This window comes from Zea mays, chromosome 5, assembly GCF_902167145.1.
Source record: "Zea mays cultivar B73 chromosome 5, Zm-B73-REFERENCE-NAM-5.0, whole genome shotgun sequence".
Lineage (NCBI taxonomy): Eukaryota > Viridiplantae > Streptophyta > Magnoliopsida > Poales > Poaceae > Zea > Zea mays.
The window spans coordinates 24,660,243-24,732,331 of record NC_050100.1 but is presented as its reverse complement, the minus strand read 5'-3'; the positions used below and the strand labels follow the sequence as shown (position 1 = coordinate 24,732,331).

Below are 72,089 nucleotides of genomic sequence, written 5' to 3'. Positions count from 1 at the left end.
GCTATAGCTCTTGTAAGGTGTGGGAAGTCAGAAATCTTGGATGCAATGAATGGTGGGTGGTTGGGGGTATTTATAGCCCCAACCACCAAACTAGCTGTTTGGTGAAGGCTGCTGTCGTATGGCGCACCGGACAGTCCGGTGCGCCACCGGACACTGTCTGGTGCGCCTGCTACGTCACCCGGCCGTTGGATTCTGACCGTTGGAGCTTCTGTCTTCTGGGCCACCAGACAGTCCGGTGGTGCACCGGACAGGTCCTGTAGACTGTCCGGTGCGCCTCCTGCGCGTGCTCTGACTTCTGCGTGCACTGTAGCGCATTAATTGCTGTTGCAGGAGAACGTTGGCACTGTAGTAGCCGTTGCTCCGCTGGCACACTGGACAGTCCGGTGCTACACCGGACAGTCCGGTGAATTATAGCGGAGCGGCTCCCAGAATTCCCGAAGGTGAGCAGTTCGGAGTTGGAATCCCTGGTGCACCGGACACTGTCCGGTGGTGCACCGGACAGTCCGGTGCGCCAGACCAGGGCACACTTCGGCTGACTTTAGCTCTCTATATTTGAATCCTTTCTCGGTCCTTTTATTGGTTTGTTGTGAACCTTTGGCACCTATAGAACTCATAATCTAGAGCAAACTAGTTAGTCCAATTATTTGTATTGGGCAATTCAACCACCAAAATCAATTAGGAAAAGGTGTAAGCCTATTTCCCTTTCAATCTCCCCCTTTTTGGTGATTGATGCCAACACAAACCAAAGCAAATATAAAAGTGCAGAATTGAACTAGTTTGCATAATGTAAGTGCAAAGGTTGCTTGGAATGAAACCAATAATTATTTCTACTAGATATGCATGGATAGCTTTCTTTTAATTTGAAATTTTGGACCACGCTTGCACACTTGTTTTGTTTTTGCAAACTCTTTTGTAAATTCTTTCCAAAGCCCTTTTGTAAATAGTCAAAGGTAGATGAATAAGATTGAAAGAAGCATTTTTCAAGATTTGAATTTTTCTCCCCCTGTTTCAAATGCTTTTCCTTTGACTAAACAAAACTCCCCCTTAATGAAATCCTCCTCTTAGTGTTCAAGAGGTATAGATTTTGAAGAGGGTATACCAATTTGAAATTATATCAATAAGTAAGATACCAATTTGAAAACATTACTTTAAAAACAATTTGAAAGACTAAAATTTTGAAATTGGTGGTGGTGCGGTCCTTTTGCTTTGGGCTAATACTCTCTCCCCCCCTTTGGCATGAATCGCCAAAAACGGAGTTATTAGATCCCTTTCAAACTTTCTCCTTCTTTGGCAAGCACAAAAATATGAGTGAAGATTATACCAAAGTTGGAGAGCGGCGCGGAGCGACGGCGAAGGATGAGTAATTCAATGGAGTGGAGTGGAAGCCTTTGTCTTCGCCGAAGACTCCAATTCCCTTTCAATCTATGACTTAGCATGAAATGCACTTGACACACATTAGTCATAGAACACGAAAGAGATATGATCAAAGGTATATCAATGAGCTATGTATGCAAGGCATCAATAAAAATTCCTAGAATCAAGAATATTTAGCTCATGCCTAAGTTTGGTAAATGTTTGTTCATATAATGGCTTGGTAAAGATATCGGCTAATTGTTCTTTGGTGTTAATATATGCAATCTCGATATCCCCCTTTTGTTGGTGATCCCTTAAGAAATGATACCGAATGGCTATGTGTTTAGTGCGGCTATGCTCAACGGGGTTATCCGCCATGCGGATTGCACTCTCATTATTACATAAAAGAGGAACTTTGGTTAATTTGTAACCATAGTTCCTAAGGGTTTGCCTCATCCAAAGCAATTGCGCACAACAATGGCCTGCGGCAATATACTCGGCTTCGGCGGTAGAAATAGCCACAGAATTTTGCTTCTTTGAAGCCCAAGACACCAGAGATCTTCCCAAGAACTGGCAAGTCCCTGATGTGCTCTTTCTATTAATTTTACACCCTGCCCAATCGGCATCGGAATAACCAATTAAATCAAATGGGGATCCCCTGGGGTACCAAAGGCCAAACTTAGGAGTATAAACTAAATATCTCAAGATTCGTTTTACGGCCCTAAGGTGAGCTTCCTTAGGATCGGCTTGGAATCTTGCACACATGCATACGGAAAGCATAATATCCGGCCGTGAAGCACATAAATAGAGTAAAGAACCTATCATCGACCGGTATACCTTTTGATCTACGGATTTACCTCCCGTGTCGAGGTCGAGATGCCCATTTGTTCCCATGGGTGTCTTGATGGGCTTGGCATCCTTCATCCCAAACTTGTTGAGTATATCTTGAATGTACTTGGTTTGGCTAATGAAAGTGCCCTCTTGGAGTTGCTTCACTTGAAATCCCCTCAAAGCCGGGAGGTTGCTCAACATAGACCTATTCCTTGATTGGTCCATTGAGGAAGGCACTCTTCACGTCCATTTGGTAGAGCTTAAAGCCATGGTAAGTAGCATAGGCTAATAATATACGAATGGACTCAAGCCTAGCTACGGGTGCATAAGTTTCACCGAAATCCAAACTTTGACTTGTGAATACCCTTTGGCTACAAGTCGGGCTTTGTTCCTTATGACCACACCATGCTCATCTTGCTTGTTGCGGAATACCCACTTGGTACCTACAACATTTTGGTTAGGACGTGGAACTAATTGCCATACTTCATTCCTCGTGAAGTTGTTGAGCTCCTCTTGCATTGCCATCACCCAATCCGAATCTTGTAGTGCTTCCTCTTCCTTGTGTGGCTCAATAGAGGAAACAAAAGAGTAATGTTCACAAAAATGAGCAACACGAGATCGAGTAGTTACCCCCTTATGAATGTCACCGAGGATGGTGTTCACGGGGTGATCTTGTTGGATTGCTTGGTGGACTATTGGGTGTGGCGGCCTTGGAACTTGCTTATCCTCCTTATCTTGATCATTTGCATCTCCCCCTTGATCATTGTCGTCTTCTTGAGGTGGCACATCTTCTTGATCTTCTCCTTCATCATCTTGAGCCTCATCCTCATCTTGAGTTGGTGGGGATGCTTGCATGGAGGAGGATGGTTGATCTTGTGCTTGAATGGGCTCTTCGGATTCCTTAGGACACACATCCTCAATGGACATGTTCCTTAGTGTGACGCATGGAGCCTCTTCATCATCTAATTCATCAAGATCAACTTGCTCTACTTGAGAGCCATTAGTCTCATCAAACACAATGTCACAAGAAACTTCAACTAGTCCAGAGGACTTGTTAAAGACTCTATATGCCCTTGTGTTTGAATCATATCCTAGTAAAAAGCCTTCTACAGCCTTAGGAGCAAATTTAGATTTTCTACCTCTTTTAACAAGAATAAAGCATTTGCTACCAAAGACTCTAAAATATGAAACATTTGACTTTTTACCGGTGAGGAGTTCGTATGATGTCTTCTTAAGGATTCAGTGTAGATATAACCGGTTGATGGCGTAGCAAGCGGTGTTGACTGCCTCGGCCCAAAACTGATCCGAAGTCTTGTACTCATCAAGCATGGTCCTTGCCATGTCCAGTAGAGTTCTATTCTTCCTCTCCACCACACCATTTTGTTGTGGCGTGTAGGGAGAAGAGAACTCATGCTTGATGCCCTCCTCCTCAAGAAAACCTTCTATTTGAGAGTTCTTGAACTCCGTCCCATTGTCACTTCTAATTTTCTTGATCCTCAAGCCGAACTCATTTTGAGCCCGTCTCAAGAATCCTTTCAAAGTTTCTTGGGTTTGAGATTTTTCCTGTAGAAAGAATACCCAAGTGAAGCGAGAATAATCATCCACAATAACTAAACAATACTTACTCCCGCCGATGCTTATGTAAGCGATCGGGCCGAATAGGTCCATGTAGAGGAGCTCAAGTGGCCTGTTAGTCGTCATAATGTTCTTATGTGGATGATGAATGCCAACTTGCTTCCCTGCTTGGCATGCGCTACAAATCCTGTCTTTCTCAAAATGAATATTTGTTAGTCCCAAAATGTGCTCTCCCTTTAGAAGCTTGTGAAGATTCTTCATCCCAACATGGGCTAGTCAGCGATGCCAGAGCCAACCCATGTTAGTCTTAGCAACTAAGCAAGTGTCGAGTTCAGCTCTTTTGAAATCAACTAAGTATAGCTGACCCTCTAATACTCCCTTAAAAGCTACTGAATCATCACTTCTTCTAAAGACAGTAACACCTGTATTCGTGAAAAGACAGTTGTAACCCATTCTACATAATTGGGAAACAGAAAGCAAGTTGTAATCTAAAGAATCTACTAGAAAAACATTAGAAATGGAGTGGTCAGGTGATATAGCAATTTTACCCAATCCTTTGACCAAACCTTGATTTCCATCCCCGAATGTGATCGCTCTTTGGGGATCATGGTTTTTCTCATAGGAGGAGAACATCTTCTTCTCCCCTGTCATGTGGTTTGTGCACCCGCTATCGATGATCCAACTTGAGCCCCCGGATGCATAAACCTACAAAACAAATTTAGTTCTTGATTTTAGGTAACCAAACAGTTTTGGGTCCTTTGACATTAGATACAAGAACTTTGGGTACCCAAACACAAGTTTTTGATCCCTTGTGTTTGCCCCCAACATATTTGGCAACTACCTTGCCGGATTTGTTAGTTAACACATAGGATGCATCAAAAGTTTTAAATGAAACATTATGATCATTTGATGCAATAGGAACTTTCTTCTTAGGCAATTTAGCATGGGTTGATTGCCTAGAACTAGATGCCTCACTCTTATATATGAAAGCATGATTAGGGCCAGAGTGAGACTTTCTAGAATGAATTCTCCTAATTTTGTGCTCGGGATAACCGGCAGGGTACAAAATGTAGCCCTCGTTATCCTGAGGCATGGGAGCCTTTCCCTTAACAAAGTTAGACAATCTTTTAGGAGGGGCATTGAGTTTGACATTGTTTCCTTGTTGGAAGCCAATGCCATCCTTAATGTCAGCGCGTCTCCCACTATAGAGCATGCTTCTAGCAAATTTAAATTTTTCATTTTCTAAGTCATGCTCATTAATCTTAGCACTAAGTTGAGCTATGTGATCATTTTGTTTCTTAATTAATTCTAGGTGATCATGAATAGCATCAACATTAATGTCTCTACATCTAGTGCAAATAGTAACATGCTCAACGAAAGATGTAGAGGGTTTGCAAATATTTAATTCAACAATCTTAGCATGCAAAATATCATTCTCATCTCTAAGATTGGAAATAGAAGCATTGCAAACATCTAAATCCTTAGCCTTAGCAACTAATTTTTCAATTTCAATTCTAAGGCTAGAAAGAGAGAAGCATTCAAATTGTCAATCTTAGCAATTAAATTGACATTATTATTTCTAAGACTAACAATTGAATCATCACAAACATCAAGCTTCCCAACCTTAGCAATTAAATTGGCATTCTCATTTCTAAGGTTGGAAATAATGTCATGGCAAGTGCTTAGCTCATTAGTTAATTTTTCACATTTTTCTACCTCTAGAGCATAAGCATTTTTTACCTTAACATGCCTTTTGTTTTCTTTAATTAGGAAGTCCTCTTGGCTATCCAAGAGTTCATCCTTATCATGAATAGTGCTAATTAATTCATTTAATTTTTCTTTTTGTTGCATGTTTAAGTTGGCAAAAAGAGTAAACAAGTCACCCTCATTATCACTAGAATTGGCCTCATCGCTAGATGTTGCATATTTAGTTGAGGATTTTGATTTTACCTTCTTCCTTTTGTCGTCCTTTGCCATGAGGCATTTGTGGTCGACGTTGGGGAAGATGAGTCCTTTGTTGACGGCGATGTTGGTGGCGTCCTCGTCGGAGGAGGAGTCGGTGGAGCTCTCGTCGGAGTCCCACTCCCGGCAAACATGGGCATCGCCGCCCTTCTTCTTGTAGTACCTCTTCTTTTCTCTCCTCTTTCCCTTCTTGTCGTCGCCCCTGTCACTATTACTAGATAATGGACATTTTGCAATAAAATGACCGGGCTTACCACACTTGTAGCAAACCTTCTTTGATCGGGGCTTGTAGTCTTTCCCCTTTCTTTGTTTGAGGATTTGACAGAAGCTCTTGATGATGAGCGCCATCTCCTCATTGTCGAGCTTGGAGGCGTCGATGGGGATTCTACTTGGAGTAGAATCTTTTTTCTTCTCCTCCGTTGCTTTGAATGCAACGGGTTGTGCTTCGGGTACGGAGGAGGATGCGCCTTGCTCGATGATCTTTTTGGAGCCTTTGATCATTAGTTCAAAGCTCACAAATTTTCCTATCACTTCCTCGGGTGACATTAGTTTGTATCTAGGATCACCACAAATTAATTGTAGTTGAGTAGGATTAAGAAAAACTAGTGATCTTAGAATAACCTTGACCATCTCATGGTCATCCCATTTGGTACTCCCGAGGTTGCGCACTTGGTTCACCAAGGTCTTGAGCCGGTTGTACATCACTTGTGGCTCCTCCCCTTGGTGAAGCATGAATCGACCGAGCTCCCCCTCGATCGTCTCCCTCTTGGTGATCTTTGTCACCTCATCTCCTTCGTGCGCCGTTTTGAGGACATCCCAAATCTCCTTGGCACTCTTCAATCCTTGCACCTTGTTATACTCCTCTCGACTTAGAGAGGCGAGGAGTATTATGGTGGCTTGAGAGTTGAAGTGCCGGATTTGTGCAACTTCATCCGAATCATAGTCCTCATCCCCTATGGATGGTACCTATACACCAAACTCAACAACGTTCCAAATATTAGTGTGGAGTGAGGTTAGGTGATGTCTCATTTTATCACTCCACATGTTATAATCTTCACCGTCAAAAACCGATGGTTTGCCTAATGGAACGGAAAGTAATGGAGTACGTTTAGAAATGCGAGGGTAGTGTAGGGGAATCTTACTAAACTTCTTGCTCTCATGGCGCTTAGAAGTTACGGATGGCGCGTCGGAGCCGGAGGTGGATGGCGATGAAGAATCGGTCTCGTAGTAGACCACCTTCCTCATCTTCTTTTTCTTTTCACCACTCTGATGCGACTTGTGTGAAGGGGATTCCTTCTCCTTCCCCTTGTTGCGGGACTCTCCCGATGGAGCCTTCCCGTGGCTTGTAGCGGGCTTGTCGCCGGTCACCATCTCCTTCTTGGCGTGATCTCCCGACATCACTTCAAGCGGTTAGGCTCTAATGAAGCACCGGGTTTTGATACCAATTGAAAGTCGCCTAGAGGGGGGGTGAATAGGCGGAATCTAAAAATTATAAACTTAAGCACAACTACAAGCCGGGGTTAGCGTTAGAAACTTTAAGTGAGTCCAAAAGAGAGGGCAAAAAACAAATCACAAGTAAATAAGAGTGGATGACACAGTGATTTGTTTTACCGAGGTTTGGTTCTTGCAAACCTACTCCCCGTTGAGGTGGTCACAAAGACCGGGTCTCTTTCAACCCTTTCCCTCTCTCAAACGGTCACTTAGACCGAGTGAGCTTCTCTTCCCAATCAAACGGGACACTAAGTCCCCGCAAGGACCACCACACAATTGGTGTCTCTTGCCTCGGTTACAATTGAGTTGATCACAAGAAAGAATGAGAAAAAGAAGCAATCCAAGCGCAAGAGCTCAAATGAACACAAGTCACTCTCTCACTAGTCACTATTTGATTGGAAATGATCTATGGACTTGGGAGAGGATTTGATCTCTTTGGTGTGTCTTGTATTGAATGTTATAGCTCTTGTAAGGTGTGGGAAGTCAAAAAACTTGGATGCAATGAATGGTGGGTGGTTGGGGGTATTTATAGCCCCAACCACCAAACTAGCTGTTTGGTGAAGGCTGCTATCGTATGGCGCACCGGACAGTCCGGTGCGCCACCGGACACTGTCCGGTGCGCCTGCCACGTCACCCGGCCGTTGGATTCTGACCGTTGGAGCTTCTGTCTTCTGGGCCACCGGACAGTCCGGTGGTGCACCGGATAGGTCCTGTAGACTGTCCGGTGTGCCTCCTGCGCGTGCTCTAACTTCTGCGCGCACTGTAGCGCATTAATTGCTGTTGCAGGAGACCGTTGGCGCTGTAGTTGCCGTTGCTCTGCTGGCACACCGGACAGTCCGGTGCTACACCGGACAGTCCGGTGAATTATAGCGGAGCGGCTCCCAGAATTCCCGAAGGTGAGCAGTTCAGAGTTGGAATCCCTGGTGCACTGGACACTGTCCGATGGTGCACCGGACAGTCCGGTGTGCCAGACCAGGGCACACTTCGGCTGACTTTAGCTCTCTATATTTGAATCCTTTCTCGGTCCTTTTATTAGTTTGTTGTGAACCTTTGGCACCTGTAGAACTCATAATCTAGAGCAAACTAGTTAGTCCAATTATTTGTGTTGGGCAATTCAACCACCAAAATCAATTAGAAAAAGGTGTAAGCCTATTTCCCTTTCAGGATACTAAACAAATTCTAAGGAATACCCACAGTTCTAGGAATATGTTTCTATTTACCTTCAATCTGTAAGATAAAGCCTAAAAACATGCTGCGGCAATGGGTCCTAAATAGCTATCAAAAAATTGAAGGCAGTCCATGAGTTGTCCTTATATTCAGTTATTTATGCTTTGCCTCCAGCAACTCTAGCACACCATGATTTTAGGTTATGAAAACAACAAGTTGTAAATTTCAGGGTATAAATACTTTGTTTGTTTCATCAGGTAGCAAAAGGGACAAGCCTGCATGTGCATGCTTGGGAAAACAAAGGCAACAATATTGCAAGCAAAACATCCCCAATTGATTTTACAACTGAGTTAAACCTTGTATGAATGTCACTGGTATAAGGAATACAACCATGAAAACAATAGAACACATAAGTGTGACTATGTGCCGAATCCAGAGTTGCTTGTAGGGTAACCAAAGATTAGACCAATATATGTCATCAGGCTCAGGAGCCAAAGTAGTACTCAGCTGGAGGTATTTGCATGAAAAAAATAATTGATTGAGCAGTAAAATTCTAACCTTTCGTCACTACACATACCTGCAAGCAAAAAAATGGATCAACTGCAACATTAAGACATCTCATAAACTAAAATGATTCATAGTCAAGAAAAGTAATTGATTGAGAAATAAAATTCTTCAAACGTGTAGCTCCAGTGGTCAGTAAGTGTATTTACATGTTAAGAAATCAGAAATCAGATCCGAACACATAAAGCAAGGGCAGAGAACGGGTGCAGGGGCGTACATGGTTGGTGCTCCTCGTCCGCGAAGGACCTCGGCCTGGGCACCTCCTGTCGTAGGGAGCATGGCGGAATCAAGTGGTCTGGATGAGGAGCGAGGGCGGCCACACACACGCCCACCGAGTGTTCCTCGAACCAGAACCCCCAAATGTACGGGGTGCCTGCCTGTCACACCCGGTTTTAGAAGGCAAACCGAATGCGAACCATGTACGTGCCAGGATCAGTTATTCACGTACACAGCAGTTACATAATATGGACATCATCACACAGTGCTCAAAATAGTATTAATAAGGGAAATAGTCGATTACATCATACGTCTGAGACGTCCATATAGTTCTTACAGTAAATCAAAGTGCGGAAAAGAAACGTAGATAACGCGGCCTTCACAGGCAGCCGACTGGGGGTTGCCGCTAACCCACACCTAGAACTCGTCGTAATCTTGGAACTCCTGGAAGTCTCCTTCCACAGCTTCATCTTCGCCTGAGCAGTGGTTGCAATGCTGACAACCTGGGGGGGGTTTGGTGTGTAGAGCAAGGGTGAGTACACATCAACATACTCAGCAAGTATCCTGTTTGGCTGTAGTGGACTAGCTTTATGTGGGGATAAGTCAAGCAGTTGCTTTTAGTTGGTCAGATTATTATTTACTAGTAGAAAGCCAAGTTTTAGCATTTACCCAAGTTATTAACCCGATGTACCCTTTCCAAACGGAAAGAATACCACTTACCAGCACCATAGTCATAACCAAAACCATCAATCTCATAACCACCTGTACCACAATGTCTCTGATCAAGTACCACTAATCACTGGAGCTCCCTTGGCCGCTCATAACCGTGAGCACGGCTGATATATCAGTTTCATAACACTCTGCAGAGGTTGTGCACTTTACCCATAAGCCGTGATTCCCTCTTGCCTCGGGCCGATCAAACCCTTAAACACTACCAAGGTGAATAGGCAGGGTTTCACTACGTAGCCTTTACAAAGATTCCCCGGGGCTGTAGCCACCCGTTAGGTTTCCTAAATGCACCGCACTCCTCCCCAAGGGGCGAACCCAAACTTGGCAGAGCGAGCCGCATACACCGAGCCCCATTGACGGCACGACGGCTAAGTGAACTACATCCCGGATCCTCTAATTATTCAGCTAAGGGCACCCCATTCCACCCTCATGGTTGCACTGTTTTCCCGGGCGGTCATCCATAGAACAGGTCCTTACGGAGAGGCACTCGAGAAACCGCTCGAGTCCCCTTAAAGGTCACAAGTACAACATCATAATAAGAGAAGGGAAAACAGCGTATCATAGATAACCACATCATGTTCATTGATTAGAGTTGAGCAATAGCATAAAGCTAAACAGTAATAATCCAACCCAGATAGGTAAACAAGGACATGGATAACAAAAGCTAGTCAATCCTTAGGTATAAATATGTAATGCGGGGGGGTGAATTAAAGAATGAATAGGACAGGGATAGGTCAAAGGACACTTGCCTCCACCAAACGACTGCTGCTCAGGGGCTTCTCCTGCGAATTCCTCGGGCTCTTCGACCGGATCGTTCTCTATGCGATTGCAAACATACATACATCCGTCCACATATTTAATACAAAAGAACAGTACACCATACAAGATGACAAATAAAGTGAATATGCATCAAGTATGACATTCGATATCGCATTTGTTATGGTTAGAAAGAAACGGGAAAGGGTCTCGCAGGGGGTTAAATCTTATGCACTAACGATCAATTACAATTGGTTCTTAACAAAAGAATTCTGTTACATCTACACTAATGGTAACCTAATCATTTTAAGTTGATCAACATTGCACGAGATAAACAATTAACTACATGAATCAACTAGCATAACGGAATTTTAAATTAAACTTCCTATTTCAATAACATGAACAATAATTAGCCTACCTAAAATAAAATAGCTATGATCACAGAAAGTAAATAAAAAAAAATAAAAAAAAATAAAAAAAACAGAGGGAGGGGGCGGTTGAACCGGCCCTAGGGGCGGTTGAACCGGCCGGCTGGGCGGCGAGCTGGGCGGCGGGGCGGCTGAGCCGGCCCGGTTGAACCGGCGGCCAGGCGAGCACGCGGGGGGGGGGGGGGGGGTCGGGCTGGCCAGGCGGCTAGGGGGCGCGCCGGCCAGGGCGGCCAGGCGGCCAAGGGGCCGGGCGGGCGGACGGCTGGGCGGCCAGGGGGCGCGCCGGCGGGGGGCACGGCCGGGGGCTGGCCGAGCCGGCCAGGGCGCGGCCGGGCGGGGCGGGCCGAGCCGGCCATGGCGGCGGCCAAGGCGCCGAGCGGCAAGGGGAAAGGGGAGGGGGGGGGAATGGGGAAGGGAGGAGAGGGGGAGGGGGCTCACCGGCGACGGGGACGGGGCGGGGCGGGGCGGCCGAGCGGGGCGGCCGAGCGGCGACGGGGAGGGGCGGCGCTAGGGCAGGGGGTAGGGGCGGCGGTGGCTTAGGGTGAGGGAGAGAAAATGAGAGAAAATGAGAGGGAGGGAGAAAGAATTGGGGGAAAAAGGGGAGGTGGGGGGCGGCATGGGCCAATTGGGCCCAAGGGGGGGCGCCAGGGGCGGCTGGGCCGGCCGGGGTCGGCCCACGGCGCGGGAGAAAGAGAAAAAGAGGAGAGAGAAAGAGAGAGAAAAAAAAGAAAGAAAAGATCTTCTCCTCATTTTCGAAATCTGATCTTTTTACATGAATGCATTTGCACTTTCAAAGCAATCAAAAGAAATGCAAGGTTCGGCATGGTGCATCAAACAACATAAAGTATTTAGGGTTTTTCTTACACGGGAAATCCAAACCGAATCCCGCTAGAACTTTGGAAAAGGTCAAGGTGTAGCGAGGGCAAAAAGAAAAAGAAAAGGTAACGCCCGAATTTTGGCGAGTAAAGAAAAGAAAAAATTCAACTGCAAAATTCGGGGCGTTACAAACCTATCCCCCTTAAAAGAATCTCGCCCTCGAGATTCAGGGCTGGCTAGCAAAGAGCTCTGGGTACTTAGCCATCAGATCATCTTCACGCTCCCAGGTTGCTTCTTCCTCAGAGTGGTGATTCCATCTGACTTTGCACATTCTGATGGTCTTCCTTCGGGTGACTCTATCTGCAATCTCAAGGATCTGAGCTGGCTTCTCAACATAGGTCAAGTCCTCCTAGACCTCAAGACCTTCCACTGGCAACTGCTCTTCTGGCACACGCAAGCACTTCTTCAACTGAGACACATGAAAGACATTATGCACAGCAGACAAATTCTCGGGCAAACTGAGCTGATAGGCCACTTCTCCACGTCTTGCAAGAATCTGATACGGACCAATGTAGCGGGGTGCTAGCTTGCCTTTCACTCCGAATCTTCTGACTCCTCTGATCGGTGACACTTTCAGATAGACAAAGTCTCCGACTTCGAAACTCAGCTCTCTTCTTCTTGTGTCTGCATAGCTTCGCTGCCTCGATTGCGCTATCTTCAGATTCTCTCGAACCATCTTGATGTTCTCTTCGGCTTCAAGCAAAATGTCTGGCCCAAACACTTGCTTTTCTCCAGACTGATCCCATTGCAACGGAGTTCTGCAACTCCTTCCATAGAGCGCCTGAAATGGTGACATCTTCAAACTGGCCTGGTAACTGTTGTTATAGGAAAACTCTGCATAAGGCAATCGCTTGTCCCATCCGGACTGATCTTGCAACGCACAGGCTCTCAACATGTCTTCAAGAATTTGATTGGTTCTTTCGGTCTGGCCATCTGTCTGCGGGTGATAAGCTGAACTGAAACTCAGATGTGTGCCCAAGGCTTCATGCAACTGCTGCCAGAAATGAGAGGTGAACTGCGTTCCTCTGTATGACACTATCTTCTTTGGCACACCATGAAGACAAACTATCCGAGACATATACAACTCTGCCAATACTGCACTATTGTAATTGGTCTTGACAGGTATGAAGTGGGCTGACTTGGTCAAACGGTCCACTACTACCCAAATGGAATCGTAGCCGGCTCGAGTGCGAGGCAATCCGACTATGAAATCCATACCAATTTCATCCCATTTCCACTGAGGGATCTGCAACGGTTGCAACAATCCAGCAGGTCTCTGGTGTTCTGCCTTAATTCTTCGACAACTATCGCACATAGCCACATGCTCTGCGATTTCCCTCTTCATTCCGTACCACCAGAATTTCTTCTTCAGATCCTGATACATCTTCTCACTACCAGGGTGAATCGAATAGGCTGTCTCATGAGCTTCCTTGAGAATCAACTCCCGAATGGACTGGACATTGGGAACACACAAGCGGTCTTCGAACCATATCACGCCTTCTGCATCTTCTCGAAACTCTTTGCCTCTGCCATCTAGAATCAGTCGCCGGATCTCACTGATTTTCTCATCATTCTTCTGCGCTTCTTTGATTTCGCGCTCCAAGGTAGGTTCCAACTCAACTGTGACTCCTCGCGAATTGTTCAGAAATCCGAGACTCAACCTGTCAAACTCCTTGGCCAACTCGTAAGGCATCGGACGAGCGACCATCAGATTGACTTGACTCTTTCTGCTCAAAGCATCTGCCACTACGTTTGCTTTGCCCGGATGGTAATGAATCTCCAACTCATAGTCTTTGATCAGCTCTAACCATCTTCGTTGCCTCATGTTCAGCTCTGTCTGAGTGAATATGTACTTAAGACTCTTGTGATCTGTGTAAACATCGCATTTCTGCCCATACAAATAGTGCCTCCATGACTTCAGTGCGTGAACCACTGCTGCCAACTCTAGGTCATGGATTGGGTAATTTTTCTCATGAACCTTCAGCTGTCGGGACGAGTAAGCCACAACTCTTCCCTCTTGCATCAACACACATCCCAAACCCGTGTAACAAGCATCGCAATACACCGAGAAGGGCTTGTGCACATCGGGCAAGACTAGAACAGGCGTTGTAGTCAACTTCTCTTTCAGCGCTTCAAAGGCCTCTTGACATTTCTGGGTCCACTTGAACTCAACTTTGTTGCCTAGCAACGCTGTCATTGGTTTCGCAATCTTCGAAAACCCTTCAATGAATCGCCGATAATATCCGGCCATTCCAATGAAGCTCTTGATTCCTCTAGCATCTGTTGGCGCTTTCCAGTTCAAAATGTCTGCCACTTTCTTCGGATCCACAGCCAATCCTTCTTTGTTGATTATATGACCCAAGAACAGGACTTCACTGATCCAGAATTCACACTTGCTCAACTTTGCATACAACTGGTGCTCTCGCAATCTCTGCAATACCATCCTCAAATGATCTGCATGCTCTTCTTCGCTTTGAGAATAAACCAGAATGTCATCAATGAATACCACCACAAACTTATCAAGGTAATCCATGAACACACTATTCATCAAGTTCATAAAGAACGCTGGCGCATTGGTCAAACCAAAAGACATCACTGTGAACTCGTACAACCCATACTTGGAAATGAATGCCGTCTTCGGAATGTCCGAAGGTCGGATCCTGAGCTGATGATAACCTGACCTCAGATCAATCTTGGAGAACACACTGGCTCCTCTCAACTGGTCGAACAGATCTTCTATTCTGGGCAAAGGATACTTGTTCTTGATCGTGACCTCATTCAAAGCTCGATAATCGATGCACATCCTCTTGGTGCCATCTTTCTTCTCCACAAATAGGACAGGGGCGGCCCAAGGCGAGGTGCTTGGCCGAATGTAACCTTTCTCTGACAGCTCATCAATCTGCTTCTTAAGCTCAACCAACTCTGGTCCGAATATTCTGTAAGCTCTCTTAAATATGGGGGCGGTTCCAGGAAGAAGCTCTATGGCAAACTCAACTTTCCGCTCTGGTGGCATACCTGGTAAATCTTTTGGAAACACATCTGGGAATTCAGACACAACCTTGATACTCTCAATTGGGTCTGCTTCACTGCTATCGACAGCCATCTGATAACAACTTCCTTTCTTTGGCTCAGGCGAGACTAACTCGGTCACCACTTCCTTTCCTAGTGGGGACACCAACTTGATGGTCCTTTTATCACAACTGATAACTGCCTGATACTTATCTAGCCAATTCATCCCTAGGATGACATCTATTCCCTGAGTACCCATTACTATAAGGTTGGCGGGAAACGCTATCCCCCTTATTTCCACACTTATATTCAAACAAATGCTATCGGCTCGAATTCTACCACCGGCTGAGTCAATTTGAATGGGGGTTGACATGGTAGTAATCGGAAGATTATGTGCTTCTACCCATGATGCAGTAATGAAAGAATGCGTTGCTCCAGTATCAAATAACACTTCTGCAATATGGGAGTCGACTGGGAACATACCTACTATCATGCCGGGGGTCTCCTGAACTGCTTCAGCTTCCAAGTGGTTCAGCCTTCCATGATTATAGCGCTGTTGAGGGCGGTTGCCTGCTCCAGGCTGAGGCACATTCGGCTTTGCTGGGGCACTGGGGCCTGACTGCTGCTGGGCTGCCTTCTTCGGACATTGCATCACCCAGTGGCCCTGCTCTCCACAGTGGAAACATGCTCTGTTTCCAACCTGAGCTGGTGCTGCCTGACTGCTCTGCTGGTTTGCTGGGGCAGGAAGACGAGGTGCCTGCTGATTCTGCCTTTGAAACTAACCTCCTGACTGATTGCTCTGACGGTTCTGGTACTGATGCTGAGGATACTGCCTTTGGAACTGCTGATGCTGCTGAGGTGGACGCTGGTTCTGCCTGAACTGCTGAGGTTGATTGCCTGAAAAACGAGGGCGGCTGCTGCTTCCAGGCTGCGGTCCACTGATCTTGCGCTTACGGTCTTCCATCTCCATGCGCTTTCTCTCCGTCATGATTGCTCTGTCAATCAGGTGCTGGAATGTCGGGAAGGTGTGATTCATCAGTTGGTACTGCAGAGGGTCAACCAAGCCTCTCAGGAAACGGTATTGTCGCTTGGCGTCGGTGTTGACATCTTCAGGAGCATAGCAAGACAATTGCAGAAACCTGTCCCGGTACTCACTGACAGATGATGACCCTTGCTTAAGGGCCAGGAACTCCTCCTTCTTCACTGTCATCAGACCTGCAGGCACATGGTACTGACGAAAGCTACCTCTGAATTCTTCCCAGGTGATGGTGTCGGGGTTGGCATGGGTGGCGAGGTAAGACTCCCACCATGATTGGGCTGCTCCTCTCAACAGACGGGGACCATACAAGACTTTCTCCCTGTCATCGCACTGAGCGGTATGCAACTCCCGCTCCACAGTGCGCAGCCAATCTTCAGCATCCATGGGGTCAGAAGAGTGAGCAAACGTTGGTGGATGACCTCTCATGAATTCAGCACGCTTGTCTCTGGGCATCTGAGGCATCTGAGGTTGAGGTGGGGCCTGCTGCTGTTGCTGCTGCTGCTGCTGAATGGCGGCCAAGGTCTGACCGATGGCCTGAACTGCCTGAGTCTGCATCAGAAACATCTGCTCAATCGACATCGGGGGCGGGGGCGGCAGCTGCTGCTGCTGGGGCGCCTCATCTTGCTGACCGGCTCGCTCCTGTTGAGCACGCCTTCCTCCTCTGCGCCTGTTCTCTGACATCTGCAGAATGCAACCACACATCAGAACTGATCTGGCAGATCTTGCAGCATAAGAAAAGAGAATAGAATTCTTCAACAGCACTGAACAGATGAGCATCTTCACTGATCTCCAACACAGACCACACAACTTCTCAGATAAAGAGGAAAGTGGAATAAAAGGTTTCCCAACTATATAACTAACTTTATTAACATAATATGTAAACCAAAATGCAGGGGATACCCACACTCTGGTGACAATCATTACAAAGATCCAAATCAAACATAGTTCATCATGACAAACATAGATGCACAGGATATAGCAAACTACCCTGTCTAACTAAGACTAACTAAGACCGAGACCAACGCTAAGACTGAAGCTTCTATGTATATATTTCGTATTAATTACAAGGTCCAACTCTAACGATCTATGGTTCTAGAGTTATCTTGGTCTTGCAGGCGGGATTGCCATAAGACTGGTGTCCACGCTGAGGTGAGCGGTACGGGTGCTGAGTCCCGACGGGAGCGGGGGAACCACCATCCAAATAACGACGTTCCGCGCGCTCAGCCCGCAGCAGGGCGATCTCAGCACGAGCCCTACTCAGCTCGTCTAATGCATGGTCCAGCTCCGTGTTTAGCACGGCGGCTAGGTTGACTGTGCTGCTCAACCTAGGATTGCCCTCACCGACAGGTGAGACAATCACGCCTCCTGTGCTGCCAGATGGACGGCGGGGGTAATACTTCAGGTCAAGACCGTCAGCTACCCCACCGAAAACCGAGCAGTAGTGCGAAAGCGCACGCCGTGCAGCATCTTGCATGGCTGCCTCAGCTGAGTCCCGTTCAGAGATAGAATAGTGCTCTGAGCAGGCCTCTGCACCCTGGAGACTGTCCTCCGGGCAGCGCACCAAGCAAGTCGCCTCCCAGCGGTCCGGGTAGACCCCGCGACTATGCTGGTAGACCACACAGCGATACTCGACGGACCAAGTATGCCGGTCAAATGCCCGACGTAGCAGGGTGTCGAGCGCATCGTGGAAGTGACACCCGCGAGCAGCGTCGCGAGTGATGGGTCGAGCAACCCATCCTTCCGGCTCAGGGTTAGCAGAGAAGTCGGTGTCGTGGCTCGAGCTGTCGTCGCCATCTCCGTCGTCTGGGTCTCCTCCAGCAGCTACTCCAGAAGCTGGGGCGCCCAGTGGTGGTGCAGGGGGCGGCTCCAGAGGAAGCACAGGGGAGCAGCTCCTCACAGACTCTATCTCCTGGTGGAGCGAGAAGGAAGAGCTCTGCTGCTCCTGTCGTCGACGCTCCTGCTCCTCACGCAGGCGGTGGTGTAGTCTCTCCAAGTGGCTGGACTGTCCGGCCACGGGACGGCGAAGCGGACGCTCAGCAAGGCGGGAGGGTAAGAAGGGGATGACTGACTTTCGTGCAGTGTGTCTAAGTCGAGCCATCTACAAAAGACATCGCAAGCAAAAGGGTGAGAACAGAATTAATATGACCAGCAAGTAATAAGTAAATGAAGGATCAGAATGAAACACAATTTTTAGCAAGGTATAATATATAGTAAAACATAGGTTTGGTCGGTATGACCAACTTTTGAAGGGATATCAAAGTCAAGGTAGGGACAGAGGTCTATAGTCCTTAGAACGGCCATTCTACTCTAGGTTAGCGGTCCTACAGTCAGCACGGCTTTGATACCACTTATGTCACACCCGGTTTTAGAAGGCAAACCGAATGCGAACCATGTACGTGCCAGGATCAGTTATTCACGTACACAGCAGTTACATAATATGGACATCATCACACAGTGCTCAAAATAGTATTAATAAGGGAAATAGTCGATTACATCATACGTCTGAGACGTCCATATAGTTCTTACAGTAAATCAAAGTGCGGAAAAGAAACGTAGATAACGCGGCCTTCACAGGCAGCCGACTGGGGGTTGCCGCTAACCCACACCTAGAACTCGTCGTAATCTTGGAACTCCTGGAAGTCTCCTTCCACAGCTTCATCTTCGCCTGAGCAGTGGTTGCAATGCTGACAACCTGGGGGGGGTTTGGTGTGTAGAGCAAGGGTGAGTACACATCAACATACTCAGCAAGTATCCTGTTTGGCTGTAGTGGACTAGCTTTATGTGGGGATAAGTCAAGCAGTTGCTTTTAGTTGGTCAGATTATTATTTACTAGTAGAAAGCCAAGTTTTAGCATTTACCCAAGTTATTAACCCGATGTACCCTTTCCAAACGGAAAGAATACCACTTACCAGCACCATAGTCATAACCAAAACCATCAATCTCATAACCACCTGTACCACAATGTCTCTGATCAAGTACCACTAATCACTGGAGCTCCCTTGGCCGCTCATAACCGTGAGCACGGCTGATATATCAGTTTCATAACACTCTGCAGAGGTTGTGCACTTTACCCATAAGCCGTGATTCCCTCTTGCCTCGGGCCGATCAAACCCTTAAACACTACCAAGGTGAATAGGCAGGGTTTCACTACGTAGCCTTTACAAAGATTCCCCGGGGCTGTAGCCACCCGTTAGGTTTCCTAAATGCACCGCACTCCTCCCCAAGGGGCGAACCCAAACTTGGCAGAGCGAGCCGCATACACCGAGCCCCATTGACGGCACGACGGCTAAGTGAACTACATCCCGGATCCTCTAATTATTCAGCTAAGGGCACCCCATTCCACCCTCATGGTTGCACTGTTTTCCCGGGCGGTCATCCATAGAACAGGTCCTTACGGAGAGGCACTCGAGAAACCGCTCGAGTCCCCTTAAAGGTCACAAGTACAACATCATAATAAGAGAAGGGAAAACAGCGTATCATAGATAACCACATCATGTTCATTGATTAGAGTTGAGCAATAGCATAAAGCTAAACAGTAATAATCCAACCCAGATAGGTAAACAAGGACATGGATAACAAAAGCTAGTCAATCCTTAGGTATAAATATGTAATGCGGGGGGGTGAATTAAAGAATGAATAGGACAGGGATAGGTCAAAGGACACTTGCCTCCACCAAACGACTGCTGCTCAGGGGCTTCTCCTGCGAATTCCTCGGGCTCTTCGACCGGATCGTTCTCTATGCGATTGCAAACATACATACATCCGTCCACATATTTAATACAAAAGAACAGTACACCATACAAGATGACAAATAAAGTGAATATGCATCAAGTATGACATTCGATATCGCATTTGTTATGGTTAGAAAGAAACGGGAAAGGGTCTCGCAGGGGGTTAAATCTTATGCACTAACGATCAATTACAATTGGTTCTTAACAAAAGAATTCTGTTACATCTACACTAATGGTAACCTAATCATTTTAAGTTGATCAACATTGCACGAGATAAACAATTAACTACATGAATCAACTAGCATAACGGAATTTTAAATTAAACTTCCTATTTCAATAACATGAACAATGATTAGCCTACCTAAAATAAAATAGCTATGATCACAGAAAGTAAATAAAATAAAATAAAAAAAAATAAAAAAAACAGAGGGAGGGGGCGGTTGAACCGGCCCTAGGGGCGGTTGAACCGGCCGGCTGGGCGGCGAGCTGGGCGGCGGGGCGGCTGAGCCGGCCCGGTTGAACCGGCGGCCAGGCGAGCGCGCGGGGGGGGGGGGGGTCGGGCTGGCCAGGCGAGCGCGCAGCCAAGGCGGCTAGGGGGCGCGCCGGCCAGGGCGGCCAGGCGGCCAAGGGGCCGGGCGGGCGGACGGCTGGGCGGCCAGGGGGCGCGCCGGTGGGGGGCACGGCCGGGGGCTGGCCGAGCCGGCCATGGCGGCGGCCAAGGCGCCGAGCGGCAAGGGGAAAGGGGAGGGGGGAATGGGGAAGGGAGGAGAGGGGGAGGGGGCTCACCGGCGACGGGGACGGGGCGGGGCGGCCGAGCGGGGCGGCCGAGCGGCGACGGGGAGGGGCGGCGCTAGGGCAGGGGGTAGGGGCGGCGGTGGCTTAGGGTGAGGGAGAGAAAATGAGAGAAAATGAGAGGGAGGGAGAAAGAATTGGGGGAAAAAGGGGAGGTGGGGGGGCGGCATGGGCCAATTGGGCCCAAGGGGGGGGTGCCAGGGGCGGCTGGGCCGGCCGGGGTCGGCCCACGGCGCGGGAGAAAGAGAAAAAGAGGAGAGAGAAAGAGAGAGAAAAAAAAGAAAGAAAAGATCTTCTCCTCATTTTCGAAATCCGATCTTTTTACATGAATGCATTTGCACTTTCAAAGCAATCAAAAGAAATGCAAGGTTCGGCATGGTGCATCAAACAACATAAAGTATTTAGGGTTTTTCTTACACGGGAAATCCAAACCGAATCCCGCTAGAACTTTGGAAAAGGTCAAGGTGTAGCGAGGGCAAAAAGAAAAAGAAAAGGTAACGCCCGAATTTTGGCGAGTAAAGAAAAGAAAAAATTCAACTGCAAAATTCGGGGCGTTACACTGCCAAGCAAAGCAAGAACAACCATTAGGTGCATTCTCACTGCAGGCTCAGCAAGCCACACTGCAAGATGACGCAGTGAGAGGTAATTACTGGACACACCTGAATCAGATTTCAGATCCAGCTCGGTGTACTCATGCAGCGCGATCTCGCATCAATCGCCCAAACACGAACCACATACCAACCCCTAATCGTCCAATCATGAAAGGTAGTATCGGTATCCGTCGAAGCACCCATCATATCCTATACACCGTATACGTAGGAAATACATTCAAAGGCATGGCACGTTGCCAGCATTTCATTTTGAAAACAGAAACATCAGTGAGGCCATGTTCTGGAGTAAAAGTTATCTGGGTCCGGTAATAGCCACCCTGCATACTTCGTCCGCAGCAATGCGATGCAGAAGTCATGAGCAAAGTGGAAGCGTCCACAAAACATTAATTGGCCTGGGAAACTGAGAGCCACCATCACATTTTCGTAGCAGAATTCAACACGTACCGGCTAGATATTTGCTACTCCAATGACATAGGCGTTCCAAGCATCTCCTTGGTTGATATGCTATGATTCTTCATACTTCACATCCCGGTTGGCGTTATATTCCTTGGCGTTTCCACCTGACTGGGTATTTGGCATCTCCCTCATCCAAACGTGGACCCACTTGAATCCAGCCTCCTCCAAGCAGTCCTTGATCTCCGGAATCGACCATCTGGCCGAGAGCAACCAAGAATTACACATTCGAAGATGGTATTCCTCTACTTGCAGAAAATTATCAATTTGCCTTGTACATTCAGTGCATGCTGTATAGAGATAAAGATAAAATGACAATGAAGCTTCATTGGGACTTTTAGAAGTGTACAACTGACAAAAACTATAGAAAGCCCCAAAGATAACATCTTTCTTTATTACGAGCTACATAGATATGGCATTGGAATGGGAGTTGGAACAAAGCAAAAAACATATCACAGAAACATCTAAAGCAAATGCCAGCCAAGAAAAAATTCAGTTAAATTCTGCAAGCCAACCTCATGCCATGGTGCAATTCTGCAACCAAAATACTGTTAAAACTATACCTAGAGTTTCTATGCTAATGAATGAGTTCTAATGCTAATGAATTAGTGAAGTAGCTGAAAGAGTTACACACTTACAGCCTCTGTAAGATTGCACCATGTGAATGGGAATAATAAGCAATGATTCTGAAGTGGAGTTTTGACAAGTAATGTTCAAGCTACTTACAGGCACCAATGGTATGTGAAAGCATATCACAACATATGTTTCTTTCCGCCTTGAAAGTGGAGACTGATCCTTGTTTGGCGACTGATGATATCAAACTCATCTTGCTCCTAGAAATACTGTATGCAAGGTTGTACATAAAGGGGAGAAAATTAAAGATTTAGTACTGCTCTACTCTGTTTAAGCAACTGCAAACTACAATGTATCAACTTGCAAAGCCGTCCAGGCCCAGCTGCCCCCGCGACCTAGACGGCCCCGTCCGCCTCGGCCTACGCCTCCCCGCTACAAGAGTCCGCCCGCCAGCGTTGCGGTCCCAACGAGCCCAACCTGGTTTCCGCCCCTGGGCCAAGGAAACCGAAGCCCCAATGGCGAGCTTCTTCAGGGACGGCGAGCTTCTTCGGTTGCATTGCATTGCGCTGCCCAAGATAGATCAACCAACCAGCCAACCGCAGCCGAGGATGGGTGTTTGCATCCATGCTTCGCCACCCTCACCTCCCCTCATGACATGTTGGGCGGCGTCGTCTAGAACGGCTTGCCCCAGTACATGAGGATGTCCTGCAGCAGCGGGTCGCTGCCGGCGTGGCCGACGACGGGGTCGAGCATGGAGCCTGCGGGGTTCACGGGATCGGAGGCGAAGGTCCGCTCCCATTCGCTGAACTTGGGCTGGCTCTGCACCTCCCGGTCGCATGCCAGCTGCTCCGGGGACAGCACCTGCTCCGAGCAGCTGGAGTAGTCTGCGTGCAGCCGCGGCATCGAGTCCGACGGCCGGTCGTAGTACGCCGCCAGCTCCGGGAACGCCGGGGGCAGCTCGCCCGCCGCCGTCACGAACGGCTTCTGCTCCGGCGGGGAGCTCACCGCCGCCGTGGCGAACACAGGCTTGTGGTCGCCGCCGGCCGCCGGCACCTTCTCCAGCCCGCCGCCCTTCTTGTTGTAGATTGGGGCGAATCGCGTGCGTGCGTACGGGTGTTTATGGCGTTTGCGGCTGGGGTGGGTTTCGCGAGGGCACGACGCACGTGGGTTTCTCCGCGGTTGTTCCTCGGGCGTTTGCGGCTGGGGTGGGTTCGCGTAGGCACGGCGCGTGGAGGTTTCTCCGTGGTTGTTCCGCTGGCGTAGGGAGGCGGCCGTTCCGCGTCATGGCTGGCGACGTGGGTGCGAAATCCGTGGCGGTCGTGGGGTTGCCCGGGCGGTACAATAGCGCGCGTGGCGATTCGGTGCCAGACTCCGGCGCGGGGCCGCGGGCAAAGGGCTGCGGCGCGCGGGCGGTTCGATACCGGATGGATGCGTGGGTGCGGATTTCGCGACGGCGGTGGCGTTGCGGTAGCGGAGGTTGGCGGGATGCGCGAGCGTTGGGTAGAGAGCGAGGTACGCTCTCTCCTTAATAGTTAGTAGAGATTTTGTAACACGCACGAAGCAGGTCGCGCACAGGCCTTGCCCATCAGAGAAAGAGTCCAGCGAAGTGAAACAGGTCACGCCCAGCCGCACAGGTCCCCAGCCCATAGCAGAAAGAGTCCAGCGAAGTGAATGCAAGAGGCCACCGGGGATAGCAGAGAACGAATTAGCCCAGGTCCAAACCCGCCAGCCAGAGTCCCACAGCATAAGAAATCTGGGCCCGGTGGCACCTGTCAACCGGCCTCACCCAAACAGAGCAACACGCTACACCGACAAGCAGGAGCAGGCAAAGGATCGACGCGGCACGGCGGGGTTGCATGCCCCCCGCGTCCAACTCCAAACCCCGCCACCTGACCGGCCACGAGATCTCATGATCAAGCGTGATCACCGTTCATTTTATAGGCAAGCCTTCCAGTGGCTTCTCCCTGCCCAACCGAAGCACGCCACGGGCGCACGGAAGTTCCTGCACCCGCCACGCGTCCGCCCGCCCTCTCGTCCATAACCACGTGTGCGTCGAGGTGGCCCTGGTCTCCCTGGCCCGCTCCTATTATATCCTCCTCGTCGAGCCTCCTCACCCCCCGCACCAACTCTCGCCATTGCCAGTCAAGCTCGCTATAAGCAGCCAGAGATTCAGGACAAGAGACCACGATCCTAACACACAGCGTCTCTGTCATCTTCGATCGCGGCGGCACCAAAGGTCGCGACGTGGACGGCGATGGACGCTCCGGCCATGTTCACGCGCAAGCACGTCCCCGAGGACATCGGCCTCCGGAACATCGGCGTCGGCGAAGGTGAGTAAAGCTACGACCCCGCCGGCCACGGAGCCGATCGCTAGTCTCCACTACGTACTACGCGCTCTGTCTTACCTTAATTATTCGCGCCCGCGCGTGCAGCGGAGGACGATGGAGCCGGGGGCCAGGCCCAGCTGCACCGCGACGAGAAGCAGCACAAGCCGGTGCTGAAGAAGGTTAAGGAGAAGGTGAAGAAGATCAAGAGCACCCTCGCTGGCCACGGCCACGGCCACGACGGTGAGCACGGCGGAGACGAGCGCATGGGAGAGGAAGACGCATATGCCGGCAGCGACAGCAGCGAGGAGGGGGAGGAGGACGCGGTGGAGAGGGAGGCCGCGCTGGAGAAGGATGGCTACATGGAGGACATCGAGGATAAGCCCGTCGTCATGGAGTCCGACCCCGACCCCGACCCCGATGTGCACGGCGCGCCAAGTAAAGTGCTCCTCCCATCTGATCGCCGGCGCCACACGTGTGTGTTCCAAGACTTGTGCACTTACGTGTCTGCGCGACCCGTTTGCAGTGTACGAGTCGGCGAGGGCTCCGGCCGTGCAGGACCTCGTCGCCGAGTACGATCAGCCGGCGTGGACGCCGGCCGTGCGAGAGGTGGAGGGCGACGGCGTCTCACCTAGGGTGCGGCTCGGTGACGTCGGCGGCCCCGTCGTCGAGGATCCGGCCGCGCCGCGCTCCAAGACGCCCGCCGCACGAGGTACGTATGTATGGCACACGCCGTCGAACGTCACTCGATCATGTCTTTCCGGCACTCTCTGATCGATCTTGTGGTTGGCACTCTGCTCGTACTCCGCACGCGCGTGGCACGTTTCCTTCTCGTCGATGTGTTAATTCGCAGAGGGTGAGGACATAGGCACGACGCCCGTGGTGCAGCAGTTTGAGACCATGAGCTTGTCCGACGGTCCGGCGCACGTGGGCGCGGCCAAGGAGGGCGCCAAAGCAGAGGAGTGGGAAGGCAATGCCGCGGATATGGTGGGCGGTGTGGCCGGTGGCGCTAGCTACACGGACAGGCTCAAGAACGCGGCTGCCGGCACCACGGAGTACGGCAGGAAGCTAGCGAGCACGGTGTATGAGAAGGTCGCCGGCGCCGGCACCGGCACCGGCACCGCTGTGGGCGTGGGGAAGCGCGACGACGAACGCACAGAGGCGGTGCCGGCGTCGAACACCCGCACGGACGCGGCGAGAGGCGCGGGGTACACGGACAACATCAAGTCGGCGGCCGCGGGCACCACTGGGTACGGCAAGCAGCTGGCGTCCACCGTGTACGACAAGGTCGCCGGCGTCGGCACCGCCGTTGCGCCCAGCCGCCGTCAGCAGGAGGGCTCGGCGAAGGCGGAAGGCGCACACAGCGAGGCAATGCCGGTGTCGGACACCGGCGCCGAGGAGTGGAAGGACGCCCCAGCCACTGTGGAGGAGGCCAACACCGAGTCGAGGCCGGGCTATACGGACAAGATCAGGTCCGCGGCTGCCGGCACAACGGAGTACGGCAAGCAGCTGGCGAGCACCGTGTACGAGAAGGTCGCCAGCGTCGGCACAGCCGTGGCGGGCAAGGTTCAGCAGGCCACGCAGTCGGCCGGCACGGCGACGCCCGGGGTCGGCGCGCAGCGGGACACGGGTGCCGCCGCCACGGCCACCCCCGGCGCCGGCGAGCAGGACAAGGGGGTGACCGTCACGGGGTACATCGCCGAGAAGCTCCGGCCGGGCGACGAGGACCGCGCGCTGAGCGAGGCGATCTCCGGCGCCGTGCAGCGGCGCAAGGACGACGCCGGGGACACGGTAGTGCAGCGCGTGCCGGCGCCCGGCCAGGCCGTCGCGTCGCTCACCGGCGGGAACCGGGTCTCCGAGACCGTACAGCCAACCACAGCCACAGGTATGTTGGAACATTAGCAAGATGGAAATCGCATTAGCAAAGTTGACGCGAGACGAGCTCTGTGGGTTGCAGGGGAAGACGTGAAGGAAGGGTATGCGGCGGAGGCGCCCGTGATCCGCGGGGAGGAGATCGGCGGCGCGAAGCTGAACACGAATGCCATCTGAAGTGATACGCAAGAGGAGAGCACGGCTGCTCTCTGATTACTGTGTCAGGTTTGTGTACACGTGGATGATGTGGGTTGTGCTGTGGAGTAGCAGCTGGAATAAACGTGCTGGTTGTGTTCGACGTGGTACGTTTTGGGTTTTACGTGGTGGTGTGATCGTGTATCCACATGCTTTTTTACTCGTGTATGTATTCCGTTTATATATGTTGAGAATTGTTCTGTTTTTGTTGCGTTCGTACAGTCGCATTCTAAATCATATACTCAATCTATTTCGCGTTGCTGTAGTTTGTGTTTGTTCAAACATTTAATTTTTGAACATGTTTAAACTATTTTTGGCCTTCAAAAAACTTGTAAATGTAACTGTGGTCGCACTATCGAGTGCGAAAAAGATCCAGAAAGTGCAAAAAGATCACGAAGACCTTCATACAACTTCATACAAGGGAGGATCAAAACTCCGAAATCATCTAGGAAAGATGAAAAGGCTTCGAAAGTCATTTCTAAGGAAGTTCAGCGTCAGAAAGAAAACAAAAAACACAAAGTAAAGGTAAGTGAAAAAGAAAACAAAAAACATAAAGTAAAGGTGAAAAAAGTCACAGTGCGAAAAAGATTCTGAAGACCTTCATACAAGGTAGGATCAAAACTCCGAAATCATTAAATCATTTAGGGAGAGGAGAAAACACCTAATAAAGATTAAAAAGCTCTAAAATCTTTCTAAAAGAGTTGTGTCATAAAACACATAGTAAATGTGAAAAAAGTGAAAATACTCTGAAGGGAGACAACACCAAAGTCGTTTCTAAAAGAGTTGTGTCACAAAACACATAGTAAATGTGAAAAAGTGAAAATACTCTAAAGGGAGAAAACACCTAATAAAGATAAAAAAACACCAAAGTCATTTTTAAGAGAGTTCAGTGTCAGAAAGAAAATAGAAAATAGTAAAGGTGAAAATATTCTGAAGTCGTTTTTAAGAAGAGAATGCAAGGTCAGGGAAAAACATCTAGACAGAAGTCGTTCATTAGACCCATATTTAATCTTGGTGTCAATTAGGCATTAGACATGAGCTTGAAAAGTTAAGAGAATAGTGTGAACGTCAGCCATATCATTCATGAGATAGACCCATGTGGTTTTGGTATATAATATTTGAAAACACTAGCAAAAATAGGACATGACATTAAATTCAGAATAAATAAGTTCGAGTGGTGTTGTGGATCTATGATATGAGTTATGGTAGGGTACTTAATGATTGTTTGTTAACTAACATGCATTACAAACTAAAAATAGTAGATTCCTTGAGACATAGAATATTATGAATACATAATAGAGACCGAACTACTTGAGGAGATGTATTAATGAACCGAGTATGTCATTGATCCGGACATGCAAAATAGCTCACACGTGTCTCCTTGATGAACTCACTATTTGGATGGCTTAAGGTGATAAAGGCTAGCTTCACATTTTCCTGCCATGGGTAGATTTTGGGTCGCTTGACCTTTAATGAGGTAATACCAAGGATGAATTTCAAAAAAGGCATTGTTATCATGATAGAATTTATGAATTAAAAGGTGTTTAGAAATTTTGAGAACATGAAGAACATTGTTAAGAGTGTTATTGATAGAACAAGAACCAATTGTGTTTAATTTGCAAACATGCTCTGTTGCCCACTTGCACAGCCGTACCACCATGATACTCATCCCGCATACCTGGGAGATCAAGGTTGCTCGTGATGTGATATGTGGCACCAATACCATTGTACTAGTTGGGGTTGACCTTGTAGGAGCGTCTAGATGCCAAGGCCGCCAAAGACTCGTTTTGGTACGAATTGTCCATCCATATCAGCACTTGATGGCAGTCTGTTGACGCTTTTTCGGAGCGCCAAACACTTAACAAGAACCATGGCGGTGCTCTCTCTGGTCAGGCGCGGACGGCCCGCGGCCTAGGGCCGGACGGTCCGCGACCTGGCGTAGGGGCTAGGGTCCTCTGCCTGACGGCCGGACGGTCCGCGCCCTGGGGGCCGGACGGTCCGCGCGTACGCAGAGGCGGCGGAAGTCGCCGACGGTGGCCTGAATCTCGCTCCCGGGAGGGACCCCGTCGGGGAGGAGAGATCCTAGGTGATGTCTAGGCTCGGCAGGCCGATCTAGACTCTTCTAATCGGCGTAGAGTCGAAGAGAAGCGAGAAATTGGAGATCGAGAGGCTAAACCTAAACTAGACTAGAACTACTCCTAGGATAAAATGTGAAATAGAAGTGTTTGATTCGATTGATGATGATCAAATCGGCCGTAGACCTCTCTTTTTATAGAGGAGGGGGGCTGGACCCTTTACACGACCAGATTCCGAGCTAATTCCGCGAATATAGCTAACAAACATAGCACAAAACTCGGAACCCTAATCTACTCTGCGCAGGCGCGGACCGTCCGGCCCACAGGCGCGGACTATCTGGACCGCGGACCGTCCGGCTCCAGGGCCGGACCGTTCGCTGGCTCTTTTTTGTGCCAAACATATGCCCCCTGCCTTTTGGTGGAACTAGGCAAACCAAAAGCATCTTAACTCGATGTGATCACATCGGTTTTCTTTAAGCATCTTGCCACATACTAGAATGGTACTGCTTGAGAAAACGCCCATTCAAAGCTTTGGGTAAATCCTTGCCTTGTAATGTTTGTAGCAAATAGGCGTTATCAGACATCACCTGTTTTACTTTATAGGTACCCTCCCAGCTTGGCGACCATTTTCCAAACTTTCAGTCTTTATTCCTTAGAGGCAGGATGGTCTTCCACACCAGGTCTCCTACTTGAAATGACTTTGCTTTAATTTGACCTTCTTATTGTAGGCCCTGGCTACCATGATCTTGTCCTTTTCCATTGCTCCCAAAGCTATCACCCTCTTGTCGGTCACCCCATCAATATTATCCATCATTGCATCATAATAATCAGCGAGAGTTAGATCATTTTGTCTGGCGAACCTGACAGCATTCAAACTTATTTCCACATGCAACACTGCTTCCTGCCCATAGACAAGCTCAAAAGGAGATACTTTAGTAGCACTATGTTTAGATATTCTATGAGCCCATAAAGTTTCGGAAAAAATCTTATGCCAATGTTTAGGATTATCAGATATCTTCTTTTTTATCAAGTTGATCAATGTCCTATTGCTAGACTTGGCCTGTCCATTGGCCTGAGCATAGTATGGAGATCAATTAAGCAACTTAATTCTATACAATTCAGCAAACTCACGTACCTCCTTTGACATAAAAGAAGTTCCTTGATCTGTAGTCAAGGTCTGGGGAATGCCGAATCTGTGAATAATATGCTCAGTTACAAATTCAATTACCTCCTTGTGCGTCATGTTCTTCAGAGCAACGACTTCAGTCCATTTGGTGAAATAGTCAGTGGCAACTAACACGAACCGATGCCCCTTTGATGATGAAGGATGAATTTCTCCAATAAAGTCTAATCCCCATCCTCTGAACGGCCAAGGCTTGATGATAGGATGTAATTCGGCTGCAGGGACCAACTGTAGGTCGCCGAATTTTTGACACACTCGGCAACCTTTGTAGTACTTGAAACAATCAGCTATCATATTAGGCCAATAAAAACCAGACCTTCGCAATAACCACTTCATCTTTGGAGCCGATTGATGGGTACCACAAATTCCTTCATGTACTTCGGCCATGGCTAATATAGCATCATCTGGGCCCAAGCACTTAAGCAGGACATCGTTGACTGTTCGGCGGTAGAGTTCATCACTCATCAAAACATACTTGAAAGCTGTACGCCGAATGTTTTTATCTGTCTTAACATTGAGATTTCGTAAATAATTAAGTATAGGTGTCCTCCAATCACTTGCATCGGCTTCATTATCAGCCGAATCAATTAGGAGAACATTTCTGGTAACCCCGGACAGTCCGGCGTCTCGACGCGGACGGTCCGCGACCTGGGGAATTGGCCCTGCACCGGTTATCAGATTTTCAGCGTTGTGAAATCTCCCTTGCTTTATCCGATAACCTGATGCGTCTTGTGCCAAATCGTTAGCTCTATGATTCTCGACTCTAGAGATATGCCAAATACTGAATTCGTCAAAAGAATGGATTATGCTCCAACATTTTTAAAGGTAACTATTTAGAGTACCATCAAAACATTGATATTCTTCTAGCACCTGTTGGACGACTAGCTGAGAATCACCAAATGCTTTTACATGTTTTACTCCCATACAATTTAAAAGTTCTAAACCGAACAAAAGCGCTTCATATTCGGCTTGATTGTTAGTGCAATAAGTTTTCAACCGGCTAGAGAAGTCAAAGGAGACATTACTTGGTGAAACAAGCACAATGTCAATCCCTTGCCCTTCATTGCAAACCGATCCATCAAAATGTAAAGTCCAAGGAGTAATAGTGAGGTATGACATGTCTAGTTTATGAATATCATTAACCCGATGCTCTACAATGAAATCCGCTACGACTTGGCCTTTTCATAGATTTCAATGGTTCATAGGCCAAGTCATATTCTATGAGTGCATAAGCCCACTTACCAATTCTACCACTCATAATTGGGTTATGCAACATGTATTTGATCACACCGGCTTGACCAGAAATAGTGCAATGACTAGACAGTAAATAACATCTACATTTGGTGCATGCATAAAACAAGCATAAGCATAACTTCTCAATAAAAGTGTACCTTGTTTCAGCATCCACTAACCTTCGGCTTAGATATGTCACCACTGAGAGCACCTAGAGGGGGGGGGGGTGAATAGGTGATCCTGTAAAACTTAAACTAATAGCCACAAAAACTTGTTAAGTGTTAGCACAATTATTGCCAAGTGGCTAGAGAGGAGTCTCAACAAAACACAATACCACAAGAGATCAAACACAGAGATGACACAGTGGTTTATCCCGTGGTTCGGCCAAGACCAACGCTTGCCTACTCCACGTTGTGGCGTCCCAACGGACGAGGGTTGCAATCAACCCCTCTCAAGCGGTCCAAAGACCAACTTGAATACCACGGTGTTTTGCTTTGCCTTTCAATATCCCGTTTGCGAGGAATCTCCACTGCCTCCACAACTTGGAGTCTCTCGCCCTTACACTTGAGATTCACAAAGAAATACGGAGTAAGGGAGGGAATGAGCAACGCACACAAGACTTCAAAAGATCAGAGCAACAACACGCACACAAGCAGCAATAAGAGCTCGCAACACAACTCAAAGAGTTCACAACTCCACAAGAGCTCTATATGCTATCACAATGAAACGAATGCGCGAGATCGATGTCTTGGTGCTTAGGAATGTTATAGGAATGCTTGGTGTACTCCTCCATGCGCCTAGGGGTCCCTTTTATAGCCCCAAGGCAGCTAGGAGCCGTTGAGAACAAATCTGGAAGGCCATCCTTGCCTTCTGTCGTCGGGCGCACCGGACAGTCCGGTGCACACCGGACACTGTCCGGTGCCCGATTTATTTCCATAAACAGCGCAGTCGACCGTTGCAGACCGTTGGAGATCTGGGAGCCGATGGCGCACCGGACATGTCCGGTGCACACCGGACAGTCCGGTGCCCCCTTCCGACCGTTGGCTCGGCCACGTGTCTCGCGCAGATCGCGCGGCCGACCGTTGGCCCAGCTGACCATTGGCTCACCGGACAGTCCGGTGCACACCGGACAGTCCGGTGAATTTTAACCGTACGCCGTCGGTAAAATCCTGAGAGCGGCTTCTTCGCCCGAGGCAGCCTCGCGCACCGGACAGTCCGGTGCCCCAGACCGAAGCAGCCTTTTGGCTGTACACAGCCAACTCTTCTTCTTTCTGTTTCTAACACTTAGATAAGTATATTAGTACACAAAACCAATGTACTAGGGCTTAGAAACATACCTTTACTCGTGAATTGCAACTTGTCCATCCATAGGCATAGATTCACATTTAAGCACTTGTGTTGGCACTCAATCACCAAAATACTTAGAAATGGCCCAAAGGCACATTTCCCTTTCAATCTCCCCCTTTTTGGTGATTTATGCCAACACAACATAAAGCAACTAGAACAAGTGCAAAATCACTTCAAATAGAACTCAAATCTATTTTGATTCATTTTTGGCATATATGGATCATCCTTTGCCACCACTTGGTTTGTTTTTGTAAATCAAACTCAAATCTCTATCTCTAAGTCAAACACACATGTTGAAGCATAAAGAGAGTCATTCCAAAAGAGATTGATCAAAGATTTCAAAAAAACTCCCCCTATTTCCCATAATCAATACTTCTCCCCACAAGAAGCCAACTTTTGACGAAAGAGACAATGCAAGAGTTTTGAACAAACCAAAAGCTCTATTCTACTATTTTCAAAATCTCTCAAGTGGTAGTTGATCCATTTATTGCTTTGGCCTTTATTTTCTCCCCCTTTGGCATCAAGCACCAAAACGGGATCAACTTTGGCCCTTTAACCCCATTGCCTCACCAAAATCTCCAATTAAGAGCAAATGGCAATAAGAGTTCATTAGATGGACTTGGAATAAGTTACCCTCTCATCGGAGTGCAGTGGAAGTCTTTCATGGTCCAAGTCCACCTTTCCCTTTCAATTCTTCTTCGAGACTAAATCAAGCAAACTCAAGCATATGGTTAGTCTCAAAGGGTCAAGTTGTAACACATCTCCCCCTAAACATGTGCATCACTTTGCAACGGACTTGTGAGGTCCAGGGAGTGTTTGTACAACTTGAGCACCACAATAAGCAACAAAATGCAGAATGAACATGATCAAAGGCATAAACACATGTATGCTACAATTCAATCCAAGTTCCGCGAATCTAAGACATTTAGCTCACTACGCAGCCTGCAAAAGGTCTTCTCATCTAGAGGCTTGGTAAAGATATCGGCTAGCTGGTTCTCGGTGCTAACATGAAACACTTCGATATCTCCCTTTTGCTGGTGGTCTCTCAAAAAGTGATGCTGGATGTCTATGTGCTTTGTGCGGCTGTGCTCAACAGGATTTTCCGCCATGCGGATAGCACTCTCATTATCACATAGGAGTGGGACTTTGCTCAGATTGTAGCCAAAGTCCCGGAGGGTTTGCCTCATCCAAAGTAGTTGCGCGCAACATTGTCCTGCGGCAACGTACTCGGCCTTAGCGGTGGATAGGGCAACGGAAGTTTGTTTCTTAGAGTTCCACGACACCAGGGACCTTCCTAAGAATTGGCACGTCCCCGATGTACTCTTCCTATCGACCTTACATCCAGCATAGTCGGAATCTGAGTATCCAACCAAGTCAAAGGTAGACCCCTTTGGATACCAGAGCCCAAAGCAAGGCGTAGCAACTAAATATCTCAGAATTCGCTTCACCGCCACTAAGTGACACTCCTTAGGATCGGATTGAAATCTAGCACACATGCATACGCTAAGCATAATATCCGGTCTACTAGCACATAAATAAAGTAATGACCCTATCATTGACCGGTATGCTTTTTGATCAACGGACTTACCTCCTTTGTTGAGGTCGGTGTGTCCGTCGGTTCCCATCGGAGTCTTTGCGGGCTTGGCGTCCTTCATCCCAAACCGCTTTAGCAGATCTTGCGTGTACTTCGTTTGGGAGATGAAAGTGCCTTCCTTGAGTTGCTTCACTTGGAACCCAAGGAAGTAGTTCAACTCGCCCATCATCGACATCTCGAATTTCTGCGTCATCACCCTGCTAAACTCTTCACAAGACTTTTGGTTAGTAGAACCAAATATTATGTCATCGACATAAATTTGGCACACAAACAAATCACCATCACATGTCTTTGTAAAAAGAGTTGGATCGGCTTTCCCAACCTTGAAAGCATTAACAATTAGAAAGTCTCTAAGGCATTCATACCATGCTCTTGGGGCTTGCTTAAGTCCATAGAGCGCCTTAGAGAGCTTACACACATGGTCGGGGTACCGTTCATCCTCGAAGCCAGGGGGTTGCTCCACGTACACCTCCTCCTTGATTGGCCCGTTGAGGAAAGCGCTCTTCACATCCATTTGGTACAACCTGAAAGAATGATGAGCGGCATATGCTAGCAAGATACGAATTGATTCTAGCCTAGCCACAGGAGCAAAAGTCTCCTCGAAATCCAAACCTGCGACTTGGGCATAACCTTTTGCCACAAGTCGAGCCTTGTTTCTCGTCACCACTCCGTGCTCGTCCTGTTTGTTGCGGAACACCCACTTGGTTCCCACAACATTTTGCTTCGGACGAGGCACCAGTGTCCAAACTTCATTCCTCTTGAAGTTGTTGAGCTCCTCCTGCATGGCCAACACCCAGTCCGGATCTAGCAAGGCCTCCTCTACCCTGAAAGGCTCAATAGAAGAGACAAAGGAGTAATGCTCACAAAAATTAACTAATCGAGATCGAGTAGTTACTCCCTTGCTAATGTCACCCAGAATTTGGTCGACGGGATGATCCCTTTGAATCATCGCTCGAACTTGGGTTGGAGGTGCCGGTTGCGCTTCTTCCTCCATCACATGATCAACTTGTGCTCCCCCTTGATCACACGCCTCCACTTGAGGTACCTGTTCGTCATCTTGGGTTGGGGGATGCACCATGGGTGAGGAAGAAGGTTGATATCGTTCATCTTGTTCCTGTGGCCGAGCGTCTCCAATCGCCATGGTTCATATCGCGGCCGTTGGAACATCTTCTTCATCTACATCATCACAATCAACAACTTGCTCTCTTAGAGAGCCATTAGTCTCATCAAATACAACGTCGCTAGAGACTTCAACCAAACCCGATGATTTGTTGAAGACTCTATACGCCTTTGTATTTGAGTCATAACCTAATAAAAACCCTTCTACTGCCTTGGGAGCAAACTTAGAATTTCTACCTTTCTTCACTAGAATGTAGCACTTGCTCCCAAATACACGAAAGTAAGATACATTGGGTTTGTTACCGGTTAGCAGCTCATACGAAGTCTTCTTGAGGAGGCGGTGAAGGTAGACCCTGTTGATGGCATGGCAAGCCGTGTTCACGGCTTCCGACCAAAAACGCTCGGGGGTCTTGAATTCTCCAAGCATCGTCCTTGCCATATCGATTAGCGTCCTGTTCTTCCTCTCTACCACACCATTTTGTTGTGGTGTGTAGGGAGCGGAGAACTCGTGCTTGATCCCTTCCTCCTCAAGGAACTCCTCCACTTGAAGGTTCTTGAACTCGGACCCGTTGTCGCTCCTTATCTTCTTCACCTTGAGCTCAAACTCATTTTGAGCTCTCCTGAGGAAGCGCTTGAGGGTCCCTTGGGTTTCAGACTTTTCCTGCAAAAAGAACACCCAAGTGAAGCGGGAAAAGTCATCAACAATAACTAGACCATACTTACTCCCTCCTATGCTCAGATAGGCGACGGGTCCGAAGAGGTCCATATGCAGCAGCTCCAGGGGTCTTGAAGTGGTCATCACATTCTTGCTGTGATGCGCTCCTCCCACTTGTTTACCTGCTTGACAAGCTGCACAAGGTCTATCTTTTTCTAATTGAACGTTAGTCAAACCTATCACGTGTTCTCCCTTTAGAAGCTTGTGAAGGTTCTTCATCCCCACATGTGCTAAGCGGCGATGCCACAGCCAGCCCATGCTAGTCTTAGCTATTAAGCATGCATCTAGACCGGCCTCTTCTTTTGCAAAATCAACTAAATAAAGTTTGCCGTCTAATACACCCTTAAAAGCTAGTGAACCATCACTTCTTCTAAAGACAGACACATCTACATTTGTAAAAAGACAATTATATCCCATATTGCATAATTGACTTACAGATAGTAAATTATATCCCAAAGACTCAACTAAAAACACATTAGAAATTGAGTGCTCATTAGAAATTGCAATTTTACCTAACCCTTTTACCTTGCCTTGATTCCCATCACCGAATATGATTGAATCTTGGGAATCCTTATTCTTGACGTAGGAGGTGAACATCTTCTTCTCCCCCGTCATATGGTTTGTGCATCCGCTATCAATAATCCAGCTTGAACCCCCGGATGCATAAACCTGCAAGGCAAATTTAGGCTTGGGTTTTAGGTACCCAACTCATGTTGGGTCCTACAAGGTTAGTGCAAATATCCTTAGGGACCCAAATGCAAGTTTTGTCTCCCTTGCATCTTGCCCCTAACTTCCTAGCAACTATTTTCCTATCCTTTCTACAAATAGCAAAGGAAGCATTCAAAGCATGATATATCGTAGAAGGTTCATTAACTCTCCTAGGAACATTAACGACATTTCTCCTAGGCATATTATGAACAACATTTCTTCTACTAACATTTCTATCATGCACATAGGAAGAACTAGAAGCAAACATAGCATGAGAGAAATCATCATACGCATTATAACTCCTATAAGTATTTCTAGTTTGTCTCCTATCATGATACAAAAAGGCATGGTTCTTTTTAGCACTAGTAGCCATAGGGGCCTTCCCTTTCTCCTTAGCGGGAATGGGAGCCTTATGGCTTGTTAAGTTCTTGGCTTCCCTCTTGAAGCCAAGTCCATCCTTAATTGAGGGGTGTCTACCGATCGTGTAGGCATCCCTTGCAAATTTTAGTTTATCAAATTCATTCTTGTTAGTCTTAAGTTGGGCATTAAGACTAGCCAATTCCTCAGTTAATTTGGAAATTGAAACTAAATGATCACTACAAGCATCAACATCGAAATCTCTACACCTAGTGCAAATCTCAACATGTTCTACACAAGAATTAGATTTACTAGCTACTTCTAGTTTAGCATTTAAGTCATTATTAACACTCTTTAAAGTAGCAATGGTTTCATGACAAGAAGATAGTTCACTAGAAAGCACTTCATTTCTTTTAACTTCTAAAGCATAAGATTTTTGTGCCTCTACGAATTTGTCATGCTCTTCATACAAAATGTCCTCTTGTTTTTCTAAGAGTCTATCTTTTTCATTCAAGGCATCAATCAATTCATTAATTTTATCTACTTTAGTTCTATCCAATCCTTTGAACAAACTAGAGTAATCTATTTCATCATCACTAGACTCATCATCACTGGAAGAATCATAAGTGACATTGTTTTGATTACATACCTTCTTCTCCCTTGCCATAAGGCATGTGTGACGCTCGTTGGGGAAGAGGGATGACTTGTTGAAGGCAGTGGCGGCGAGTCCTTCATTGTCGGAGTCGGAGGAGGAGCAATCCGAATCCCACTCCTTTCCGATATGTGCCTCGCCCTTGGCCTTCTTGTAATGCTTCTTCTTTTCCCTCTTGCTCCCGTGTTCCTGGTCACTATCATTGTCGGGACAGTTAGCAATAAAATGACCAAGCTTACCGCATTTGAAGCATGATCGCTTTCCCTTGGTCTTAGTCTTGCTTGGCTGTCCCTTGCGACCCTTTAGTGCCGTCTTGAATCTTTTGATGATGAGGGCCATCTCTTCATCATTAAGTCCAGCCGCCTCAATTTGCGCCACCTTGCTGGGCAGCGCCTCCTTGCTCCTTGTTGCCTTGAGAGCAATGGGTTGAGGCTCATGGATTGGGCCATTCAACGCGTCGTCCACGTACCTCGCCTCCTTGATCATCATTCGCCCGCTTACAAATTTTCCAAGAATTTCTTCGGGCGACATCTTGATGTACCTAGGATTTTCACGAATATTGTTCACCAAGTGAGGATCAAGAACGGTAAATGACCTTAGCATTAGGCGGACGACGTCGTGATCCGTCCATCGCATGCTTCCGTAGCTCCTTATTTTGTTGATAAGGATCTTGAGCCGGTTGTATGTTTGTGTCGGCTCCTCGCCCCTTATCATCGCGAATCGTCCGAGCTCGCCCTCCACCAACTCCATCTTGGTGAGTAAGGTGACATCATTCCCCTCATGAGAGATCTTGAGGGTGTCCCAAATCTGCTTGGCATTGTCCAAGCCGCTCACCTTGTGATACTCGTCCCTGCACAAAGAGGCTAGCAACACAGTAGTAGCTTGTGCATTTTTATGGATCTGTTCATTAATAAACGAAGGGCTATCCGAGCTATCAAATTTCATTCCACTTTCCACAATCTCCCAAATGCTTGGATGGAGAGAAAATAGGTGAGTACGCATTTTGTGACTCCAAAATCCGTAGTCCTCTCCATCAAAGTGAGGAGGCTTGCCAAGTGGAATGGGGAGCAAATGAGCATTTGAGCTATGCGGAATGCGCGAATAATCAAAAGAAAAGTTTGAGTTAACCGTCTTTTGTTTGTCATAGTCGTTGTCGTCGTTGTCCTTTTGGGAAGAGGAAGATTCGTCGCTGTCGTCGTAGTAGACGATCTCCTTGATGCGCCTTGTCTTCTTCTTCTTCCCTTCCTTCCGTCTATAGCCCGAGCCGGAGTCGGTAGGCTTGTCATCTTTGGGCTCGTTGACGAAGGACTCCTTCTCCTTATCGTTGATCACGATTCCCTTCCCCTTAGGATCCATCTCTTCGGGCGGTTAGTCCCTTTCTTGAAGAGAACGGCTCTGATACCAATTGAGAGCACCTAGAGGGGGGGGTGAATAGGTGATCCTGTAAAACTTAAACTAATAGCCACAAAAACTTGTTAAGTGTTAGCACAATTATTGCCAAGTGGCTAGAGAGGAGTCTCAACAAAACACAATACCACAAGAGATCAAACACAGAGATGACACAGTGGTTTATCCCGTGGTTCGGCCAAGACCAACGCTTGCCTACTCCACGTTGTGGCGTCCCAACGGACGAGGGTTGCAATCAACCCCTCTCAAGCGGTCCAAAGACCAACTTGAATACCACGGTGTTTTGCTTTGCCTTTCAATATCCCGTTTGCGAGGAATCTCCACAACTTGGAGTCTCTCGCCCTTACACTTGAGATTCACAAAGAAATACGGAGTAAGGGAGGGAATGAGCAACACACACAAGACTTCAAAAGATCAGAGCAACAACACGCACACAAGCAGCAATAAGAGCTCGCAACACAACTCAAAGAGTTCACAACTCCACAAGAGCTCTATATGCTATCACAATGAAACGAATGTGCGAGATCGATGTCTTGGTGCTTAGGAATGTTATAGGAATGCTTGGTGTACTCCTCCATGCGCCTAGGGGTCCCTTTTATAGCCCCAAGGCAGCTAGGAGCCGTTGAGAACAAATCTGGAAGGCCATCCTTGCCTTCTGTCGTCGGGCGCACCGGACAGTCCGGTGCACACCGGACACTGTCCGGTGCCCGATTTATTTCCATAAACAGCGCAGTCGACCGTTGCAGACCGTTGGAGATCTGGGAGCCGATGGCGCACCGGACATGTCCGGTGCACACCGGACAGTCCGGTGCCCCCTTCCGACCGTTGGCTCGGCCACGTGTCTCGCGCAGATCGCGCGGCCGACCGTTGGCCCAGCCGACCATTGGCTCACCGGACAGTCCGGTGAATTTTAGCCATACGCCGTCGGTAAATTCCCGAGAGCGGCTTCTTCGCCCGAGGCAGCCTGGCGCACCGGACACTGTCCGGTGCACCACCGGACAGTCCGGTGCCCCAGACCGAAGCAGCCTTTTGGCTGTACACAGCCAACTCTTCTTCTTTCTGTTTCTAACACTTAGATAAGTATATTAGTACACAAAACCAATGTACTAGGGCTTAGAAACATACCTTTACTCGTGAATTGCAACTTGTCCATCCATGGGCATAGATTCACATTTAAGTACCTGTGTTGGCACTCAATCACCAAAATACTTAGAAATGGCCCAAAGGCACATTTCCCTTTCAACCACATGTTCCTTCCCCTCAGTTTCTTGTGTCAGAACATCCCCAATGACCTTATCTTCAGCTGCAATCTATAATCGGAATGGTACTCCTGCTTGTGGTGCTTTTAATACGGGAGCCGAAGATAAGTATTTTTTGATAAGATCAAATGCTTCTTGCTGTTCTGCCCCCAAGCGAATTCAGCATCATTCTTAAGCCGAAGAATAGGGGTGAACGCATCAATCTTCCCGGCTAGGTTAGAAATAAACCTTCGTAAATAATTCACCTTGCCGAGAAACTTCTGTACCTCGACCTTACAGGTCGGAGGTCCCACATTCCGAATAGACTTGATTCGGTCAGGGTCTATCTCTATACCATGTTCATGGATGACAAATCCTAAAAACTTACCAGCCGACACTCCAAAAGCACATTTATGTGGGTTCATTTTCAAACCATACTGACACATTTTATCAAAGGCTTTGCGCAAATCAGCTATATGAGAACTAAACTCAGCTGATTTGACTACAATATCATCAATGTAAAGTTCCACAGTGTTTCCTAACAATTCATGGAAGATCAAATTCATAGCCCTCTGATAAGTAGCCCCAGCATTTTTCAGACCAAATGTCATGACAACCCACTCAAATAAACCAATGAAGCCTGGACATATAAAGGCCGTTTTAGACGCGTCTTCTTCGGCCATGAAAATCTGATTATATCCGGCATTACCATCAAGAAAGCTAATAATTCTATTTCCTGATGCATTATTGATTAATGTATCGGCTATGAGCATGGGATATTCATCTTTCGGAGTTGCTCTATTTAAATTGTGAAAATCAATGCATACTCTAAGCTTACCTAACTCCTTCTCCACCGGCACAATATTGGAGACCCACTCTGCGTATCTGCAAGGTCTGATAAAATCAGCTTCTAGCAGCCGGTGGATTTCGTCCTTGATGTGTGGGAGAAGATCTGGACAAAATGTTCTAGCTCTCTGCTTGAAAGGTCTGAAACCAGATTTAATAGGCAACCGATGCTCTACGATCTCTCGGCTTAATCCAGGCATCTCAGTGTAATTCCAAGCAAAGCAATCTGAATATTCCTTCAATAGACCGATCATCTCATCCCTAGGATCGGTCTCCAGGGTCTCGTTTACAAAAGTCGGCCTTGGAGTTTTACCATCTCCTATGTCAATCTCCTCCAAAGGATCGACCGATGTAAACCCCTGTCCTAATTTATCAAGATCTCTGAATTCCTCTATTATGTTCCCCACAGAGGAATTAGATGATCTTTGTGTGACGGTGGACTTTCCGGTCTCGGGGACCGGATTATCCGTAATACTGTCCTTTTGTTGTGATATATGTTCGGTCTTAAAGTCCGAACCCTTTTGCGAAAGACCAGACAATCCGGCCTTGGAAGCCGAACTGTCCGTGATCAAAGGATCATGAACTTTGTGTGTATTCATCATTTAAACTTTATTTAGGGTTTAGCCGATTCTCCGTCGGCTCTAGCATTATAGGAATGAAACCTTTCTTATCTATACTTATGAATTGATAATCAGAAAAATCTACTCCCGTGAGACATGTAGCAGTCTCATAAGTCCAGAGTACAGGGGCATCGACCACAACGATGCAGGCCGATACATCAGCATGTACTTGTTCTATGTCATCGCCTACCCATTGTATTAGCATTTGATGTAATGTAGAAGGTATACATTGATTGACATGAATCCAATCTCTGCCTAGGATTAGACTGTAATTTCCTTCTACATCAGCGACGAAGAATGCAGCAGCAAGGGTCTTAGTCCCGATGGTTAATTCAACGGACATGACTCCCCTGGCTTTGATCGAACTATCAGTTCCAACACCGCTGAGGGTCATGTTGGTCTTGACAAGTTCGTCATCTTGTTTACCTAATTTTCTGTATAATCAATAAGGCATTAGATTTACAGCCGCCCCTCCATCTACCAACATCTTAGCAATCGGTATCCCATCAATGTGGCCGCGCACGAAGAGCGGCTTTAAATGATTTACCGATTCCTTTGGTTTAGTAAAGGCGGCTTCTTTAGGACCAAAATCAAACTGGGCAACAACAGGTTCATCGTCACCGATAATAGTACAATCGGCGGAAAATGTAATAACATTTACATCCATACCTGGGCGTTCTGGAGAAGCCTCGTAGTCGACCAGGTCTTCTCCTAGCAGGTCGTCCTCCTCCATTGATGTTGTCGTGTCGTTGGAGGCTTCCTGGTGAACGATGGACAGTCCGCGCGCAGAGGCCGGACGGTCCGCGCCTGGTGCAGATTGTCCAGCTTTGCTGGCTATGCTATCTGCCATACCTGCAGGGTGCTGCACAGGTGTTGTTTGATTTTCTATTTCTGTGGCCGTTTGTTTTTCCTCAACGACCTTTGGTCTCCATTTCTTTTGAGGTGGCGGGTATAGTGGATGTGTGTCATTGAATATCTTTTCTGCCTCCTTCTCCTGGCTCTCCTTTACTCTTAGGCGCTGTAATTTTCTCTTTTGGGACCGTGTCAATCCCGCTGGGCACCATCGAGGCATGAAGTATTTTGGATCGGCTATTTTGATGGTAGCCGTATCCTTTTTGGTTGTGTTGGCCGATTCACCAAAAATCATCGGCCCTTTATTGTCTCCCTGTATGACAACATCTGCAGTGCCTATTTTGATGATGTCCTTTTTTGTTGTTCTTTGAGTTGTTGCAGGCATATGCCCCCCTACCGGATTGGTCGGCCTTGGAGGCCGAGTAGTCCGGCAATCTTGTTGGGCATGTGCCTGGTGACCGGATTCAACAGCGCTCAATCGGTCTTGTACTGACGGCGCCAACCTGTCAAAAACGGATGTTTGGGGTGCCCCCCAGGCGGGGTACTGTGGCATCCCAAACGGATTTGGTGGCATGCCCCACATTTGATTTGGGACATATGGTGGAGGTAAGTATGTGTATGGATATGGCATAGATGGATAAGGGGGTGGAGGTATCCATGTCGGCATGTTAGGTCTCAATTGTACAATAGGACCTTTCATTTCTTCTGATTGGTGAGGTGGTCCAATTGGCCTGACCTGACGTTGCTCATGAATGGGTGAGCGGGGTCGCTTTGCTGGCCGATCACTAGGACCGGCCTTCTTTTTCACGTATTTAGACAACAATTGATCGAAAGTCGGGCTAGGCTTGACCAGCCGACCAACTGCTTTAAATGTATTTGTTTTCCACGTACCTATTTCTGGTCATCGTGGCTTGAAGGTACGTGGCCGCTGCGAGTCCTGAGCATGGCCGGACCGTCCGCTGGAGTTCGCCGGACCGTCCGGAGAAGTGTCGGACCGTCCGCGTCTGGATGGCGGACTGTCCGCGATGCGCAGCACGGGTTCCCGCAACTGTCTCCCTGTCTGCGCTTGCCCCCCAGTGCCAGAGGCTGTGATGGTCACCTTTAGAGTCTCCCCTCCATCGGGAGTCTTCTCGGCCACCACTTTCCTGCAAGAAACTTTACAATCCCCATCGGCCTTTTTAGCATCGCCGATGATTGTTTCTTTGCCTTTATCGGCTATGTTTGGCCGAACCAGGACTTTCTTGCCCTCGAAGTCGATCATGTTCATCGGAAAGGGCTCTGTATCCACCTGCATTTCCTGAAATTCAATCGCCCTTCGTTAATGGCCGATTGAATCTATCGCCGAAACACATTACAATCATTAGTGGCATGAGAAAATGAGTTATGCCACTTGCAGTATGCACGACGTTTTAGCTCGTCGGTGGATGGAACAGTGTGATTTATTTTAATGTTGCCATTTTTGAGTAATTCGTCAAATATTTTATCACACTTACCAACATTAAACGTAAACTTAACCTCCTCTTGTCGTTTCTTTTGAACCGACTGTAAGGAGGCACAAGCCGAAGATTTGGCCTGCTTTGGCCAAACCATTTCAGCAGCATACACTTCTTCTGATTCGTTATCTGAGCTACTTTGGTCGCATTCTACTATATGTACGTTGTGACGAATTGCTTTAGCAGTTTCTTTGCTTCGGCTTTCACAAGCCAAAGCTCTCTGGTGTAACTGTGCTAGTGTAAAAAATTGGATGCCTTCTAATCTTTCTTTTAAATAATATCGCAGACCATTAAAGGCTAATCCTGCTAGCTGTTTTTCTGCTAAATGAATTTGGAAGCATCGGTTTCTTGTATCTCGGAATATCCGGATGTAATCATTAACCGATTCATCTTTTGCCCGTCGCAATGACACTAAATCTACCAAATCTAACTCATAGTCACCGGAGAAAAAATGATCATGAAATTTTTGTTCTAGATCCCCCATGATGAAATGGAATTAGGAGGTAATGTGGCATACCATGCAAACGCGGTTCCTGTTAGCGATAATGAAAATAAACGTACGCGAAATGCCTCTGTGTCAGCCAATTCTTCTAATTGTGCTAAAAACTGGCCTATGTGTTCGCGAGTGTTCTTTCCTTGATCACCTGAAAATTTTGTGAATTCGGATATCCTGGTTCCCTGTGGGTATGGGTGGTGATCAAATCGGCTGTCATAAGGTCTCCGATATGATTGCCCCCCAGAGACCATGCTTACTCCGAGCTTATCTCGGAACGCCCCAGCTATTTCTTCCCTTACTATATCAATGGCAGCCGGTGCAAGACCACCGGCTCTCTGGTCAAACATAGGTGGGGTTGGTTGGATGTTAGTATGTTGTCTTTCCCCCCATTGGTTTGAGCTACATGGTGCATTTCCGTTTGCCCTATATGGCTCATAGGTTTGATCGATTCTTTCCGGCCTTCTAGGTGGGGCCGGAAAGCTTTCCTGGGCTCTAGATCTTGAATTAATGGGCTGGTGCATTGTATAGTGTGATGGGAAGTGTTGCTGGGGCGGGTGAGTATTCAGGTAATAATCCTCCTCAAAAGACTCATGCGCAGACTGTCCGGATATGTACCCGGACCGTCCGTGGTTATATGCGGACCGTCCGTCGTTGTATGCGGACCGTCCGACTGGGTAGTTTGGGTTCTGTGTCATATGTGGTGGCTCGGGTGCGTGTCTTGGTACCTCATTAAAAATGGGCCCGGTCGTGGCTGGCCCGGACGGTCCGCGCTCACGTGCGGACGGTCCGGACATGTGCAGATCGGCTGATTTACTGCCGATTTGCGGTTGCCTGGGGTACGTGTCCATCGGCATCCCGTAAAGGGGTTGTGACTGGTCATGACAACCTACAACCGATGTATTACGCGTGTTACCCCCTAATTCTACCTCGTGCGATGGAAATTTTGCAATTTGAGATTTGTCAAATGCGCGCGCTAATCTCCTATAGTCGTTTTGCACATCCCCTATGACATTTTGCATTTGTTCATGCTGTTCATCTACATAATTCTTAAGAGATTGCAGCTCGTTTGTATTACTTACATTGGGGATATCTGGCGTGGGTCGCGGTGAAGTCGGATCTGTCGCCCGATGTCGGACGACCTTGTTGTTCCTGTCCACTTTGAAGTTGGCCAAGAACTTTGCTTTCGCCTCCTGGATCATCTGCTCCTTATGCTCCTCGAACTGGAGCTGTTCGTCGGCCGGCAAGGTTTCCCAAGTCGGCTCTATGATGTTGCTTGGAGAAACTTCAGAACTATCCCTTGAACCAGCCATTGATGGCCGATTTGATAGATCTAAATATGTTTTCCCCAGCGGAGTTGCCAAAAAGTATGTTGACACCTTTTCGAAGCGCCAAACACTCAACAAGAACCGTGGCGGTGCTCTCTGGTCAGGCGCGGACGGTCCGCGGCCTGGGGCCGGACGGTCCGCGACCTGGCGCAGGGGCTAGGGTCCTCTGCCTGACGGCCGGACGGTCCGCGCCCTGGGGGCCGGACGGTCCGCGCGTACGCAGAGGCGGCAGAAGTCGCCGGCGGTGGCCTGGATCTCGCTCCCGGGAGGGACCCCGTCGGGGAGGAGAGATCCTAGGTGATGTCTAGGCTCGGCAGGCCAACCTAGACTCTTCTAATCGGCGTAGAGTCGAAGAGAAGCGAGAAATCGGAGATCGAGAGGCTAAACCTAAACTAGACTAGAACTACTCTTAGGATAAAATGTGAAATAGAAGTGTTTGATTCGATTGATGATGATCAAATCAGCCATAGACCTCTCTTTTTATAGAGGAGGGGGGCTGGACCCTTTACACGACCGGATTCCGAGCTAATTCCGTGAATATAGCTAACAAACATAGCACAAAACTCAGAACCCTAATCTACTCTGCGCAGGCGCGGACCGTCCGGCCCACAGGCGCGGACTGTCCGGACCGCGGACCGTCCGGCTCCAGGGCCGGACCGTCCGCTGGCTCTTTTTTGTGCCAAACACAGTGTGACCAAGCTTGTTGTAGATCTACCAATGAGGATGAGAGCTATTGCCACAACGATCGCCATCGGAGGGAGCGCCACCACAAGTGCAACCACCGTAGCTATAGTCACCACATCCACGACCACAAGAGGGGCCCTACGACACATGTAGTTGGCAGATGCACTATGATGGAGCTACAATTTTGCCACATGTTTGAGTTGACTTAAATGCAACCAGGTGTGTAAATACATCGTCGAGAGAGAGACTCGATCTTGGTTGTCATGGAGGTGACGAATGGGGTTTAGTCTACTGAGCGCCGCGAGTAGAAAGATAACTCCTTATCGCATAGAGGGGTGTCGGTGGCAGTGAGATCAATGGCGAGGCCTGTGATCTTGCAGAAAAAAGCCGTCGACAAATAGTCTTAGGGCTAGTTTGAGAACCCCATTTTCCCACGGGATTTTTATTTTTCCAAGGGAAATTAGTTCATTTTCCCTTGAGAAAATAGGAAACCATTGGGAAAACGTAGTTCCCAAACTAACCCTTAAATGCTTATTACACTTGATGAATTTTACCTTGGATGGACGATACTACGTACCATTCGCGGGCTAAAGCAAGGTAACAACTGGCCTAAACGCACGTGATCCTCCTCCCATGGTCTCACGAAGAAAACCACTCGCAAAAGAAAGGTCGCAGCAACGTGATAGTGAGACCGACTGCTTTCAGGTGACGGCGTGCGCGACCCCGCTCCTGGCTGAACGCCTGAACCCAGTCAGCTGATGCGGTGCAGAAAGTGCAAACGCGAGGAAAGCGCCCGTCCTTTCTCCGCTGGGTTTTGACCAATGTTTAAAATAGCTGGATATAGCTGCCGCTATATCGGGATATAGCTGCTGGAGGAGGGTGGGGATAGGATATTCACATTTTAGCGCTAAACAGATAGAGACGCTAATATCCGCTATTAGCCGGCTAAATCAGCTAAACCGGCTATAATTTAGCGCGCTAAATTCACGTTTGGACTTTGGAAGCAGACGTGGGCCGATCCAGCGAACGAATTTTGGGCCCAAAAAACAACACAACCGAGCACTAAAAGTAAAAAAGTAAAAACCCTAGCGGCGGCTGTGTTGCTGCTCCTGTAGACCTGCACTCGTCCTCTCGAGCAGCCGCCGGCGGCTAGACAGGTGTACGCCGCCGCCAAGCCAAGGTCGTGGGCGTCGTCAGTACCCGCCGTCCATGCTATTCTACCGGAGCGGCGGAGCCTCTGCCAGCTTCCACGTCTTCGACCTCCACTTCGCGCGCCACTGTCGGGAGGGCAGGCTGCCCAGTCGTCACAGGCCGGCGAGGCCGCAGAGCTCAAGAACGCCGGGGCGCAGCACAGGTGATGGGCGGCGCCACCACGCCACTGATCTCGCCAGTCTCTAGTTCGGACTTCGGAACTGATGAGCCGTCGATCGTGTGGCATGCAGGTTTCCTGAGCAGCGACTGCGACCTGGACGCCGACTCCAGCGGGTACACGGACAAGGTCACCGGCATCGTGTACATCTCCGACAGCTCCAACGTCGACGCCGGTGACGGAATTTATGCAAATTGAAGCTTCATTGTGAGTAGAACATATGCATAAACATGTCGTGCTGCCAGTTTTCACAGGCTGTTGTGAGTGTACTCTCCAGAATCTGATTATTATTGCAAATAACACAATGAAACTCTTAACGAGAACAGCCTGATTACTATGTACAACAGCCTGTGAAAATTCTGTCACTGCATATGTTTATTCAGATTCTGTCACTACATCTGAATTTGAAGCTTCAATCTGCAGTGTTTACGGCACTAAGTCCACAACCTCCAGTCTGCTCCAGCAAGACGACAACTCAGGTCATCAGGTGATCGTTTCATCCACAGCCCCAAGCAGACAACAGCCATGTCGTCCCAACCTGATCCACAACAACAAGGAGGCAAGTTCTTTGAGATTTGAAGCCATTATTCATTTTTGAACTAAGCTAGTTTACATTTGTGATGAAGCTACTTTTCATTTGTCAATATCTGCTAGCTGATTATAATCTCCGCTTCAATTGTAAATTGTAAACTCTGCTTCGGTTACTATACTTTGTAATTCTTTTTTTTGTACATACTACATAGGTGAACCATCAAGTGTAAACTCTGCTTCAGTTACTCAAAAAACATCAAATGCTATCAAGTCAGATGACCCTACATGGGAGCATTGCTTTGTCCCGGATATGAGTAAGAAGCATGCAATACAGTGCAAGTACTGTGACAAGGTGATCCATGGTGGAATTACTAGAGTTAAGTATCATCTTGCAAACATTGGAGGTTTCAATGTTACAAAGTGCAAGAAAGTTCCGGCACCTGTTAATCAAGAGATGGAGGCCTTGCTTACAAAGAAGACTAGTGAAAAAGAACAGAGAAAGAAGGAAAAGCAAAGAGAAAGGGATGAAATTGATCTAGATAAATCAGATGGATCCAATGAAGAAGACAATGAGCATGAGAATGATATTGTTGTGCTGAAATCAACAAGGGTAAGTAATAATAGCAGCAGCTCTAGACCCTCAACAAATGGTGGCAGTGGCACTATTGACAACTTCTACAAGCCACAATCTGTTGAAGAGTCTGCCCACAAGAACAAAATTCAAACAAAGTTGTCAACCCAGAAAAGAGAAGACAGAAGAGATAGAGCATGTGAGTATATATGCCAATTTTTTTATGAAGCTGGCATTGCACATAATACAGTAACCCTCCCGAGCTTTGGCCATATGCTTGAGGCAATTGGAGCTTTTGGTAGAGGTCTGAGAGGTCCTAGTGCCTATGAGATGAGTGGACCATTCTTGAAGAGAGCAAAGCAAAAGGTGTTGGATAGATTCAAGAATCACCAGGAATCATGGCAGCTCACAGGTTGCTCGGTGATGACAGATGCATGGACAGACAGGAAGGGTAGGGGAGTGATGAACTTGGTTGTCCATAGTGCACATGGGGTTTGTTTCTTGGATTCAGTGGACTGCTCAGCTGTAAAGAAAGATGGAAAATATGTGTTTGACCTTGTGGACAGATGCATCCAAGAGATAGGGGAAGAAAATGTTGTCCAAGTGGTGACTGACAATGCAAGTGTCAACTGAGAGCACCTAGAGGGGGGGGTGAATAGGTGATCCTGTAAAACTTAAACTTATAGCCACAAAAACTTGTTAAGTGTTAGCACAATTATTGCCAAGTGGCTAGAGAGGAGTCTCAACAAAACACAATACCACAAGAGATCAAACACAGAGATGACACAGTGGTTTATCCCGTGGTTCGGCCAAGACCAACGCTTGCCTACTCCACGTTGTGGCGTCCCAACGGACGAGGGTTGCAATCAACCCCTCTCAAGCGGTCCAAAGACCAACTTGAATACCACGGTGTTTTGCTTTGCCTTTCAATATCCCGTTTGCGAGGAATCTCCACAACTTGGAGTCTCTCGCCCTTACACTTTGAGATTCACAAAGAAATACAGAGTAAGGGAGGGAATGAGCAACGCACACAAGACTTCAAAAGATCAGAGCAACAACACGCACACAAGCAGCAGCAAGAGCTCGCAACACAACTCAAAGAGTACACAACTCCGCAAGAGCTCTATATGCTATCACAATGAATCGAATGCGCGAGATCAATGTCTTGGTGCTTAGAAAGGTTGTAGGAATGCTTCGTGTCCTCCTCCATGCGCCTAGGGGTCCCTTTTATAGCCCCAAGGCAGCTAGGAGCCGTTGAGAACAAATCTGGAAGGCCACCCTTGCCTTCTGTCGTCGGGCGCACCGGACAGTCCGGTGCACACCGGACACTGTCCGGTGCCCGATTTCTTTCCTTAACAGGCGCAGCCGACCGTTGCCGACCGTTGCAGATCTGGCGCACCGGACAGTCCGGTGCACACCGGACAGTCCGGTGCCTCCTTCCAACCGTTGGTCAGACCACGTGTCGCGCGCAGATTCCGCGGCCGACCGTTGGCTCGGCCGACCGTTGGCTCACCGGACAGTCCGGTGCACACCGGACAGTCCGGTGAATTTTAGCCGTACGCCGTCGGCAAAATCCCGAGAGCGGCGTCTTCAGGTCGAGGCAGCCTGGCGCACCGGACACTGTCCGGTGAACCACCGGACAGTCCGGTGCCCCAAACCGAAACAGCCTGTTGGCTGTACACAGCCAACATTCTCCTTTTCTTTTTCTCTCTGTTTCTAACACTTAGACAAATATATTAGTACACAAAACTAATGTACTAGGCTTAGAAACATACCTTTACTTGTGATTTGCACTTTGTTCATCCATGGGCATAGATTCACATTTAAGCACTTGTGTTGGCACTTAATCACCAAAATACTTAGAAATGGCCCAAAGACACATTTCCCTTTCAATCTCCCCCTTTTTGGTGATTTATGCCAACACAACATAAAGCAACTAGAACAAGTGCAAAATCACTTCAAATAGAACTCAAATCTATTTTGATTCATTTTTGGCATATATGGATCATCCTTTTCCACCACTTGGTTTGTTTTTGCAAATCAAACTCAAATCTCTATCTCTAAATCAAACACACATGTTGAAGCATAAAGAGAGTCATTCCAAAAGAGATTGATCAAAGATTTCAAAAACTCCCCCTATTTCCCATAATCATTACTTCTCCCCACAAGAAACCAACTTTTGACAAAAGAGACAATAAGAGAGTTTTGACAAAACAAAAAGCTCTATTTCACTATTTTCAAAATTTCTCAAGTGGTAGCTGATCCATTTATTGCTTTGGCCTTTCTTTTCTCCCCCTTTGGCATCAAGCACCAAAACGGAATCAACTTTGGCCCTTTAACCCCATTGCCTCACCAAAAATCTCCAATTAAGAGCAAATGGCAATAAGAGTTCATTAGATGGACTTGGAATAAGTTACCCTCTCATCGGAGTGCAGTGGAAGTCTTTCATGGTCCAAGTCCACCTTTTCCCTTTCAATCCTCCTTCGAGACTAAATCAAGCAAACTCAAGCATATGGTTAGTCTCAAAGGGTCAAGTTGTAACACATCTCCCCCTAAACATGTGCATCACTTTGCAACGAACTTGTGAGGTCCAGGGAGTGTTTGTACAACTTGAGCACCTCAATAAACAACAAAATGCAGAATGAGCATGATCAAAGGCATAAACACGTGTATGCTACACTTCAATCCAAGTTCCGCGAATCTAAGACATTTAGCTCACTACGCAGCCTGCAAAAGGTCTTCTCATCTAGAGGCTTGGTAAAGATATCGGCTAGCTGGTTCTCGGTGCTAACATGAAACACTTCGATATCTCCCTTTTGCTGGTGGTCTCTCAAAAAGTGAAGCCGGATGTCAATGTGCTTTGTGCGGCTGTGTTCAACAGGATTTTCCGCCATGCGGATAGCACTCTCATTGTCACATAGGAGTGGGACTTTGCTCAGATTGTAGCCAAAGTCCCTGAGGGTTTGCCTCATCCAAAGTAGTTGCGCGCAACACTGTCCCGCGGCAACATACTCGGCCTCAGCGGTGGATAGGGCAACGGAGGTTTGTTTCTTAGAGTTCCATGACACCAGGGACCTTCCTAAGAATTGGCACGTCCCCGATGTGCTCTTCCTATCGACCTTACATCCAGCATAGTCGGAATCTGAGTATCCAACCAAGTCAAAGGTAGACCCCTTTGGATACCAGAGCCCAAAGCAAGGCGTAGCAACTAAATATCTAAGAATTCGCTTCACCGCCACTAAGTGACACTCCTTAGGATCGGATTGAAATCTAGCACACATGCATACGCTAAGCATAATATCCGGTCTACTAGCACATAAATAAAGCAAAGAACCTATCATGGACCGGTATGCTTTTTGATCAACGGACTTACCTCCTTTGTTGAGGTCGGTGTGTCCGTCGGTTCCCATCGGAGTCTTTGCGGGCTTGGCGTCCTTCATCCCAAACCGCTTTAGCAGATCTTGCGTGTACTTCGTTTGGGAGATGAAGGTGCCGTCCTTGAGTTGCTTCACTTGGAACCCAAGGAAGTAGTTCAACTCGCCCATCATTGACATCTCGAATTTCTGCGTCATCACCCTGCTAAACTCTTCACAAGACTTTTGGTTAGTGGAACCAAATATTATGTCATCGACATAAATTTGGCACACAAACAAATCACCATCACATGTCTTTGTAAAAAGAGTTGGATCGGCTTTCCCAACCTTGAAAGCATTAGTAATTAAGAAATCTCTAAGGCATTCATACCATGCTCTTGGGGCTTGCTTAAGTCCATAGAGCGCCTTAGAGAGCTTACACACGTGGTCGGGGTACCGTTCATCCTCGAAGCCAGGGGGTTGCTCCACGTACACTTCCTCCTTTATTGGCCCGTTGAGGAAAGCGCTCTTCACATCCATTTGGTACAACCTGAAAGAATGGTGAGCGGCATATGCTAGCAAGATACGAATTGATTCTAGCCTAGCCACCGGAGCAAACGTCTCCTCAAAGTCCAAACCTGCGACTTGGGCATAACCTTTTGCCACAAGTCGAGCCTTGTTCCTTGTCACCACTCCGTGCTCGTCTTGTTTGTTGCAGAACACCCACTTGGTTCCCACAACATTTTGCTTAGGACGAGGCACCAGCGTCCAAACTTCATTCCTCTTGAAGTTATTGAGCTCCTCTTGCATGGCCAACACCCAGTCCGGATCTAGCAAGGCCTCTTCTACCCTGAAAGGCTCAATAGAAGAGACAAAAGAGTAATGTTCACAAAAATTAACTAATCGAGACCGAGTAGTTACTCCCTTGCTAATGTCACCCAGAATTTGGTCGACGGGATGATCCCTTTGAATCATCGCTCGAACTTGGGTTGGAGGTGCCGGTTCCGCTTCTTCATCCATCACATGATCATCTTGTGCTCCCCCTTGATCACACGCCTCCTGTTGATGAACCTGTTCATCGTCTTGAGTTGGGGGGTGCACCATTGTTGAGGAAGAAGGTTGATCTTGTTCATCTTGTTCCTGTGGCCGAACTTCTCCAATCGCCATGGTTCGTATAGCGACCGTCGGAACATCTTCTTCATCTACATCATCACAATCAACAACTTGCTCTCTTGGAGAGCCATTAGTCTCATCAAATACAACGTCGCTAGAGACTTCAACCAAACCCGATGATTTGTTGAAGACTCTATACGCCTTTGTATTTGAGTCATAACCTAACAAAAACCCTTCTACAGCTTTGGGAGCAAATTTAGAATTTCTACCCTTCTTCACTAGAATGTAGCACTTGCTCCCAAATACACGAAAGTAGGATACATTGGGTTTGTTACCGGTTAGTAGCTCATACGACGTCTTCTTGAAGAGGCGGTGAAGGTAGACCCTGTTGATGGCGTGGCAAGCCGTGTTCACGGCTTCCGTCCAAAAGTACTCGGGGGTCTTGAACTCTCCTAGCATCGTCCTCGCCATGTCGATGAGCGTCCTGTTCTTCCTCTCTACCACACCATTTTGCTGTGGTGTGTAGGGAGCGGAGAACTCGTGCTTGATCCCTTCCTCTTCAAGGAACTCCTCCACTTGAAGGTTCTTGAACTCGGACCCGTTGTCGCTCCTTATCTTCTTCACCTTGAGCTCAAACTCATTTTGAGCTCTCCTGAGGAAGCGCTTGAGGGTCCCTTGGGTTTCAGACTTATCCTGCAAAAAGAACACCCAAGTGAAGCGGGAAAAGTCATCAACAATAACTAGACCATACTTACTCCCTCCTATGCTCAGATAGGCGACGAGTCCGAAGAGGTCCATATGCAGCAGCTCCAGAGGTCTTGAGGTGGTCATCACATTCTTGCTGTGATGCGCTCCTCCCACCTATTTACCTGCTTGACAAGCTGCACAAGGTCTATCTTTTTCGAATTGAACGTTAGTCAATCCTATCACGTGTTCACCCTTTAGAAGTTTGTGAAGGTTCTTCATCCCCACATGTGCTAAGCGGCGATGCCACAGCCAGCCCATGCTAGTCTTAGCTATTAAGCATGCATCTAGACCGGCTTCTTCTTTTGCAAAATCAACTAAATACAGTTTGCCATCTAATACACCCTTAAAAGCTAGTGAACCATCACTTTTTCTAAAGACAGACACATCTACATTTGTAAATAGACAGTTATATCCCATGTTGCATAATTGACTAACAGATAGCAAATTATATCCAAGAGACTCTACTAAAAACACATTTGAAATAGAGTGCTCATTAGAAATTGCAATTTTACCTAACCCTTTTACCTTGCCTTGATTCCCATCACCGAATATAATTGAATCTTGGGAATCCTTATTCTTGACGTAGGAGGTGAACATCTTCTTCTCCCCCGTCATATGGTTTGTGCATCCGCTGTCGATAATCCAGCTTGAACCCCCGGATGCATAAACCTGCAAGGCAAATTTAGGCTTGGGTCTTAGGTACCCAACTCATGTTGGGTCCTACAAGGTTAGCACAAATATCCTTAGGGACCCAAATGCAAGTTTTGTCTCCCTTGCATTTTGCCCCTAATTTCCTAGCAATCACTTTTCTATCCTTTCTACAAATAGCAAAGGAAGCATTCAAAGCACAGTAAATTGTAGAAGGACCATTCATAACTTTTCTAGGAACATTAACAATATTCTTCCTAGGCATATGATGTATATTTTTCCTAGGCATATTTCCATTATGCACATAAGAAGAACTAGAAGCAACCATGACATGAGCATCAAAATCATCATAAGCATTATAACCTCTATAAGCACTTCTAGTTTATCTTCTATCATGATACAAAAAAGCATGGTTCTTTTTAGTGCTACTAGCCATAGGAGCCTTCCCTTTCTCCTTGGCGGAGATAGGAGCCTTATGGCTTGTCAAGTTCTTGACTTCTCTCTTGAAGCCAAGCCCATCCTTAATTGAGGGGTGTCTACCAACCGTGTAGGCATCCCTAGCAAATTTTAGTTTATCAAAATTACTCTTGCTAGTCTTAAGTTGAGCATTAAGACTAGCTAATTCATCATTCAATTTTGAAATAGAAACTAAGTGTTCGCTACAAGCATTAATATCAATATCCTTACACCTAGTGCAAATTTCAACATATTCAACACAAGAGTTGGATTTATTTGCTTCTACTAGTTTAGCATTTAAATCATCGTTTATGCTCTTTAAGTTAGAAATAGAATCATGGCATGTTGACACTTCACAAGCAAGCATTTCATTCCTCTTAATTTCTAATGCAAGGGATTTTTGAGCCTCTACAAACTTATCATGTTCTTCATACAACAAATCCTCTTGCTTTTCTAAAAGTATATTCTTTTCATTCAAGGCATCAATTAATTCATTAATTTTGTCTATCTTAGATCTATCTAAGCCCTTAAACAAACATGAATAATCTACTTCATCCTCATCACTAGATTCGTCCTCACTTGAAGAAGCATAGGTAGAGTTGCGAGTACATACCTTCTTCTCCCTTGCCATAAGGCATGTGTGACGCTCGTTGGGGAAGAGGGTTGATTTGTTGAAGGCGGTGGCGGCGAGTCCTTCATTGTCGGAGTCGGAAGAGGAGCAATCCGAGTCCCACTCCTTGCCTAGATGCGCCTCGCCCTTTGCCTTCTTGTAATGCTTCTTCTTTTCCCTCTTGTTTCCCTTTTCCTGGTCACTATCATTATCGGAGCAGTTAGCGATAAAATGACCAATCTTACCGCACTTGAAGCATGAGCGCTTCCCCTTCGTCTTGGTCTTGCTTGGCTGCCCCTTGTGACCCTTTAGCACCGTCTTGAAGCGTTTGATGATGAGAGCCATCTCTTCATCATTAAGTCCGACCGCCTCAATTTGTGCCACCTTGCTAGGTAGCGCCTCCTTGCTTCTTGTTGCTTTGAGAGCAAAAGGTTGTGGTTCGTTGATCGGTCCATTCAAGGCGTCGTCCACGTACCTTGCCTCCTTGATCATCATTCGCCCGCTGACGAATTTTCCTAAGACTTCTTCGGGCGACATTTTGGTGTACCTGGGATTCTCACGAATATTATTCACCAAATGAGGATCAAGAACGGTAAAGGACCTTAGCATTAGTCGGACGACGTCGTGGTCCGTCCATCGCGTGCTTCCGTAGCTCCTTATTTTGTTGATAAGGGTCTTGAGCCGGTTGTATGTTTGAGTTGGCTCCTCGCCCCTTATCATCGCGAACCGTCCAAGCTCGCCCTCCACCAACTCCATTTTGGTGAGCAAGGTAGCGTCATTTCCCTCATGAGAGATCTTGAGGGTATCCCAGATTTGCTTGGCGTTATCCAAGCCACTCACTTTGTTATATTCATCCCTGCACAATGAAGCTAGAAGAACAGTAGTAGCTTGTGCATTCTTATGGATTTGCTCATTAATGAATATAGGACTATCCGAACTATTAAAGTGCATTCCACTATCTACAATCTCCCATATACTAGGATGGAGAGAGAATAGGTGACTACGCATTTTGTGGCTCCAAAATCCGTAGTCCTCCCCATCAAAGTGTGGGGGCTTGCCGAGTGGAATGGAAAGCAAATGTGAATTTGAACTTTGCGGAATACGAGAGTAGTCAAAAGAAAAGTTAGAATTAACCGGTTTCCTTTGCTCGTAGTCGTTGTCCTTTTGGGAAGAGGAAGATTCGTCGCTGTCGTCGTAGTAGACGATCTCCTTGATGCGCCTTGTCTTCTTCTTCTTCCCTTCCTTCCGTCTATGGCCCGAGCCGGAGTCGGTAGGCTTGTCATCTTTGGGCTCGTTGACGAAGGACTCCTTCTCCTTGTCGTTGATCACGATTCCCTTCCCCTTAGGATCCATCTCTTCGGGCGGTTAGTCCCTTTCTTGAAGAGAACGACTTTGATACCAATTGAGAGCACCTAGAGGGGGGGGGGGTGAATAGGTGATCCTGTAAAACTTAAACTTATAGCCACAAAAACTTGTTAAGTGTTAGCACAATTATTGCCAAGTGGCTAGAGAGGAGTCTCAACAAAACACAATACCACAAGAGATCAAACACAGAGATGACACAGTGGTTTATCCCGTGGTTCGGCCAAGACCAACGCTTGCCTACTCCACGTTGTGGCGTCCCAACGGACGAGGGTTGCAATCAACCCCTCTCAAGCGGTCCAAAGACCAACTTGAATACCACGGTGTTTTGCTTTGCCTTTCAATATCCCGTTTGCGAGGAATCTCCACAACTTGGAGTCTCTCGCCCTTACACTTTGAGATTCACAAAGAAATACGGAGTAAGGGAGGGAATGAGCAACGCACACAAGACTTCAAAAGATCAGAGCAACAACACGCACACAAGCAGCAGCAAGAGCTCGCAACACAACTCAAAGAGTACACAACTCCGCAAGAGCTCTATATGCTATCACAATGAATCGAATGCGCGAGATCAATGTCTTGGTGCTTAGAAAGGTTGTAGGAATGCTTTGTGTCCTCCTCCATGCGCCTAGGGGTCCCTTTTATAGCCCCAAGGCAGCTAGGAGCCGTTGAGAACAAATCTGGAAGGCCACCCTTGCCTTCTGTCGTCGGGCGCACCGGACAGTCCGGTGCACACCGGACACTGTCCGGTGCCCGATTTCTTTCCTTAACAGGCGCAGCCGACCGTTGCCGACCGTTGCAGATCTGGCGCACCGGACAGTCCGGTGCACACCGGACAGTCCGGTGCCTCCTTCCAACCGTTGGTCAGACCACGTGTCGCGCGCAGATTCCGCGGCCGACCGTTGGCTCGGCCGACCGTTGGCTCGGCCGACCGTTGGCTCACCGGACAGTCCGGTGCACACCGGACAGTCCGGTGCACACCGGACAGTCCGGTGAATTTTAGCCGTACGCCGTCGGCAAAATCCCGAGAGCGGCGTCTTCAGGTCGAGGCAGCCTGGCGCACCGGACACTGTCCGGTGAACCACCGGACAGTCCGGTGCCCCAGACCGAAACAACCTGTTGGCTGTACACAGCCAACATTCTCCTTTTCTTTTTCTCTCTGTTTCTAACACTTAGACAAATATATTAGTACACAAAACTAATGTACTAGGCTTAGAATTACTTGTGATTTGCACTTTGTTCATCCATGGGCATAGATTCACATTTAAGCACTTGTGTTGGCACTTAATCACCAAAATACTTAGAAATGGCCCAAAGACACATTTCCCTTTCATCAACACAGCAGCAGCAAGTCTATTGGCGGCAAAGAGACCCTCCATATTTTGGACAGGATGTGCAGCCCATTGCTTAGATCTCATGCTTGAAGATATTGGGAAGCTTGGACCTATAGAACAAACAATTGCTAGTGCTAAACAGGTGACCACATTCTTGTATGCTCATACACGAGTGTTGGATCTAATGAGGAAATTTCTTGGGAATGACTTGGTTCGCTCCGGAGTTACTCGATTTGCCACAGCATATTTGAATCTAAAAAGTTTACAGGACAACAAGAAGGATATAGCAAGACTTTTTAGATCGGATGAACTCAATGAGTTGGGTTACTTAAAGAAGGCAAAGGGAAAGAAAGCAAACAAAGTGGTGGCATCAGAAGGATTTTGGAAAAATGTTGATATGGCTATCAATTTCTTTGAGCCATTGGCTAATGTGCTTAGGAGAATGGACAGTGATGTACCTGCCATGGGTTTCTTCCATGGATGTATGCTTGAGGCAAAGAAAGAAAGTGCTACAAGGTTTGATAATAATGAAAGTAAATACAGAGCTGCTTGGGACATAATTGATAAAAGATGGGATAACAAGTTGAAGACTCCATTGCACTTGGCTGGGTACTACTTGAACCCATACTTTTATTACCCAAACAAGTCTAGCATTGAGCTTGATGGTTCCTTTAGAGCTGCAGTAATTTCTTGCATTACAAAGATGTTTGATGATGAAGACACTCAGGATAGCATAATTGAAGAGCTCAACATATACCAAGACCAACAAGGAGCATTTGGGCATGACATTGCAGTCAGACAGAGGAGAAACAAGACCTTCAATCCAGGTGAATCATGGACCACACCAAATTTGTTTTTTAACTCTTGACATGACAATTAATTAACTTTTCATGTTAATGGCTTAATGCAGCAAAGTGGTGGATGAACCATGGCACAACCACACCACATCTGAGGATATTAGCAACACGGATTCTCAATTTGACTTGTAGCTCCTCAGGTTGTGAGAGGGCCTGGTCAGTCTTTGAGCAGGTAATAAAATATCTTGGATTTTGGTCAACTCATTTTTGGATTTACATTCACTTGAATTCATAGATTTGTGATCAATCTATAATTTTCTGTGCCTACATAGATCCACACAAAGAAGCGAAACAAATTACTGCATGATAGAATGAGGGATCTTGTCTTTGTGAAATTTAATTCTAAACTAAGGGAGAAGAGAGACAACAAGAGCAAAGATCCAATAGAGAAGGAATTGAATGATATTCTTGAGGATGGTGGCAATGAATTTATTACTGGTGTTGTTCCAGATGAAAATGTTGATCAAGATGAAGACCATGAGGGTGCACATGATGAACCATCACAAGAACCATCAATATCAAAAGCACAACTACCAGCCAAAAGAAAGAGGCATGGGCATCCTAGGAAAAAGAAACTTAGGAGCCTCAAATCTCTCTTGTCTGGTGATTTAGAGCCTGCAACCTGTGCTTCATCTTCTGAATCCGAAGATAATGAATCTATGCAAATTGAAGCTTCAAATTCAGATTCTAGAGATGAGTAGAACTGTTGAAGCCTTACCAGTTACCAGTTTATGCCTTCGTATTTTATCTAGATGCAATTGCAACTTATCAACTTAATGTCTTGGAACTTAGCAACTTTGCAATTCCTTTTGAAGTACTTTTGCTGCTCAGTATGTTGTATGTTTTGCTGCTCAGTACACTGAATGTTGTAACCAGTAGACTTTAAAACTTAGCAACTGAATGTTGCCACTGTCTTTTGGTATTTTGGGTGAATGTTTTGCTTGTTGCAATCAGCAGCTAGCTGCTTTGTTTGTGAACAGGTGAGGTAGGTGCATGGCTAGCTGCTTTGCTTGTTGCAATCAGCGGCTAGCTGTTTTGCTTGCTGAATGGCTGACTGAATGTGTATATTATTTTCTGGTGAATGTTTTGCTAGCTGTTTACATTTGTGAATGGTAAATGTATTTTGGGCTGCTTTGCTTGTTGCAATCAGCGGCTAGCTGTTTTTGTTCGAGGTGCATTTTAAATTGTAGGTGAGAATGTGAGTTGTGAGATCAATGACTTGGATGTTTGTGGAATCAGCGGCTAGTTGTGAGATAAATGTATTTTGGGCTGCTTTGCTTGTTGCAATCAGTGGCTAGTGTGAGGTCTGGGAATTGGGATCATGGGAGGATCTGTCTAAGTGTCTACTGTGTACTGTCTAGTGAAAACCGCTAAAACATTTAGCTGCAGATATATCCCGATATATCCTTTTGTAGCCACTGAAGAAGGCCGGGGATAAATGGGTTAGCCCGCTATTTTAAACACTGGTTTTGACTGCATCCACCCAACTTTTACAAAGTGTTTCATTTGAAAGTCCCACGAAATTCCACCTGTCTCATTTACTACTGTACGCCTTTTTCTTCAACAAGATTTTCTGTGGAATCCAGTACAAGGTGAATCTGCTGTCTGCATCAGTGTTAGCCAAGTCAATGCAGAAGTGTCGCTGCAAAGATTAAAGTTTGCATCAGTGTTAGCCTGTAACTTTTTTTTTTGAAAAAAACACACGCACTCATACATACATGCACCTCTACCTCTAAAGTTTGTTTTATTTTCTGACATATTCTCTCTCTTTTTTGTGTGTCTGTGAGGCTGGCTCCAACAACGGATAGCCATATTGCCCAGCCATTTTCCCGTTTACCTGCCATCTGCATTTTATATGGCTAACGATAGGTGTCTAGTTTGCAACAAGGAAGCCAAATTAGCTGTGACCGCTGACCCATTTGCTTTCGCGCCAAATCACCGAAGCATCCTGCTCGTCGATTCCCTCACATGGTCCCAACTGACGGTTGTCAGAGGGAAATGCATGGCGTGTCAATGCCAGCCAATTTGGCTCTTCTCTCTCCTCCCATGTATTTTGCCTAGCCAGGATAGCTGCCTTATTGGAGACGCTACAGTACCAGTTGGACAGCTAAACTAGCTTTGCCTGGTCTGATAGCTGGCCTGTTGGAGCCAGCCTTAGTAGTAATCCAACCTTTTGATCTGTTTCCCTACAAGAAAACAGTCCCCATCTCCCAACTCAGTTGATCTCTCCACGTGTACAAGACTCAGAACCTCAGGCACTGCCTTTCCTTCTCCTTTCGAATCCAGTTCAAGACCAAGCCTCGTAGCTCGACGGGTGCGTGCGCGCCCCACAAGTCGAGCACGTGAGAGATCACCCGAGTCTGGCGATGCAGCTCCAGATCCTCTCGTCGTCGTCGCACCTGCAGCTTCCTCCTCCTCCTCCAGCTGCTAGCTCCCCTCGAAGCTCTCCGCGCACCTGGTGGAGCCGCCTCCGCACTTCCTGTTGCCGGCTTTGCGAAGTGGATGTACGCAGCGCCATGGACGGCCTTCCAAAGTGTCTGGTAGACTGTCGCTTCGGTGTTCCGCTGGAAGTGATCTACCGCCCTCGGCAGCACAATCTCTTCCAGTTGCTCCAGGGTCACGCCGGTGTGCTGTTCTCCCCCGTGGACGGACACCGTCGTCGAAGAAGCTGTATCTGCCGGTGGTGGTAGCATGCTTTCCGAGGAGCCATGGGGGCTGAAGAGGAGCCCAGCTTCCAGATCCTGACGATCGCGCAGAGGGTGTCTGCCTCTGCCTTCAGACGTCGGCGACGGCGACGTCGTCCGATGTCCATTGTTGTGCTCGGACGGCAGTAGTGAGATCTGGCACTGCAAATTCACTTCGACAACTGAACCCAGAGCGGCATCCGCCGTGCATCGGCTATGCTGGCCATGCTGCTGCTGCTTGCAGCATAATGGGTCTGGGCGAAACCATCGAGTGCTGAAGCTATGGAGATCGTCCCAGTGTCTTTTGTGCCAGTGACCAGCGTACGGCGCCCATGAGAAGTCCTGTGTCGTGGGCAGCTGAGTGAGTTCTTTCCTGATGGTGTCAGCCGCGGGCTGAAAGTGAGCGGGGAACAGATTCAAGCACTCCACCGCGGTCCCAACCATGTCTGTACTTTCTGAGAGCTGGAGTATCACACTGAAGAAGAAGCTACCCCCCACCCCCAGTGTATCTCCTCCTCTATCTTTCTTGATAAGCACCAGGCAGGCTTCTGTCCCATGCTCTTCCGTAACGAAGGGCGCCAGCCATAGAAGAGACGAGTGGCGCTCCTCATGCTCATCCCCACCAACGATCCTGTGCTGCAGCTCCTTGCCCGCGAAGAGGTGCCTGGCGAAAGAGGCGAGCGGCATGTGACGGCGGCACGACGGCGTGCCGCCCAGCTCTACGAATCTCAGGAACTCGCTAGCGCTGTCCGCAAACCACTCGAACCTTCTGACGACGGCGGACCTGCTGGAGCTGCACTCGCCGTCGTTGCTGCGGCGGCCCAAGGCTGAGAAAACGAAGGATCTGGTAGCGTGCGCTAGTCTTCTGGGGAAGGAAGAATTCCTCACCTCCTGTTCCGTCTCTTCTTCTTCGAGGACCATCTTCTTGTGCTCGCACAGCGTGTCGTCGCACTCCTGAGCAGCCCGCTTCAGCTTCTTGCGCCACCGCGACAGCGGTGAACCAGTAGTGATCTGCCACCTGCTGGATGTCTCGAGAACTGCCTCCAGCTTGATATGCGCCATCTCCAGCCTCTCCAGGTCGTCATTTGGAGTCGAGTTCTCTTTGCCCTCGTACCTTCGAACTATACCGGATAGAATTTGGCTGACTGTCTCCTGCACAAGCACAGAACTGACCATCTCGGTCATTAGGATCCAAAATAAGTATTTGTAGCTTCAATTCCTTTGCTTGCTCAAGAAAAATCTTGGACAGGAATCAAATGTGTTCCAACAGAGGACGAAGTGGTGCCTGGCGAGTTATCGCAAGTGTATATAAAGATGTTTTGGAGTGTGTAATGTACTAATGTGAATCAGTGAATGTGCCCAAGACTTTCTGAGAAAAAGACAAAAAAGGGGTAGAGAAGTTAACAGCAGGGGTCAGCAGGTAGTGAGGGGTGCACAAGAGTTGGTTCGTACAAGGAAAACACTGATTAATTATTTGCCTTTTTTTTTTACTGAATCGTCCTTTTGACTTAGCAGCGTATGAGAATCTGCTGATGATATTTGACGAGGACTATGACTATTACGTGCACCAATGGAAAAGGAATTCAGCAAATCACGGTGTTTGGAGACGAAGCTACACGTCACTACCCCTTGTCGTCCCTTGCTTGTAGGTAAAGGCAAAGCAAAACATATATCGAAGCTTGTTGATCCACGGTTTAGTTTTAGCAATCTTTATTAAGCACTAATTGTTGGGTGCTCAAAGTTGGAGACTATTAGTTGATGATTAAATATGTTTGTCTAGACACAGTTCCTTGGTCGCTAAAAATACTATAAATTTAATAGCTTATAGTGAATCGTTATGAAGACAGGTTGTCATCTCACTATTGGTCGCTAAAAAAAATTAGACCAAAGTTATCTCTTCTATTAAAACCGGAGAGCTAGGCTTCCAAGCGCCCTCCATACTTCCCGGCCGGGTATGGCAGGACACGGGCGTGGCGGCGCATGTCCGACTCCGGTCGCGAGAACTTCTCATCGAGATCAGCTACGAGCCGTCCCTGTTCCTCTCCCTCTCGGTCTCTCCCGTGCTGCCTAGCCTACCTCTCCCTCTCCGCCGTCTCCTGTCCGCCACCTCCCTTGTGCCGCACCTCTGCCTCCTCTTCCCTCCGCTGTCCGTTTATGCCGCCGCCGACCCACCTCTCCGCCCAGGGCCGGCGATCAAGCTTTCCTGGATCCGCACCGCGCTTGCGCCTCGTGTTAGTTAGGGCCTCGCGTCGCCCCCATGCTAAGGAGCGCCGGCTCACCGAGGGCACCATCGGCGTCCAGCAAAATGCCTTCTACACATGCAACATCCTCATATTTGAAGCTGAACAAGCGAATCCAATCAGGTTCTGCAGTCGTCGTCCCTTCGATGTCGGCGCAGCCGCCACCGAAGGGGAGCAACATGGACCCGCCCACACGTAAGCGCCCTTAGAAGCATATCCTAATATACGAACACTGATAAAAATGAAATCCCAATCATAAACAAAGTTCAAATATTATCATTGTTAGCAGAGGCTAGGAGGGAAAGAGAAACAGAGAGAGGAAGACTTGGAGAGAAAGAAGATAGCGAGGAAGGAGCCAGTTTGTTGTATTCCTTGATAGTCATACCTCCAATCATTACACCCACACCGGACAGCACTCAGCCGACCCCACACACACCTGGTGCCATTACAGAACCCAGTTTCCATTGTGGAAACGAGAGTTAGGAATCTTTGTGCGCATGCTCCGTCTGGTCGTAACAATCATCCTATATACGCTATCATGTGTTATGTGTTGTACATTCTCCTCGTGGTTGCAACTTTTTATTAAGCATCCAGGTACATGGGCCTAAAACGTCAAGTATTCAGGTCAGAGGTAGTCGTTATTATATGACACTTATCTGACAGTTGTCCAATCCATTTTAGGAAATTTTATGTTATCAATTGGACCTCATATTTCAGAGCATTCTGAAAACATGAGCCAGTTAGCTTTCATGAAATAGCCAAGAAAGAAATAGGCAGGTGGATAAGAAAGTTTTGGTTCGACCAGGTGGCCAATAAAGACAAAGGCAAGAACATTACCATCGGTGATCCTCACACACCAAATCCATCACGAGGAGTGGATACTCAAAAGGCTCTAGACAAGTAAGGGATTGTAAGGACCACTAATAAGGCCGGAGGCCTCAGGTGCAAGCACGATTGGATACCTGATCACGAACGCACGTCCATCGTGCACCAAACGGTTCGGGCGTTAAGGTCAGACAGTCTGAACCACACGCAGACGGTTCGAGTAAAAAGGTCGAACGTGTCACACCCGACTTTAAGGAACAAAGCCAGATGCATCTCATACATGCGCCAAGAAGACAACATATATAATAACAGAGTGTATAGAGATAAATGTCATAAAACATCAGAGTATTTATTACATAGCGGAAGACTTATTACAAAATAAAATAATAAAGATAAAACGAACTAAGGATCGTTGGCGCCAATGTCAACTGAGAAACGCCACCTAGATCAGATCATACTCCTCGCCTTGTGGCTCCTCCTGAACCACCTGCTCTTCTCCTGTGGGGGGGGGGTGTGAGACAGCAAGGGTGAGCTCACATACGATCACAGCTCAACAAGTTGTGGGGAATAATGTGGCATGAACTCACAAAGGTGGGAGTTCATGTAGTGTAAGGCTGATCAAAGAGAATGGTTAAAGCTGAGCATTGCTTTTAATGTTGGTCAAACTTTTATTAGCAATTACTAAGTGTAAGTAAATACCAAACCATAAATAAAGTAATAGAACAAAATTAATAATAAACCCATGCAATGCAAATGACAAAATTGAATTTAAGTTCCATAATTTAATCATCAGAGAGTCCTGAGCCGCTCATGACCGTGAGCTCGGCTAGTATACCAGTTTTACACTCTGCAGAGGTTGTACCCTTTACCCACAAGTCGTGTATCCCATGTCGCCAGGGTTAGCTAGGCCCTTAGACACTACCGAGGTGAATGGCTAGGGATCCACTACGAGGCCTTTACAAAGTTCCACTAGCTTCCGAAAACCCGCTACAGTTTATGGGAAGAGCACTTGCAAGAATCCCCCGTCCGACCGCCATCGCAGCTAAATCAACCCGAGAACCTCCTTGCATGCAACTCCCCTACTGCCCTTGCCCCTTTCGGGTAAGGTAGTCTTCCACTAGCTTTCCTAATTAATCAGCCAAGGGCGTCCATAAACCCTTGTGGTGGCACGTGTTTCTCAAGTTAAGCTCTATGTTCCAATTAACAATAACATAATGATCTTGACATGAACAAAAATAAGATAACAAAAGAATTGGAACATAGATATAATAAATGATTTATCCCAAAACCATGTAAAGCAATAGCAAAACTACCCAAGTGATTCAGGGGTAAACAAGGTAATGAGATAAACAATCTAGGGTGACCTATCGGGTCCCATCAAAATTAACCTATGCATGGTAGATGATTATAAAGAACATTATTGGGTAACAAAAGTGAATCAAGGGCACAACTTGCCTTCTATGAGCTCCTGCTCAGCTACTTCAACTTGCTGCTCACCAGGATCCTCAGCAACGGGCTCTTCTACTCGCCACAATACAAACAAGCACAATATACAGGGAAAATCAACATCACACCAAACATGTAAACAACATACACAGTAATAATCTACACATTAAAATAAAATTCTAGGAACAGAAATCATAATTTTTTTGGAGTTATAGATTTTAAGTTATGGATTTTCAAAGGTTTTATGTGTTTAGAATGGGATTAAGTGTGGAATTAATTTTCTTGCTGTTGTCATGATAAAACAGAGACACTAAGTGCTAGAGAATAAAATTACAAAATTTTAGGAACTGGAATGAAGTAATTTGGAGTTCATATGCATTTTCTATGAATTATTGAAGTTCTAGCAATTATTTTCCTATTAAAAATCTATTTATAAATTATTTTCCCTGATTTTATTATGTTCTAGACTGGGCCTCAATTTCAGTGAAAGGCAGGGGTCCTGGCACAAAATAAACCGAGACACGGAATCCTGTTTGCAGTACTGCGGGTTGATTCCCCTATTACCTAGGGTTTCTTTAGTAAATACGCCGCGGCGAAGAGGTATCTTCCGCCCGGAGCCGTCCGATTAGACGACAGTGGACCAGATCGAGCCGCGGCGAGCGAGTACACTACATCTAATCTCCACCGCACGCCAACAGATCAACGGCCAGAATCGTTCATGGCGAAAGGGGTACGCGATATCTAATCACCACCGTGCGATTCTAATCGAACGCCACGAGATCATCGCCCCAACAGGGCAGGCTCGCACGGCGGCGCCGCCCACCGGGCCGCGACGAAGCTCGCCGGAGAATCCCAATCTACCGCGCTAGTGGATAATTCGCGCCAGAACCCACGCAAAACCAAATTCGCTTTCACCCGAATCGATTGGGATGGGGATTGTCCCAGATTGCAGTCGCTATAGCACAGACCACCACCGGCCGCGACCATGGAATGGTTGGTGGCGGTGCCCGGCCGTTCGGCCCATCGGAACCTAAGTCCAGAACTGCTACGCACTAGGGAACGCAGAGATAAACACGAGTAAGGGAGGAATTGCTCACCAACTTCGTGTCCGGGCGGGTGTCGTCCTTCGCGCGGGATGGTGGCACCAGCAGGGATCGAGGAATTGGCCGCCGCCGAGGCTTCCTAGGCGCGCGCAACCGGGACCTCACACTCCGCGCGCCAAGGCGATTCCGGCGACTGAGCTTCAAGGGTAGAACACCGGCGAGTCTCGAAAATGGTAGAACGGCAAGAGGGGCTCTCGGTTGGTTATCTCACGTCAAGCAGCGCCGTGGCGATACAAACGTGCTGACGGCGCCTATATACACCGAAGATCGGGGAGGATTGGTAGAGGTCGCGGCTTCCCCAACGACCGGCGCGAGAATGGCGGCCCGGAAATCACGCATTCCGTTGAGCTCAGCTACGGCCGGATCTCGGACACGGTTAGGGATGACATGCGGGCCCGGCGCGTAAGCGAGTGCCAGTGGCGTACGCGTGAACTGGTGAGACTGGAGGCGGGACCCACGGGTCAGCCGTGGAATTCGCGCAGGAGGGGAGGAGATCACGGGCCGCGCGTGGGTGATTGGTAGATGGGCCGAATTGGTAGCCGCTGGCCCAGGTAAGGTTTTATTCTTTTCTCCTTTTTATTTTTCTGTTTTCTTTTCTTTCCTAAGTTTATGTTTTTCAAATTTTGAATTCAAGTGCTGTTGTGAAGTTTATTCCTTAACCAAAAATATAAGTTTATAATATAGTATGCTCAAGTACAATTATTTGATTAATCATATTTTATTTATATTGATCTAGTACTTTTCTCCTCTTTTCTCCAATTCTAAAATTCCTTTTAGCTCTTAAATTCCACTTTGGGCTTTAATATATTTCCTGTCACATTATTTTTATGTTGTCACAAAATGCACACCAAATAAAACCTCAGCATGATGCACAATTTAATGGTATATCCTTTTATTAATTTTTTTTTTGAATATGGTGTTCACAAGTGATGATACATAAAGATCAAACTCACATAAAGAGAAATTGTTTCTCTATTGGTATTATTCTTGGCAAATTACAAAGTGGGTGTTACAAATCCTACCCCCCTTAAAAATAATCTCGTCCTCGAGATTTAAGAAGAACGAGGGAAAAGGTGGGGAAAATCTATGCGAAGCTCTTCTTCTCTTTCCCAAGTTGCTTCATCTTCGCCATGGTGACTCCATTGCACTTTACACATCTTTATCACCTTATTTCTTGTAACTCGAGTCAAAGTATCTAAAATCTTGATCGGGTACTCCGTGTAAGTCAAATCACCTTGAACACTGAGCTCTTCCATGGGTAACTGTTCCTCAGGGACACGGAGACACTTCTTTAGTTGAGATACGTGGAACACATTATGCACATCTGATAAAGTAGCGGGTAACTCGAGTTGGTATGCCATCTCCCCAACTCGCCTAAAGATCAAGAATGGTCCAATATAGCGAGGGGACAATTTGCCCTTAACTTTAAACCTCCTCATGCCACGAAGTGGTGACACCTTGAGGTACACATAATCTCCTTCCTCAAATTCCAGTGGTCTCCTTCTATTATCAGCATAGCTCTTTTGTCTCGTTTGAGCCACCCTCAAATTCTCCCGAATTATACGGACTTGCTCTTCTGCTTCTTGAATCAATTCAGGCCCAAAGAACTGTCTTTCTCCAGTCTGATCCCAATACAAAGGAGTCCTGCACTTCCTCCCATATAAAGCTTCAAAAGGTGACATCTTCAGACTGGCCTGATAGCTATTGTTATATGAGAATTCAGCATAAGGTAAACTTTTATCCCAACTTCCTCCATGCTGAAGGGCACAAGCTCTCAACATATCTTCCAATACTTGATTAGTCCTTTCAGTCTGTCCATCAGTCTGAGGGTGATAAGCCGTACTAAAATTCAACTTTGTACTCATGTTCTCATGAAAGCTTCTCCAAAATCTTGAGGTAAACTGCGAACCTCGATCTGACACGATCTTCTTTGGTACTCCATGTAAACACACAATCCGGGCCATATATAACTCTGCTAGCTGAGAACCTTTATAAGTAGTCTTCACAGGTATAAAGTGGGCCACTTTAGTCAATCTATCCACAATTACCCATATAGCGTCATATCCTTTCTGGGTGCGAGGCAATCCAGTAATGAAATCCATACCAATCTCTTCCCACTTCCACTCGGGTATCTTTAGTGGGTGCAATAGTCCAGCTGGCCTCTGGTGTTCAGCCTTAACTCTTTGACATACGTCGCACATAGCCACATGTGCAGCTACATCTCTTTTCAATCCATACCACCAATACTTCCGTTTCAAATCCTGATACATCTTAGTACTACCAGGATGAATAGAATAATCCGAATCATGGGCCTCCTTTAAAATAGTCTCTCGAATGCTTTCAATATCAGGAACACATATCCTGTCCTTGAACCAAACAGTGCCTTGCTCATCTTCCGTGAATTCCGGAACTCGACCCACAGTAATCAGATCCTTAATTTCTTTTATTTTAGCATCATCAAGTTGACCTTTGCGGATTTCTTGCTCCAAAGTAGGTTCCACATCAATCGTAACTCCTTTAGTATGAGCAACTATCCCCAGGTTGAGTCTCCTGAAGTCCTCGACAATCTCATCAGGTAGCTGGGCAACAATAGCTGAATGAACATGCTCCTTTCGACTCAAGGCATCTGCAACCAAATTTGCCTTGCCCGGGTGATAGTGAATCTCCAAATCATAATCCTTAATAAGCTCCAACCAACGGCGTTGCCTAAGGTTGAGATCCTTCTGAGTGAATATATACTTCAAACTCTTATGATCCGTATATACTTGGCACTTGGTCCCCATGATATAGTGTCTCCAAATCTTAAGCGCATGCACAACGGCAGCCAATTCCAAGTCATGCGTGGGGTAGTTCAGTTCATGTTTGCGTAACTGACGAGAAGCGTAGGCGATCACATGACCTTCTTGCATAAGCACGCATCCCAATCCTTGGCCACATGCATCACAATAAATGTCAAACCCCTTCTGCAGATCTGGCATAATCAATACTGGTGGTGACATTAGTCTCTCCTTCAATTGATCAAAGCTTTCTTGACACTTCTCGTCCCACTTAAATTCTCTTCCTTTCTCCAAAAGCGAAGTCATAGGCTTAGCAATCTTAGAAAATCCTTCAATAAATCTCCGATAATATCCTGCTAATCCCAAGAAACTCCGAATCTCAGTAACTGTAGTGGGTACTCTCCACTCCATTATCTCCTTAACCTTAGCAGGATCCACTGCTATTCCTCCATTAGAAATGATATGACCAAGAAATGGCACCTCGCCAATCCAAAACTCGCATTTGCTGAACTTGGCATATAGCTGGTTATCTCGTAGCTTCTATAGCACCATTCTCAGATGTTCCTCGTGATCACTATCACTCTGAGAATAAATAAGAATATCGTCGATGAATACCACGACGAATCTGTCCAAATACTCCATAAACACCTTGTTCATCAAGTTCATAAAATAAGCTGGTGCATTGGTTAATCCAAATGACATAACAGTAAACTCATATAATCCATATCGAGTCGAGAAAGCCGTCTTGGGAATATCCGATGGTCTGATCCTCATCTGATGGTAACCGGATCGGAGATCAATCTTCGAGAATACTCTAGCACCTCTCATCTGATCAAATAAATCCTCAATACGGGGCAACGGATACTTGTTCTTCACCGTAACATCATTAAGAGATCTATAATCCACACACATTCTTTGTGATCCATCCTTCTTCTGTACAAACAGAACCGGTGCTCCCCAAGGTGAGGAACTCGGACGAATGTACCCAGCCTCTTGTAACTCAGTTAACTGCTTCTTAAGTTCCTTAAACTCCTCTACGGACATCCTATATGGCCGTTTAGAAATAGGGGCGGTTCCAGGTAAGAGATCAATAACAAACTCAACTTCTCTATCAGGTGGCATCCCTGGTAACTCCTCTGGAAAGACATCCGGAAAATCTCTAACCACCCGGATGTTGTCACCAACAAACTCCTCCGGTATAAAGAACATTGCACGCATGGGTGAGGAGGTTACTGCAATATTAACTTGAAACCTTTCTCCCTTAGTAGTAGTGAGTTCTACGGTACCTCTACCACATGCTATAACGGCCTTTGCCTTTCTTAACCATGACATACCAAGGATCAAATCTATACTGCTTGACTCTAATATTATAGCAGTAGCTCCAAATTCTCTACCCATAATGGTCAATGTCAATCTACGTGTCATTTGATTCGCCTCAACAGGCCCTTTAGGTGTAATTACTATCATTGGTTTTCTCATATTTAGCAGTGGTATTTCATTTGTGTTGGCATATCTAGCAGACATAAATGAATGTGTAGCACCAGAGTCAAATAAAATGGTTGCAGGAATAGC

General features: G+C 47.2%; 2 protein-coding genes across 2 annotated transcripts; one reads left to right on the top strand and one right to left on the bottom strand.

Annotated features, from left to right (window-relative positions):
• The first annotated feature begins 24,253 nt into the window (after positions 1 to 24,253).
• LOC103626123 (low-temperature-induced 65 kDa protein) lies at positions 24,254 to 26,808 on the top strand. The gene is made up of 5 exons (XM_008646503.4): positions 24,254 to 24,486; positions 24,589 to 24,918; positions 25,007 to 25,192; positions 25,334 to 26,365; positions 26,438 to 26,808. Exons 1-5 carry the CDS (start codon positions 24,411 to 24,413, stop codon positions 26,527 to 26,529), a joined length of 1,716 nt encoding a protein of 571 aa, XP_008644725.1. The 5' UTR covers positions 24,254 to 24,410; the 3' UTR covers positions 26,530 to 26,808.
• Positions 26,809 to 61,032: 34,224 nt separating this feature from the next.
• LOC103626122 (uncharacterized) lies at positions 61,033 to 63,593 on the bottom strand. The gene has a single exon (XM_008646502.3). It carries the CDS (start codon positions 63,309 to 63,311, stop codon positions 61,686 to 61,688), a length of 1,626 nt encoding a protein of 541 aa, XP_008644724.1. The 5' UTR covers positions 63,312 to 63,593; the 3' UTR covers positions 61,033 to 61,685.
• Between the last annotated feature and the right edge of the window lie 8,496 nt (positions 63,594 to 72,089).

Bases quoted from the DNA above. Each gene is read 5' to 3' on its own strand.
- LOC103626122 (XM_008646502.3), bottom strand. From the start codon at position 63,311: ATGACCGAGATGGTCAGTTCTGTGCTTGTGCAGGAGACAGTCAGCCAA.
- LOC103626123 (XM_008646503.4), top strand. From the start codon at position 24,411: ATGGACGCTCCGGCCATGTTCACGCGCAAGCACGTCCCCGAGGACATC. The intron at 24,487-24,588 runs GTGAGTAAAGCT...CCGCGCGTGCAG, and splicing joins GAACATCGGCGTCGGCGAAG to CGGAGGACGATGGAGCCGGG. The intron at 26,366-26,437 runs GTATGTTGGAAC...TGTGGGTTGCAG, and splicing joins ACAGCCAACCACAGCCACAG to GGGAAGACGTGAAGGAAGGG.